Raw genomic sequence first — 67,152 nt, 5'->3', positions numbered from 1 at the left:
ACCTGTCATTGGCTTCCCTCTCTGTTGAAACAAATTTAAATACTTCTTGCTTATTTGTCGGTGTAAAGGTAACGCATAACCTGTTCGTCTAAAAACAAAGCTCCAAGAGACGAAACAAAAAATATTGGGAAGACTGAGCATAAAAAAATGTTATTACTTTTAAAGATAACTAGTAAATCGCCATTTGCATTAGAATATTGCATCAACTCAACGCTGCCTACAGACTAAAGACATCGCTTTTAAAATAAAATACAGCAACTGTTTCAACATTAATAAGATGTTTTTTTTAAATTCATTAAGAAAATCGCTTAAAACTAATTTATGTACGCAACGTTCATTGGATATTTGCATAGTAATTATTCAAATTCAATATTTTCTTGCACAAATATAATAAACACCGTTAACATTCAAATGTTAATACTATGTTAATACTCCAAAGTGTGTAAAATCTGTAAAACAATAAATTTAAGTATATTTATTGTTTTATTTCGTTAAAGAAATGTATAATATGTATATTGGAAATATATGCAATAAATTCATGTGTTTTGCAGCTGCAAAATGATTGTTAATCTAGCTTCAATATGTTCATTTTATCAACTATCAAATATCTAAATTCTGTAAATGGGATCTAGAATTTCAAACGTCCATGCGCTCAGTAGCTGCAAGTCTTGTTATAATCTAACCCCAATTTTTATTATTAATTAAAAAACACTAAACTTCATTGTAAAATTAAAACATAATGTTAGTTTAAATTGCTTATTATTTTTAAGATGATAATTAGGTTAATTGGATTAATTACGTTTTTATTTTTGTTTTTATTTGAACTAGTTATGTTGTTATATAACTATGTTAAATAAATAATTTAAACGGGTTGTGGTCCGGTGGCTAGTGTCTCGGACTCACGGACCAAAGGTCTGTGGTTCGAATCCCAATCTACCCTAACTTGATTCAATTTTCTAATAGTGAGTTATTTATAACTCATTGAAAATGGCCCTCAAAATTAAATATTTGGGTAAATCATAAGAACGCAAATATTTCATTAAAAAAAAGGCATGTTTCAGTTATTGTAAAATGTATCCCTCGGCACGGGACACCCCAGTGAGGGGACATTATTCTGTATAAAAAAAATAGAAACATTGTAAGAGTATAAATAAATAAATGGGGGCTAGAATTCTTATCGTCCATGCGCCCTGTAGCTGCAAGACGTGCTGTAATCTAGCTCCTATCTATTACGATTTAAACAGATCATCAACATTTTTTTGAAAATGTCAAATTGTTTGTAGACAGGCTGAATGTCCTCCTTATATATAGTTGGATAATTTATGTAGCGCCATTTTTGTGAAAATCATCTAAAGGGCGCTATACAATCAATATAAATGTTCAAACGTTGTTTTCCTGTCACTTTCTCCCAAATGTTTCCCTGATACTGCGCAAAAAAGATAACTGCAAGTCGGACTGATTATGCCTAACTAAAATAGACAAAATCGAGGTCTCGTATTTCCGATTTTCGCACCTCAAAACTGACCAGATTTTGTATTTTCTTTAAGAAAAAGTATCGAAATGAAATTTTCTGTGTCAGTGCTTTCTGCATTTTTAAAAAATATGTATCATATTTGTACAGCGTACGTCCGAAGACGGCGGATAAAACTGAGCGCCCTTTTAAAAGTTTTTTTAATTAAGAGCAAAACAAAAGAGACACGCCAGTGAAAGATATTTATAGCACCTAAAAAAAAATTGTGCTTAAGTCCAGTGAGAAAATGCGTAATACGTTTGTATGGAGAAAACCCGGACCGTGTGTCCTCTTAAGGTAGTCAAAGTTTGTAGCTTAACAAATTACAACAGGGATGGAGAATACCTTAAATAAGGGAATATAGAAGTCTAGGCATTTACAGGGCTTATGACCTGTCATTGGCTGGTTTAAGTGGCCACCTTACACACTGTGTAAAATTCACCATTTTGCCTATATTTGAACATCCATATTTTTTCAATTCTTCCATTTGTTGATTTTAGTGAAGTTAAATAGCTGAAACCTTTATTGTTGTGAAGAGATTTATCTGACTGAATTATTTCACACACTAGGCAACGCCTGAAAACAATTTTTCAATTATTAAACTTCTTCTTGGACCAGTTGGTTTCATGACAATATTTAAGTTTGTCCAAATGTTCGTAGACAAAAGACTGGATTTCACCCCCTCTGGAGTCATTAAGATTAACAAATTACCACAGGGATGGAGAATACCTTAAATAAGGGGATAAGGAAGTCTAGGCATTTACAGGGCTTATGACCTGTCATTAGCTGGTTTAAGTGGCCACTTTACACACTGTGTAACATTCACCATTTTGCCTATGTTTGAACATCCATATTTCTTAAATTCTTCCATTTGTTGATTTTAGTGAAGTAGAATCTTAATTACTCACGGGGGGGTGAAATCCAGTCTTTTGTCTACGAACATTTGGACAAACTCAAATATTGTAAAGTTTGTAGCTATCAACTTTTTTATCAGTGAGTAGATAGTGCTCGTAGAGGTGTTTTTTTAAGCGTTTGTTTTACTTGTTTTCGGAAATAATTAAAATACACATTTATTTTTTGAAAATGGTATCTGACCAAAAAAACTCGCCGTAGAGAACTTATGACGTCAAAGGTAGAGTTATTTAAAAATGACAAAACTTTAAAAAAAAAACATGTTTCTGATAATACGATATGCAAAAATATATATTTTATAAATTGGCTTTGTTTGATGGTTTATTAAAAAATGTTTTTTTTTTAATCATTGAATTTCCTCATTTGAATCAAGTAGTGACAGAACGGGATTCGAGATTCGAGATTTGGACGTCGGATTTTTGGATCTGCAAAACTACCCAATACTGTTCGCTTCCATTTTGTTTTTCATTCATTCTTTAGATCAGAGGTTTTATAACTAAACGGTTTTCAACCAAGCCTCCGTTAATTTTATCTCCATTCTGAGAGATTGTAATAACGTCAGGCATCCTTCAAAATTACTTACCTACGAACACATCGCAATCATAAATCATTCTTCTGATAAAATTTTGAGGCCACAGCTGTCAGATATTGGTTCTCATACATTTTAATTAATTTGCGAATAATGTGAAGATGATTTCATTTGATTGACAGATTGTGAAAGATCATCATCATCGTCAACATCATCATCATCATCGCTGTTTCCTCACCCAACAACTTTAGATTAAATTTTAACAGTTTCCATTGAGTTTGCCAACGTCTGGTAGCCTAATAATGCTAGGGCCCCGATTACAATAGGAGTATCTTCGACTGTCTGTAAAGAAAAATCGATATTTGTGTACGGAAATGAGTATATTTGCATGAACATTTAAAGTATCTTCATCGGTAACCTATAATTAAACATTTTTAAAAGAAAAAAATTGATTCATATTCTGACGTTAAAAGGTACATATGTCCGCTCCCTAATTGGAGCATATGGTGTCCGCAAAGATCCTCTAAGCATCTCTGTCGGCTGCCAGCTCCTGTGCATTCTCCTAAGTTAGGTTCGCGTCCCGTAGTTCTGACACGAACTGCCGACAAATAGTCAGCACCTATATAATCATCATCATACCCCTTCCCGCACCCGACGGTAATTAGGGCACTGCTTTGGTAAATTAAGTGCAGCGTATTTCGATCACCTGAGACATGAAAGTAAGGTGATCCGTTCTACGCTTCAAATGCCAGGCCAGGAATAATATACAATCCAAGTTTAACCAATCACACCTTTAAAGACTATGCAAAAAAGTGGGTCATGGAAAGAGATATACTTCGGCTAAATTGCTAGAAAAATAATTGTTTTTTTTGTTTTTTGTATGTGTGTGTATGAATTTATACATATATGAGTGCATGTATGTTACGTATCCCTATGTATGTGTAATTTTGTTCATAAAATCGTGCTGTCACGTATAACTAATTAAATCAGTAAATCCACGCAGCATGTACATGTGGAATTTTTTTCTTATCATTTTGTTCAACTTTTATACGCATTTACTGTAAACCCATTTGATTATGGGAAGAAAAAAATCTACAGGTATTTTAAAAAAACAAAACTTCGCTCCAGTTTGATATATTTATGACACGGCATCATATTTTATAAGAAGCTTTGAACCAAATAATGATAAGCTTGCTGAAAATATGCAATGCCATGATTCCAGCGGGCCGCCTTATCTTTGTATATATAATTCCTCTGTACATGTGATGTCACCGTACTCCTCCTAAAAGGCTTAACCGATTTACGTGCGGTTTTCAGAGAAATAGAGATCTTTGCACTGTGCGTGTTCGCAGATATTAAAATCTTCAATCAAATATGTAAAACAGAAGTTATGAGCATAAATGTTTTATTCATCGATCTACCAGGGTTGCATTCAAGGAGAATGCATTTGCAAAAAAATTGAAAGATGTTGTTTTTTCGCGTATGAAAAAAGTTTGTTTTTGAATGTTTACAAACAACATTTGTGTTTTGTGAATCTCAATCAGATTATTTCCTTAAATTCCTTATAATTTCTACCCATTTAATTCTTTTTATTGGATTTTTGGTAATACTAAAATAATATTATTTAATACATTTTTGTAATATTATTTAATAAAATTCATAATATTATTTAATAAAATCGTATTCCTGCATAAGTACACCCCTTTGTTGGTGAGACGGTGAGACGACCTGAGTTTGACGTTTGCAAAAAGAATGCCATATTTGAAAAAATATTTATTTTATGTTTTGGAATTCAAACATAAACAAGTATCTACTTAAATTTAATATTTGAATATTGTCAATTTTTAGTTTTGGAATTTCGAGACGACGGTCTTGCAGGACAACGTCTGTCGGGTCAGCAGATGTATATACTCTAAGGGTCAGCTAGAACTAAATAAATAGTAAATAATTACGAATTGTAAAGCTATCGGAGGAAAAACAAATTTAGCCTTTCACATATCTCCTCAAGCAGAATTCAATATTAATTTTTGTTTTATTTAAATAAGTACTGTTTTTATGTTTTTGTGAAGTCATCATTAATTGCTGTAATTAAAATAACTTGATATTGAATTGCTATTGGTATTATGTAAGTTTGTTTTTACATAAAAATATTTTTTGGCTTTTAATTACTACTTTCAGTAGGGATTAGCAGACTGTCAAAAAATTCCAAACCAGAAGCTCAATCACAAATAACTATCGACGTGCCAATAAGCGACTAGATAGCAATTTCTCACCATGGTTGTTTATCGCATTCGCGATCAGAATGCAACATCAGGATACACCTAATATTTAATGTCAACATATTTACGTTTCGCGTCGCATAATTCTGCTGTGCTATAACATATTTAAATTTTACCGGCGTAAATATGAAAAATATTCCAAAACGGAAATTTTTATTTATCATGCGATTTATTGCATTTAGCCGGCGGTTGGAAAATCAAATGTCAAGAAAAGCAGTCGCCATAGTAATTGTAACTTAATTTTGCTTTTTTGTATTAGATACTCCTTACTATTTTGTAAATGCAATATATCGTATTATTTTTTATAGTAAACGTCGATTTTTCGCCATTGAACTGTATTTATTTACAAGAAAAACAAAAAACAAACCGACACGAGCGTTAACTTAGAGATTTCACACGCGTTGACTTATGACTGCGATAACTTAAGCATGTTCATTATTTTTTATTGTGATCGCTCAAATGCTTAGCATATTTTTAAGCACCTCGATGGTTATTTGTGATTGAGCTACAGGTCGCCCGTAGTTGTTAAAACATTGGCCACCCATGATATATATGATATACTCGTAGATTAGGGCTATTATATTAAGGAAGTATGGTTGTTTTATATATATATTTTGTTTTGTTAATAGACTATCAAACTAAGCCAATTTAAAAAAAATATATATTCGAGTACCAATTATAATTGATAATTATCAGCGCTATGATTTTTGAAGTTTTGTGATTTTGAAATTACTATGCCTGGGCTGGTATTCCGAACGCGTTTACAGCGCGCTATAATCCGTATATAGTACGTAAAAACGCGCTATACCGCGCTATAATTTCGTTTGGAATACCAGCCCAGGGCTAGTATTCCAAACGAAAGTGCGTCTAGGTAAGATAAACTAAGAATAAAAACAAATAAAAAGTCTCTATGTTCCACGGTAAAATTACCGTCATTTATAAAACTTACCGTAAAATTACGAGTATTTACAGCGACTTTTGATAACATTACGTAACTTTACATCCATACTTTTGATAAAGTATTCTTATAGAAGAAATAAATATATCTTATATTTAAATTGAAACAATACATTTTCATCTTTTGATCATTGATTTGTCATTAACAAAAAACAAAACAAAACGATAGATGCTTTTGAATCGTGTTTTTGGTTACGTTGGCTCATTTTGCTGCCTGTTTTTCATTATATTTAGAGTAAAACTGCTTTTTATACCATCATGTTATTTGCATTTTATTGAAATCAAAGATACTTTGCTTTATTTAATCTTAAACTTACTACACATAACTTTATAAATGTAATATTAACTTAAATCTAGTTATCAGTAAACTGTATATTAATTATCAATAACAATACGCTTTTGAAGAACTTATTTGTTTTAAATTTCTCACACAAATATATTCACGTGTATCGTGATTTGCTGTTTCTTAATTTCGAATTGTTGAGAGAAAAGCACTATTTGTTAAATATGAAATGTGATTCATAAGGTGTCTATTTGTCATACATCAATGCTTCTTAAACATATGATTTATTGGACACATCGTTTTATTTAATGTCGATAAATTTATTGTTAGTGCAGACATGTTAATTGTTTTGGAATGCATTCGTCTTGCATCCAATAAATTCATCTGAGGTCAATATACCTAAATTGATTTAACTCCCGAAAGCTAACCTTAAGATCAGTTCGATGTCAGAATTGAAAAAAATAAATTGTAAAATCGGAAGGCTTAAGTTATCTTCGTCAAAAATAGCATAATCATATTATTTATATACGGCGTTTCAGAGCCGGACCGCGAAACTCCAGAGGAATATTCCTCAAAATCCTAATATATAAATCAAAAACTTCTTTTAAAAAATTCAAAACGGAGTAAATCCTCAGAGTAATAAATAACCTAAAAGTAACTTCTTAATTTCTCGGACAAGCACACCTTCCACACACCCCTACCCAACCGCTTTCCTTGTCCGCGTCCGATGCGTATCGAAGGGATGGGACTTCTTAGAAAAATAATCCAATAGTCACCCATACGGAGTAAAACCATTGTATGATTATTGACCACAAAGTTAGCAATAAACTACAGCAATACAACGGGGAGATTTAATACTCTACCTATATTTTCAAATTATGAAAAATAAAATAAAAATATTTAAAAAATCAAGTTTTTTAAAAAACGTTTACCATGAAGAATGTTCCTCTGGAAGTTTCACGGTCTGGCCTCGAAACGCCGTGTATGGGCGAAGAATCGATATATGTAAAATCCTTGACTAGCAGGTTGGGGCTATCAGAAATTGACACAGATGTAATCTGCCTATTATAGCCAATAAAAAAAGAAAATAATAGTTTGTTTTGCAATTTTATGTAACTACTTTGAATTTCTGACTCATGACTATTTTGACAAATGACCCACGTTGTCTAGGAAAATAAACTGGTCCATTTATTCCGTTCAATCTATAAAACAAGAAAACCTTCAAAAACCCGAGACGGAATCGGGTTTTCCACACGAAAACCATAGAACTAATTATAATTTTTACTCTTCTTTCCCAGCATCCTCAGGTTAGCTATGAATTACCCTATTGACAATTTGATAATACGAGATATGAAATTATTAGAAGCAAATTTAGAAATCTCCACCAAAAACAGAAAATTAGTTATTGATGCCAAAATAAACTATACATAAAAACCTACCTACCCAAATAATGGCGTAATTCAAAACCGTCTCTAAATCTTGCAAAAACAGATTTCAATTATACTTCTTGACACCGCAAACTTAGCATTCTCCATTGAGTTACAATTACAAATCTCACAATTCTTTTTTCATAGTTTTTCGCAAATACCTCAGTAACTCCTTCAATGGAGATTTTGAGAAATTTGCTTCTATTACCCTCACATGAGGAATATATTAAAAAAAAAATCTTGCATTGCCGCGGTAAAAATAAGAACATTTAATTGTACGGCAAAATTTCGCGAAAATATATAAAAAATTGAATAGAAGTGATTTTAATAAATTAAACAACTTTGAACTACGTCACAAGTTCTTCCAAATCAACCAACGACAGAGCGTTGGATTAGCTGCTTTCTGCATAACTACGTTCAGTTAAGTGTCATAATTTTAGAGGGTTCCAGGTGCGTCTTTGTGTATAAACTCTCCCTTTCCGGTGATGTGTATCTAGTAGCTAGTACACATTGCATTTAATAACTTTAATATCTGTATAAATATAACAAATGATGGGTTGAGATTTGCGGTATTCCTTCGTTATACATTTACGTATCGGAAAAATGTTTTTTTATTAAATAATCAATGATTATTGAAAACATAAAAACCGTTTTATCAAAAATCGGAGATATCACCGATACAATAGAAAGTTTACCAATGTGTTGCATGTTGCGTTCGTAGCAAAATAGTAATCCTAACATATAATTGTCTCACCCTCGATAATACGGGTATATTTGGGAAGCGAGAGAGACAATTTTTACGCGTCACACGCGCGAAAATCAAAGTTTATTGTACTTCTCCCAGACGCCCGTTAGCTGCGTAAGTAGCTCCCGGCTTTCGTTGGGGGCGGTTCTTTTGCGCGCAGTGAGAGCATGAATTAATATTTTTTTTCATGTTTTTAGCAATTAGATTAAAAATATCATCACTTTTGACTTCAACTATAAATAATTGAAGCAATTGCCGATGAATGTTACACTTTTACGATTTAAAATCTCTCATTTTTTGCGTGTGTAGTGACTACACAGCACCGTAACGCGCGGATGTTTTTAGTTAATAGGTAGATGGTTTTAATTAAGAACACAGAAACCAGTTCATTGGTTACATAAAAGGATTATAAAGTAAAGTTTTGTGAGTATACTTAATAATGTTTAATCGTAGATTAATCTTAATAAGAGGAAACGCGGTCCAACTTTTCTTTAGACAAACGTATTCCCGTATTTTCTCTCTGGATTATGAAACTAGAGCAGAATTATTTTTACACACTGTAGATATTTACCATTGGCGTGTCCCTATTGTTTCATTTTAACAAAAATTGTTTATTATGGGAACTAGACACAGTTTTATCTGCTGTCTTCGGGCGCACGGCATATATACTATTTTTGGAAAATGCAAAACTTACCGATACAGAAAATTTTATTCTGATACCCTGTCTAAAAAAAATAACAAAATTGATTGACTTTTGAGGTGCGGAAAACGGAACAACAAAACGTCGATTTTGTCTATTCTAACAAAAGGTCTGACAGGCTATTGTCTTTTTCGGACAGTATCGGGGAAGCATCTGCAAGACAGTGACAGGAAAACTATGTTCGAATACCTATTTATCAAAATTCTCTGTCCTTACAATTTATGTCAACCGGAACATAAAAATAATAATGTTCTCGTGCATATGTTATTTAATTTATACTAAATACAATAATTGATATTAAGTGATCATTAAATATATATACAGGGTGTTCTTTAAACCCTATCACATCCGAAACCACGATAATCAGTATGGGCAAGAAGACATATAAGCATATTAAAAAAATATTTAGGATGAAGAAATTTTTTTTAAATAAAATATTTAATAAACAAATGGTTGCTGACTTCTGCAGGGGAGAAGCGAGGGGGGAGTGGCCGCGCGGTTGACAGTGTATCAGACTTCCTCCTCCTCCCTCCTCGTTTCTCCACTAGAGAAGTAAGCAACCAGTTGTTTTATTTGATATTTTTTTTTGTAAATTTTATTCGTTTTAAAAAATTATTTTAATGTGCCAATATGTCTTCTTGCTCATACTGATCATCGTGGTTTCGGATGTGACAGGGTTTAAAGAACACTCTGTATGAGTATGTACTCAAATTTAGCAATAACAAAGCATTGCCGGGTTCAGCTCGTAGTATATAAGTCTATGTAATATCTCGCAGTAGTCTCCCGCAATGGTCTCTTCCCTTCGACAAAATCCAAACTTGTACACTGCTCCCGAAAACGGCTTTCGTTTTGGAGAACTTAATAAGTTCATCCGGTAAATTAATCACTCTTTTTGGGGCCATAATAGAGAAATTTCTCTGAAAAAAAGTCGTCCTTATTTTTGGTATTAAATAATAGCAGAATACTGAATTCCGTTAGATAAACCTCTTATCTGATAAATAGTTTTTATTATTTGAAACAGGTGTGTAGAAAACGTAATATAAATATATGTCTTCAGGTCTTAGATAACGTCAAGCGCCATGAGGCACGTGCCACACAATATAATATATTATAATATAAGAACATGGATAATTTTTGATGTCCCAAATTATGATATAAAAGCGAGATTTCATGAACTCTACCTACTACGCGTCCAGAAACCGCACAAATGAACTTTTCGAGCCTGAGGGTGAAAAAAACCGCGAGTTCCAGGGCCGCGATTATGATGAGAAGCTAAGGACGCCAAACATTCACCGTGCCGGTATAGTTGAAGATAAATTCTCCCGAGTGATTACGAATATACAATACCGACTTTATATGTAACAAGAGAAGCGTACGCCACGGCACACATATCTACGCACTAAACTGACATAGCTTCATTAAGACGTCAGAGTTGAAGACAAACTCTCTCAATTACGAAGATACACTATCGATCTTCCCACCTTCAAGTTTTGATATAAGTACATCGATTTGTACCGACGGGTCTAGTACCCCTCGATACGCGTGCCTATCCAAAAAAAATATTCCACCGAGCAATTTTTCCTTTAATTACGATTTATTTAATTTTTTAATCGTTCTGAGGCTGGCACTTTTTTCTTAAAAGCCTATTAAAAATATGAGAGAGAAATAAGTAAATTTTGAAGTCGAATTGAAATCTGACATAACTGTCAGTTTTGAAAACAAACGCCTAGATGCACAGATAATGTGGCTAGATTCTGCCCTATTAACATATAAGAGCATCTACGTGTAAAATGTTGCCACTATAAAAAAAATATTTAGTTATTATATTTTTTCCGTCTGTGTTACTATCTTCCTGGGCGTACGTATCGAGGCGTTAAAGGAGCCGGCTTTGTAATCGTTTGGTAGATAAATACAGACGATCGTTAAGTATGTTGGGCCACCGGGAGCTGACAGTAGCTTGTTACTTGACCTAATGTCTGCACAGTAATTTAATGTGTGAGCTAAACTTATACTATAATGTTGTTTTCTTTTTTAAATTTTTTTTTTTTTTCTCTCTTACTATTATATATGTATATATCTGTGTGGATTTAAATGTGAATATGTAATATTTTATATGTATTTTATATACATTTTTTAGACATTATAAGTATAATATATTAAATCATGTAAATGAATGCCTCGACACGGGTTGTGCCCAGTGAGGTATTCATATTAAAAATATAGTTTTATGTAAAACGTGAAATAAAAAATTAATAAATAAATACCGTCTTCTCAAAAGTTTTATAAAAATCATGTTCAAGCGAGCATTTTCTACTTGAATTGAGATTTATTGGTGTTTATAAACGCTTTGAAGTAGGTACTTTTTATCACAAAGGCCTATTTAAAATATAAATGAGAAATAGGTATACCTATATAAAATTTGAATGAAGTAAGGGACGCGGACTAAATTTTCGGGGTCATTCATTGGTTGGATTCGATATATATATTTATATATATATATACTCACTTACCGACTTAAACACTAAACTGAATTTGTCCGCACCGAGATGTCCCGTGTCGAGGACACTTTCCAATATTTTTCTTAAATCCTGGCTTGTGAGCCAAAACGTCGCATAAAAAACCTCCATCCTCAAATAAGGAACAGGTTAGATTATTTAAAACTAATTTCAAATTAAAGATCAATAAAACAAAACATAACGAATATATGATTTAGAATCAGAAGCTTAAATGCCAAATGCAACACAACTACCTTTGAACATATTTAATTTAAATATTTAAAGTTTACAATGTATGTATGTTTGAAAAACTCCTACTAGATACCTAAAATCCCACGCTTGTTATGATTTATATATGACAACGTGTAATAACAATAATTGACGATACTTATAGTATAATACTATTATCACAGATTGGCATTGTTAGATCTATGTAGATGCCATGTGAGGGTTACATCAACTGTGCGCTGATAACCTCGTAACCTTCAGGGTTTTAGAGGTGAGAGGTGAAACCCAGATCGACTTCGATTAAAGCAGAGATTGATAAATTAATCAATCATAAAATGTATGTAGATAATATTTACATAATGCATTTTCTTTCGCGTTGTGGTGTAGTGGTGACGCGTTTCCTTGAGGTTCCGTGTGCAATTCCCGGGAATGAAGACGCCTTATATTTTTACTTAAAAGTAAAATTTTCACTTCAATTTCAATGTTTAAAATATTTATTATTTATTTATTTATTTTATTTAAATTTTTATTCCAGTAAAATGGCTATAAAGTGCAGAGCCAATTCTACCATATGAACATATAAACATGAACATAAATATAAATATAAACAAAAATATAACAATAAACATAAATATGACAATAAACATAAATATAACAATAAACATAAATATAAACATAAAATAAAATTTTATATACATTTATGAATCAAAATTTATTTACTAGTAATTTAAATAGATCAAGTCTAAGCAGGAATCGTGTGCTAGAAATATCACATTGTAAAACGAAGCTAGCACAGAGAAATGCATATTTTATAGGTTAATTTTTTTTTATATTCTTACTTTACTGATAATATTTTGTTAATCACAAACATTAAAAATTTTCCCTCTTTTAGAAAACTAGCACTATCCTAGATTCAAACTTAAGATATTAACTCTTTTTTTCCTATGATATATTTTGTTGTCCCTTACCCTTACGCTGCTACGCAGTTTTTCAAGAATCTAATCAGAAATCTTATTATTAATACATTTTTAAAATATTTTATCGAATACGTTGTTTTCCAAACACACTACTGTTTTAAAAATTAATAGCAATTCCAAGAAAAATCTTCCATTTCATAAATATCTAATTCAAGCCCAATGGAGTGAGCAAGATAGACAATTCGTGCCGAAAATATAAAATTTTCGTACAGCGGTTGTAAACCCTTTCATAATTGAAAATAAAAACAAACAAAACTGATCTCGTACTGCAATCTCAAGGCGCATTGTTATTATTGAAACGAAATAATTATGATAGTTTTTTTGTTGATTGCGGGGCAAAGTGCTCTGTTATATATTATCAAACCTACCACTTCCATCAATGCATCTAAACAAAAATTGAGTGAAATATATCTTGGAATTTGTTGCAACAGAGAGGGAAAACATTTTTCCCAAGGGAATATAGAAGTCTAGGCATTTACAGGACTTATGATCTGTCATTGGCTGGTTTAAATCACCACTTTACACACTGCGAAATATTCACTATTCTGGGTATGTTTACACATCCACATTCATGATTATTTTTACATTACCTCAACTCTTCCATCTGTTGACTTTTGCAAACTAAAAGAGCTGAAACCTTTATTGATGTCGGTGAGTTTCATCTGGATAAACTATTTCACCTCTTAGGTAATGCCTACAAATACTTTAAATTTTTTATGCAAGTTATTTTAATCAACAATATTTTGAGTATGTCCAAATGTTTGTAGGGAGTTATTTAGATTGAAACTTAAAGGTAACCAGTAAATTTACTAAGAAGTGATATTATTTCTTGGTAGTTGTTATAATATAATTTTAATTTGAAAAAAATAATGTTTTTGTACAACTGTATCTGAAAAATATTCCGTTACACTAATAGCTAGTTCACGCATAATGGATTGAGCGAGATAGACAACAGTTGCCGAAATTACAAACAGCTGAGGTAAATTACATATTTTTTACATTTATATATATTTTTAATCTTACTTTGTGTTACTCTAACTAACAATTTAACTCTGCAAAGCGTCCTTTTTATTATGAATAAATTTACAAAATATATCATTCGAAATGATAACAGATAGTGAAAGTGATAAAGAAGTTCAGTCATATCACTCCACTACTTCGGGAACTACACTGGCTACGTTTTCCAGAGGGTCGAATACAAACTCTGTTGGCTTATGTATAAGTCACTGCACAACTCTGCTCCGGAATATCTAAGGGAACTATGCATTCCAGATGAACTAGCTGACAGGCGTCTCACGCTTAGATCAGCTACGTCTACGGCGAGAGGAAAAGTTATTATACCTCTACGCAAACAGCGCACTAAATTTAGTGAACGTGCATTTGCGGTTGCAGGCCCTATGGCATGGAATGCTCTCCCAGCAGAGGTGCGAGGCTGTGAAAGTGAAGTGATGTTTCGGAAAAAACTAAAAACCCACTTGTTCTCTAAATCATTTGAATAAATCCGTAGTATGTGACAACAAAATAAATTATTTTAATTAAATCACAAATTTAAAAGCTTCAATTAAATTGAATTAACAATAAAATCACTATGTAAAGCACCCTTGAGGTATTTTATTACAAAAATGGCGCTATATAAGTTATCCATAATAATAATAATAAAAAAGAAATAATAGTACCTCGCCGAGAAACTCAGAGGCTTAGCAGCTCAACCTATTCCGAAAGTGAATTAGACAATAACGATATTTTTTTAAGTGATAGTGATAATAATTTATAATATGACTCTTACGAAGAGCACGAAATCGAAGAAGCTTTTTCTGAAGTATTTTTGGATCAATATCGAGCTGATATACCTCATTTACGTTTTGTTTGTAGAATAGAGTTTGTATAGTAATAATTACGTTTTGTTAGTAGAGTAATAATTACTACCTAATGAACAGCTAAAACATTTTGATTTACTATTACTGTGGGTACCCATTATAATAAATTAACAAATGATTTTTTTAATATTCAAACGTCCTAATTGACAATCATTAGGTTCCATGGTGAATTATTTTTATGTTTTATGGCTTACTTATCTGTTTATATTCTTAATTATGGGGTTTTCCGGTGATATAGGGACCTCACTAGATAAGAGTTATTATTTTAAAGGTAAAGTATTTAATTAGTTATTCATTACGGAAGTACATCAATATTTTCGTAATCACTGAATCGGGTTTAATAGCGGGGAAAACACCAAATATAATTATTTTCCTCAAATATCATATAAGTGATTCAAAGTCTAACTATTAACATAGATTTATTTTTTCACTGTTTTTGGAATGTAAAAAAGTTCACTGTTTCAGGTCCCGACTAGCTAGAAGTTTCCTGTGTTTAGTCGTTTCTCTTTTCTTAAAAGCACTGCAAATTTAAACATCATAAGTAAATTTATAATGAGGATGTTTAGTGGTTTAAAAAAAAAAAAAATTGTTTTTAGACAAAGATTTTTTTTTCAATTTTTTTGTATCGTATTATCAGCGCTACGGTCTTTTAAAGTTTTGTATTTCTGACATTAATCCGCGTGTGACGTCGCAAGTTCTCTTCCGCTTCTTCTCGGTTAGTTCTGTTGATTGGTCCATTGACGATTAGCAAACCGGAAATCTTACACAACCCTCTTATCATTGGTTGATTCATATGAACAAGTGACGTCGTTCAAAGTTGTTCGTTTTCATTAAAATATTTTAAATGATTTTTCATTCATTTTCAAGAAACTTTGCTGTACAATTTAATGCTTAAATTTTTACTGCGCGTAAGAAAACATTTTTTGTATTAAATTTTTCGTAGGGCTGAAATAGGTACGAAACTAAATAATAACCCGTCGAATAAGTAATTTTTATGTTTTGAAAATGTTTTATACCACTGACGGTTAAGTGCAACAAGCAGTTCCCGAATTCATTTACCCTTTTGGGGATTATGACGTCAGCATCAGTCTAGTTAGAACTTTATGATAGGGATTAGCAACAACGATATATCGTTGTTTAGCAGTATAAGGGTTAATAATAAGGAAAATTTTAATGTTTTTTTCTTCTTTTTTAATTATTTAAAAATAAAAAAGTACCGTCCAATTTTTTACAGAATACATGTTCATTTTTCTTTCTTATATTATATAAACATATTATACCTGTCTATTTATTATAGGAGAAAACAATTCATAAACATTTTTTGTATACCCACGAACAGGCCATGCCTTTGTGGGATTTTTCTTTTATTATTCTTATTATTAATATGTATTTTATTGCTATGTAATTTTTTTTTTTTGAATACTCTGTTTTATCTCTTATTTATTCTGTAAACAAACAAAAACATGTAGTCAAAAAAAAAAAATTTTTTAAATCTGGGTATACTTTATATTATGTATTCATGTATAATACTATAGGTTACTAAAAAAAAAATATGTCAAATACGCCGCCAAAATCTCCACAAACATGGATATTTTTCTTCACCAAGTAAATTCCGGGTGACTAAAAATGGATACGCGGTCGGCGCTTTGGCCACCCATGATCTAAATGTAATTATATGATATTTTTTTTATAAATGCTTACAAAAAGGCACATTAAAATTATTAGCTACTTTACACTCGTTTTTGAAATGGAAAAGCATAAATCAGATGTTTCAGTTTATCGCTGAGAAATATTTATTCATCTGGAGTAGTCAGTACAAAAGTCACAGAATTTTCACACATAAACGAGAGTGAAATATGATATTGGTGTGAATATTACAACTAGAATTATCGTGTTAAAAAAATACAGTTCTACAATTAAAAAAATGTTTTATCTAAAATATTTCAATTACATTTTTTTTGGCATTACCGAAGGCATCATTTTACGTAGAAAAATGTTACAAAAATTGATGTGATTTAAAATCCTTATATTTCTTTTCGAAAACAAAAAATTAAGATTTTGCTGCGGCCACTTTCATGTTCAATTTATTATTTTCAAATCATTTATACAAATTTTGTTTCAATACTCAGTCTTTATATGAGTCCAGATACCTAAGTTTAGTCTAAATTTGAAATGGCGTAATCTACCGGTCTAAAAGTAATTATATTTTAGTTATATAAAACTTCAAAGTATATTTTTTAATGGAAATACGTTTAAAGTTAATGTTTTTATCTAATTTATGATTTTTTATTATTACGCGATTTAAAAAAAAACATTCGTTTTAAAATGGCAAAATCGTATGATTTCCTCATTTTGCGTGCGTTTTACCAGACTACAACCTTAAAGTGAAATAGCTAAATCGAATTGAACGAACTTACGAAACGCAGGCATGACATGCTAAGGTATCAAATGAATATGTGGTTAAGTTTTTTTAAAAATATGTATTAACATAAACCAATTTCAATTAATCAAAAGTACGCTTGAATAAAAATACAACTAATAAAGTTTCGACTGGCCGACTGTATAATGTGAAGTAAATACTCACTATTGTTTTCTTATGTTTTACAGACTTTCGAAGATGGGTTATGCCAAAAAAGATACGAAATGCAAAGCAAACGGCGATGATATACCTTTGAAAGATGGCTTAAAGATCGGGTCATTATCCAGTATTCGTCTGAAAAGGGAGCTGGGGCTCTTTTCTGCAGTAAACATGATTGTGGGAGTCATGATTGGGTCGGGTATATTCATTTCTCCAACATCAGCTCTAAGACACACTGGTTCTGTGGCATTTTGTATTATTATTTGGATCGTATGCGGATTGATTTCATTATTGGGTAAGTTTTGTTTTTTGTACCAAAATATTACTTAATCACCCTATATATATATATACATACACATATATACATGTAATCGTACTTACATATACTTATCCAATCTTTTGGTTTTTACTATTTCTTAAATATTTTTAAATTTTGGTTTTAGGCCGGAGCGTTCTTAACAATTTTACATCGATCGATAAGGCGGTTGATAGGTTTTCTCATTAAGGTTTAAAAAAACAGATATATTTTTACAATAATTGTTCAAAAAGTCCACTTATATTCACTGCACATTCTCCCTCACACACCCATACACTCGAGTATATACACACACCCTCACACAATATATATATTTACTCACCCTCACTGACACGTACAATAATAACACTGATACACTAAAACAAGTACTTAGCGTAAATATTGTTCTGTTATAAAAAGAGTTACCCTCAGATTGTAATTGAGATACATTTTGAATATATATTTCTACCGACATATTGAAGCCATTGTATAAACTTTCCTAGGACAGCGGTGCCCGTATCTTAACGGCCGTAGTGAACGGTGATGCAGTGGACAGCCGTCGTAGTGGTGACTAGAGAGTGGTTTTATTTTTAACGGTGTTATCAACATCGTTTTCCTAGGAAACCACTCTCTAGTCACCGTTACGACGGCTGTCCATCGCATCACCGTTCACTACGGCCGTTAAAATACGGGCGCCGCTGTCCTAGGAAACCCTAGCTTTAAATGTGTTTTGTTTTTATGAGAAAAATAAAATAATATAATATAATTTAGCATATATTATGATGTTAGAAAACTGATTAAAAATAACTGTTTGTTACAATTTCGTATAGTAATATTTTACCCTTGATTTAAAAAGCGTTCAAAAGATTTGATGTAGTAAACGGAGTAAAAATATATTGTTATACTGCCTAATATTAGCATAAAAAAATGTATTATTAATGACCTTAAAACGTTGAATTGGTTTTATGATTTATCAAATATTTCAATTTTCGGGGCATTTTAACTAGCAAATATGAATTACTCATAAAAAATGGGCAACAAATTGTGGTAGAACGGGGTTCAAACTTTAAAAATCTGATCCGTGATTCCGCGACACTACTAGGGGATTAACTTCAACTTTATTCGTACAAAAAAATAAATTGTTGGTTTTTTTAGTTAACTTTCATAATATTTTAATTTTTAGGAGCTCTTGCATTTGCTGAATTGGGGACGGTGGTTCCAAAATCAGGAGCAGAATATGCGTATTTTCAAGAGGCGTTTAGTCCCCTCCATCCATATTGGGGGCCTTTGCCCTCATTTGTATGCTCTTGGATTTATATCATGGTCCTCAAACCCGCTGAAGTGGCCGTTTTAGTTTTGACTTTTGCAGAATATACCGTCGTGCCTCTTGGAGTTCTATTTAATTACAATCAAATGGATCTATATCATCAAGATTTACTAAAAAAACTTGTCGGACTTCTCACACTTGGTAAATAACTTTCAATTGATTTTTATTATTTTTTATTTACCTCATACTTCAAAATGAATTTTTTAGACACTTTTTATTGTTCGATTAACAGATAATCGCAAATCGCAATAAGTACCTACTAACTGGTCTTGTCCATCACTATTTGCAGCTACCGGATCATAAAATAAATTTGTCTATGGTTGTTCTTTTTAGAACACTTACATTGGCTAAACTGCGTGTCAAACATTTAAAATTTGTGACGTTTCTAGATAACGCTAACGGTCGCGTTTGTTTGTGTTGTCATTTCTTTAAACATTGTTTTTTTACAAGTTTAAATAAGTAATCGAAAAGTTTTTTTTATTTATTCAAATAAGGTAAGTTATGAAAAATATTTTGTATCTTGTGTACTATGCTATGCATCTTACCCATTTAATCGTCGTAACAATAAACAAACTTGTATAATGATTTCAAAATAAATACCTATTTGTATTTTGACAGATTAAAATGTCTGATGACCACGAACAGTATTCGGATTTGCTGAATCGCCTAGAGGAACAGAAATTAGCCATCGTCGAAAACCTACAGGAGGCTTATACTGAATTTTCCAACAATCCCAATGACGGACGGGATAAAAACAACTTCCAAGATGAATACAATACACGAGAAGCGAAATTCGCTCGAGCTATCGAGCACCTAGTGCGGGAGGATTACGACCCGTTGGTATTTGACGAGTCTAAGAACTTCTTGGAGTACATCGGCCTTCTGCGCCAAGAAATCAGTGAGACCAAACAGCTTATTGCATACAAAAATGCTAAAATTGAAAAAACTAAACAAGAAATTGAATTGTAAGTAATATTCACCAACCGCTACGTTTTAATATCTTGATTTTTTTATTACATGAAGGTAAGATCAGCCCCACGCTTCAGGTGCCAGCCCTGAGGCTGTGAAGTATTCTAGTGTAAAAACACCTTTTAAAATAAATATTTCATGTCAACCATGTCGGGATTTGAACCCATGACCTCTTGCATGATAAGCAAAGGCGCTGACCACTTGGCCACGAGGCTGACAATTAATATTTAGTTTTACTTGATTTTTAAGCATTGACAGATGGAATGACTGAGAAAGATATTGAAAGGAGGGTGAGTGCCGGGAACAGAGTGAACGGTGCACTTAAATCGACCTTGGCAAATAAATGGTTGTCACAAGAGGCAAAATTGGCAGTTCACAACGGAGTCCTGGTCCCATCCCTGATGTATGGGAGCGAAGTATGGACTTGGAAAAACAGGGATGAAAGTAAGCTGAATGCTGTCGAAATGCGATCTCTCAGGCGAATGTGTGGTAAAACTATGTACGATAAATGCACAAATGTTGAGATCCGTACATTATGTAAGGCTGAGACAAGCATTATCGACAAAATCAAGAAAGGAGTTCTGCGCTGGTTTGGACATGTAGAACGAATGGACAGCGAGAGAACGGCTAAGAATATTTACAATGCGAATGTTGATGGATGCAGAAATAGAGGAAGACCGAGAAAGACATGGCATGACCAAATCCAACAAATACTTAAAGATGGACATGTCAAAAGTCGGAATAATCGGCGCGCGTGCATGAGAAGATGTATGAATGTAGAGGAAGCGAGATCTGTATGCAAAGATAGAGTGTTGTGGCGTTCTATCCTCTCTGCCTACCCTTACGGGGAAACGGCGTGATGGTTTGTTTGTTTTGTTTGTTTGACAGAGGAACGATCGTGTTCTGAAATAGGTTGGCATAATTGATTTATATACCTATATAGGTAATATTTCTACCACAACTTGATATTCATTTTCTAACAATGAGTTATTTACAACTCATTGAAAATGCCGCCCCCAAAATTTATATATCAGATGATAACTCACTCTTTGATGCGCTTGAACTACCGAGCTCAATAAAATTATATATGCTAACTAGAAACCTCAGACAAAACTTACTCTTTCATACCGATAACCATAGAACTAACTATGGTTTTCATTCCCCTATGCCCAGAATTCTCAGGTCTGCCAACAAATATACCATTCTTTATTTCTTTGATAACAAGTTGTCTTCTTTCAAAGGATCACTGAATCAAATTCAATTATAAACACCTCTCTCCCGCATCCACTCCCACCAAGTCTACAATATACCATTGTGTCTTTATGCTTTCCTTATAACAATTTTCTTTGTATAAATATGTCCTTAAAAATGCCCATTGGGCGTACATATAAATAAATAAAAACGAAATAAAACAAGATTTTTTTTTTCAATGAAAAAAACCTAATGTTTTATTCTCAATGTTATTAATTGTTTCCAGCTTTAGAAACAATTTATCTGCTTTGAAAAAAACCACCGAGGAATATGAAGCTAAAGAGAAAACTCCCAGAAGTGTGTCCAAGGAGAAGCAGTTCACGAGAGCCAAGGCTAAATTCACCGAACTTAAGAAAAACTTAAATCATGTCCTAAAATCCCTCTATCCTAAACACTACCAGGACATCAACAGTCTAATGGCAGTAAGTTACTGCATCTGTTTATTTAAACGGTGCTCTAATTTATTATTTCTGTTTATACCGTTTTTTTGTAAGTTAATAAAATGTATCTGTTATCAACAAAAGAGAAAACCAACAGTATTTTGAATTTGTCCAATAGTTTTATTATACATGTTGTTACTTATTAAAAAAAAAAGTATTTTAGTAATATTTTTTGCCTATTGAAATATGCGTTTTTTCTTTCTTCCAGGACATTACTAAGAGTCACCTCGCAGACGATGGATCAGAGTATGCTGATGTGGGAAATAATGTTAATATTGGAGCCCTGGAAATACTCACCACAGCCAAAATAATAAGCCAACATCCGCACCAACCCACTATGTTTAAACTTACATTATAACCGTACACTGATAAAAAAATATTCTCAAAGTAGTATATTAAACAGATTGTAACTTTCTTAAAATATTGCTCTACTCTTGTAACTAATAAAAGTATCTATAAGCTATTGTGTAGTTTTCATTAAATTATATTGTAATGTTCATATAGACCAAAAAAATTTTTTTTAACACCTCAAACAAGATGGCTGTAGACTGGAATGTAAATATGTATCGTTGCATACCGTTGTTTGCAGAATTAGTAGTCTTATAGCTCTGTTCAAAGAATTTGGTAAAACGAATTATCCCGCCCCATTTATAGTTCATTTTAAAGAATATATATATATATATCTTTCATTGTTAAAAAAAATATGAAAGAACATTTTTATATGGAAACCTGTTATTGGTTCTGAGTTTATACAATATATGCAGCAATACAGAAAGAAATTAAATATATCCACAGAGCGTTCAACGCCTATGTTCATGTGTTAGTGCCTGTCGGTGAACCAAGTCAACATGCAATTTTTACATGTGTAATGCACATTTCAATGATCAATATGTTTTCTATTATGCACACATAAGTAAAGTTTATCAAAAAATTTAATGGGCTGTATAGTGTTTTAAATTGTGGGTAATACTGTTTTATATTTTTTTCTCTCTATATTATGTTTTCTATGTGCATTTTTATATGTAAAAAAAAGTATATTGTTAAGTGTCTTTGGCACGAGTTGCTCCAATAAGGTCACATTTAATGTTTAATAATGAAAAAAAGAAAATAAACAAACATACACATTTCTTTTCAATTCCAGGTATAATTACAATCATTAATATCAGTAGTGTGAAGTTGTATGTTAAACTTCAGAACATTTTCGCTGCCTGCAAAGTATTAGCCTGCATTGTAGTCATCTGTGGAGGAATTTATGAACTCTCAATTGGTGAGTATAAACTTCAGCCAGCATTTATATATAACAAAACTTTGATAGTCCGGCTTTTCTTGAATGAGTTGCGCTATGGTTTTCTCTTCATTGACACATTCGGATTATGCCGGCTATAGCCAGAAAAAAAATGTGTCTCATTTAGAAAATTACACTTATAGGTGTCAGTCAAAAAGACATTGGTAGTGAGAAAACAGATATAGCCTAAGTGAAACTGAAGTAATTAAATGGTAGGAAGAGATATCGTGAATATGTACTACAACTAAATAGGTAACTTTGATATAAAGTTTATATTTGAAGCACTAACTTTGTGGTTATTCATTATAATAAAATAAATAAAACAAATTTGTTTTTAACCACTAATTTTTATTTTTCACTGACCGGTTTCAAAGCAAACAAGCTTCTTTGTCAAGGTTTACGTAACTAATGAATTGATTCCTTTTTATTTTATTTCTATCATGTTCACTAAATACTACACGTGGACCCAATACATCAAGTGTTTTTCTTTATTATAGGTAAATTGAAATCAGCATTTTTGAGTTACCCATCACACGTTACACACATTTCTCTATTAATGCTAAAAATAAGTTGTGATTCATTCGATTCATGTTATGATGATTTGAATGCATGACTTGTTTATTTGTATCATTCACGGAAGAGGATTAAAAAATGTGTTTTTAGTGGGTAACTCACAAATGCTGATTTTGAAGTTACCTAGTAGTAGTAATTACCTTGCGATATTGAGTCCCTATAAAAAAAAACAGTCAGAAACATAAGATTCTCAGTATGTTAGTCAAATGAGATTTACTTCAAACCATCCCCTACGTTCCAATCGAAGGTGAAATATTAAAAAAATGAGAAAGTTATGTGTCTGTTTGAGTGAAAAAAAATGTCCGCGAATGTGTAAAGCAAATGGGGAGATGTCCTAACAATGGTCTACAGCTGTAATTCCTTATCTCCCCCAAAACTTCTCAGATATTGATAACCAGGAAACAAAATTGACTTCTGAAATATAAAATATGTTCATTATATTGTGGGGTTTGAACTAGGTAACTTCAAAATCAGGATTTTGGTGGTAAATCTGATTAAATAAATCGGATTTGAATGCATCATAACTTGTCTATTTGTAGCATTGATGTAAGAAGATGCAGTGATGTGTTTAACTCAAAAATAGCAATTTTATAATTACCTAGTTATAATACTGTAAAAATAAATTAAAAATCTTTGGGATATATGTAAAGACCATAAAATGTTTTTTTTAACATTATTTTGGTAGTAAATATCCAGCATTGCCAACATAGAAACAAATATAATTAATATTTTTAACATACCAAGAATTTCAAATTCATTTCAATTTACAGGGAATTTTACGAATCTAGAAAAGGGCTTTGAAGGTACCAAAACTAATCCAGGAAGTATGGCATTAGCTCTTTATAGTGGACTTTGGGCTTACGATGGGTGGACAGCAGTGACAGTGGTAACAGAAGAAATACAAAACCCGGCTGTGTAAGTCTTTCATTCAAATTTAAAAATATTTTTTTCAAAATACAGGACGCCAGACTCTTTTGATACAGTTTCCAAATAACCCCTTGTGCTGTACTAATTATGCATGAATAGGTACATCTATTGCCTGATAGTAAATAACTTTTGTTAACTTCTATTAAAAAATCAATTAAGAAAACAATAGTGGAACGAATCCACTGTGTAAAACAGGAGTTCAGTGTATTAATTGTAAACAAAAACAATGTAGAGATTATCTGGAATAAATTTTGTATTACACATCATGTTTTCTGGAAATTTCGAATAAATCACTTTTAATCCAGAATCACATCAATCTCACCAGGTAAATAGTAACCTCAGTGATAATAATGGCACATGTCCAAAATTATAGTTCCTTAATTAAGTATGCAGAAATGTACATATTTTCTACTCGCACAATGAGGAATTTCAATTCTACAAAAAATTAGAGCATTTAATTGTAACAGAAAGTATCTCAAAAATGTATGAAAAAATTAATAAAAATGAACTACATCACAAGTTCTTCCGAATCGACCAATTATAAAGTATTGTGATAAATTTCCCGTTTACGGAAAGAACAGAACAGTCTAGAACTTGTGGTGTCACTGGCGGGGTAATGAAACTTTAATAAATCGTAGTTCTGATAATACGTCAAAAAAAAAAAAAAAAAATATCCACTGAACTTCTGAAATAGTAGTGACACAATTATTATTGTGCCATTGTTATTTCTGAAAATATTTCAAACTAGATAACAGAAGTGAGTGAATTTTAAGTTGTGCCTTTGTTTTTGCAAATGAAAATGATTTAGTTTATTAAATATAGGCCGTTAATAAATGAAGAAATAATAATATTAGTGATAACAGTGCTATTTCCGGGGTGAGAATGTAAACATAATTTATTTTCCATTTTCAGTAACATTCCAAGGAGCATAATGATAGCTGTTCCAACAATTACGGGACTGTACGTCTTCATGAATATTGCGTACATGACTGCACTGAGTGTTCCCGAAATGATGGCTTCTTCTGCCGTGGCAATATCGTTTGGTGCCAAGTCCCTGGGAATGTTCACTCATGTGATTCCTGTTGGTGTTGCCATTGCGACCTTTGGTTGCGCTCTCAGTCTTCAGTTTGGAATTACCCGGTAAAATATGTTTGAAAAGTGACCATGTATTGTATGCTGAAATTTAGTTTTCTATGTTTCAAAGTCACATTACGAGTTTTAAGTATGGCTGAACATAATTAAATTAAGTCAAGTTGTGATCCTGCTGCTATTGTCGCTGACTCGCGGATCAGAAGCCCGAGGTTCGAACCCCACTCTACCACAACTTGATTTCCATTTTCTAATAGTGAGTTATTTACAACTCACTGAAAATGGCCCCCAAATTTAAATCTTTGGGCAAATTATAAGAACGCTAATATTTATTTTCATTCAAAAAAATATAATAATAAAAAAAAAATTAAGGAATTTATATAAATTTATATAATAAACCAATAAACTGACACAGTTATAAAATGCAAAAATATATTTGATAATGTGTATCCATTGTGTATCTATGGGACCAACATTGGTGATCTGTATTCAAGTATACATTTATTTTAATATTTATAATAATATACTTAAGTTATATTTACATAAAATAATAAAAATATTCATTATACTTATACGACAATTTATGTAAAATTACAACGAGGCATCTAATTGGATTTTTCAATAATATATATCTTAAGATTTATTAATTACTGTATGTTGGTTTTCTAATAAAATAAAATGGGTATACATAGAAGAAAGTAATGTCATGTTGTCGCCATTCAGGCAAAAGTCATTAACCCTAAAAAAGTCAATTTTGGGTATTGATATGTTTTGAGTTGAAAGCGAAAAAGAGTAAAACTATGTTCTTTAAGAAACAAAAGTCACCAAGGTTAATTTAGAAAAAAATAGCATAAATTGAAATTATTTGTTGGTAGTGAGAAACAGTGGCGTGACTTTCAATAAAATCTCAACAAGCATATATCACTAAAGGCAGATATAATTTATTGTCAGTTAAGGGCAGATTTTTATAATTTTTTTAGTTTGACAGTTTTTTTCCTAAAAACATTTTGCTTGTGTTTAGATATTTATATATATATATATATATATATATATATATATATATATATTATATAAACGGCATAAATTGCCTTTAACATAATATATATTGAACATAAATATGAAGAAAAAAATACATAAGTACATATGAGGGTACTACTTGTTTGTAAACCCAGCAAAATCCGAAATCTAAAATAAATGAGATATTAATTGAAACTTATTCAGAATACAATTTTTTACAATAATTTTAAAATTTTCAGTTAAAAATACGGCTTTATTTGTAAGAAATTGATTTTTAAATTATTGGGTTTGTTGCAAACATGGCAACCTCTACTTGAGTATTGTATAGTTGGAATGTATACAATTAAATTTATTATTTCCCTACTGTTTTTTGACATAATCATGCTTATGTCATCACTGCTTACGTATAAAATATTTACTGATTATAATAAAAAGTTGAAATTAAGTATTGTATCAGTTTTTTGTGATTTGCTCAAAATAAAGAAAGATGGATTTTGCCAGGTTTGCAAATGGTACCCTCATATATAAGCAGAAATAAATATAAAGCAAAAAATGATAAGATTGCATAACTTTACCAAAAAATATAGTAACAAGTAGGTAAATACACATAAGTAACTAAAAATACTACTGAAATATATACATAAATATGAGAAAGCAAAAAAGAAAAACATTATAAACAAGAAAAAGTCATTAAACCAAATTTTACCCATTTCGCCACATTAAAATCCTTCCAGATTCATGAAAATGTATCTAAAAGAAAAAATTACCAATGGATTTTATAAAAATGGCATGAAGAAATTGTGTTGTATCCATAAAACTTCTAAAACACAAAAATCGGATTTTTCCTATTTCTCCAAAGTTTCAAATGGTGATTTCTTAAAATTATGTTGTTAGGTTTGTGACTTCTGCCTAAACGGCGACAATATGTGAAACAAAAGTATTAGATAAAATTAGTGTTCATTTTAGAATGCATTTTAAAAGCCTTATACTGTATAAGCAGTCATACTCAGCATCTCAAGTTGTATGTATACAATCTATTATAAATCTTTGTAAGAACACTCGTTGATTACTTTACATAGATAATTTAATATGCTCGTTGATATTTTCAGATTGTGTTATGTTGCGGGAAAAGAAGGGCACACTATTGAAGTATTTTCCTTTGTTCATATCAGAAGATTCACACCAGCAGCTGCAGTTGCATTCCAGGTACAAACTCACTTTTTAAATTAATAAAAATAAATTATCGAGAATCATTAGACATCCTTAATAAAATATATGAAATCTCAAAAAATGAAGCATGCTAATTTTATTTATTTATTTTATTTCATACATTAAATGCCCAGTAGTCTTTCACAATACAGACTTGCATATTAAACACAAAATAAAGTTTAAAAACAATAAGTTGCAGTTATGTCTCCTACACAGTACAGGTTATAAAGTTAATAGTTCATCAAAAAGATAATGAAGATATGTTCAAAAATATTACAGAGGTTATTCAAGTGTGTAATTCAATTTTTAGATAGTGGGGTGGTGATTTATAATTTAGTGGGATTAATTGATAGAAATGTTGATCTGTGTTAATTTTGCGGGAAAGAAAGATGCGGTGCGCGGAGATGGTAGATGCAGATTAAAACAGTCTGCAGCCAAATGAGCCACAGCAAACATAAATTTTACCTTAAGCAAATTAGGAAAGGGGATCAGGGACAGGAGTCCGGATGCAAAAATCTCCAAGTCCTTTCCTCCGGGTAGAGCTTCGGATTATCGGCGAACAGAGAACACAGCACTTTTACTAAATTAATGTGGGGATGAATAGACCTCGATGAATGGGGGCAGAAGATGGTAATTTTATTTAAATTGCTTTATTTAATGCATGCGGATGTGGGCAGACGATTAAAAAGGCATGCCGATGCGGGTAGACGAATTACGAAGAGAAAAAACACGAGATTCGTGTTTTTGGATATGAATATTGGTTCCCATAGCAACCATAGCTACCCATGACGAGGAGAATGAATAAATATTTGAGGAAAAGTTGGGAAATCACTAGAGGGGGTGTAGGATAGGTGGACCTTTATCAACTGACGGTCTTTCCAGCCACAAACCACTCTATCCTGATTAAACACTTGCGCAGCCAGATAGTGTAAATAAATAATTTAATAGTTAAGTACAGAAATACGAGTTCAAGTCCATGTAATTGTCCTATTACAGATATAAATCTGTTGAAAGATGACTATACCTCGCTCATTGAATCGATTATATCTTATGGAGTGCATGTTTGGGGTTTCACCTTCCAGTCACTATGATATTCAGGTGAGACTATAAAGGAGAATCATACCGAATTGCAAAATCCGTAAGATGAATCCGAGGGAAACATTTTATTTAATTTTGAAACATACCTTATTAAAAATAATAAGATCATAATCTCAAATACACATTAAATATATTAAAATCAAATTAAACTTACAAACACTTCACAAAGAAGATTTTCAAATGAACCATAAATGACCTTAGTACCTTACAGTAAATTATGTCTTAAGTAACAACACCGCATAAGTCACTTATGTTTTTTTTTATTAGACGGTGATAAAAATTGCCTATTTTTTTTCATTGAAGAGGAATTAGACTTTTTAGGACTTAATAGGAGTTTTTAATAGGTGATAGTTTATGGAAAAACATTTATTTGTAATTCATTTTAAGACATAATTTAGTTGAGCTTTTTAATAAAATAAGCTGTTTTTCTATTGTCCTGTTAAAATAACAAAAATGACCTACGCAGTGTCATTATATAAGGGACTAATGAATTTTATGTGTGTAAAACAAACCCGTTAAAAAAAATACGCCCACCATATTTTCTGACACTCATCCACATACAATGATGTACAAGACACTGATGCTGGATTGTTGCATCTATTAAACACAAACCTTTTCAACGAAGTTCAAAGTTATATGACACTAAACTTCAATTAAGCTTTAGAATAAATAAGGTACATAACATAATCGAATATGAAAAATTTTAATCATATACAGCCTTCTCATAATTATGGTTATGATATATTGTGTTTGTCAAATTTCAGGGCCTGATTGCATTCGGTTTCATACTGGTTGGAAACATTTCGGAGCTTATTGATTTTGCTTCATTCCTGATCTGGATATTCTATGGAGGAGCAATGGTGGCGTTAATCTTCATGAGGAAGTCTCACGCTAATGTTCCAAGACCATACAAAGTGCCATTATTTGTGCCATTCTTCGTGTTGGTTGTGGCGTGTTTTTTGGCCATCGTTCCTATCATCGCTGATCCTTCGGTGAAATATCTGTTCGCTATTGGATTCATTCTGATCGGAGTAGCTGTGTACACCATCTTTATTTACTATAGAAAGAGACCAAAACTAATGGGTGAGTTTTTTTTAGTAGGTACTTTAATATTAATACCGCACAAATATTACTTTTAATGGAGTTCATTTTAAAAATGCTAAATGATGGCTTAATTTAGAGTAAACTTTTGTGTTTTTTTCTTTCTCTTAAGAAAATACATTGATAATTAATATTTTTTCTTTACAGATAAAATTACAATCACTACGCAAGCATTATTTGAAGTTGTGCCTCCATCGTCGAAGTCTGAATAAATCCCTAGCATTATGTGTTCTGTATTCTTTCTGTCATATCAATAATTTTTGATAATCAAATTTACGTATTGTTAATAATATATCCATTACCAATTGTAAGTATTTATCAAGACAAAAAGTGTCTATTCGAGAATTCAACACACTTATAAAAAAGGTGCCACTGTCAATTTAGTGATTTGATATGTAAATAATGATTTGTCTGTATAAATTTCATAATATTTTTTTTTATTGGTCATAATGATTAAGATCTATTGACTCTAAATGTTTCCATTTTAAAAGCTGATACTAAGAAGTGACTTTTGGATGCAGTATACTGAAATGGACCTGAATTAGATACATCCTTGATATTCCTTAAGATGGTTTTGACAATAGCCGATTTTCGTTCTTACCTTTTATCTCTAGCTTAAACTGTTAAAGATTACAGCAGAGTTTAACAAAACGAGAAACATGAAATATTTCCTGCGTCAAAGTCTTCTGTAAGTCATGTCAACATTCTCTATTTAGAAGGGTTGTTATCGTTTGTAATCTAACATAACAAAATTATGCATAAGACAATAAAATCATTGCCTTAACTTGGAGACCCAAAATCAGATTGTGGCTAGTGTTGCGGATCAGAGGTCCGAGGTTTAATCCCCACTCTACCCCAACTCAATTCCCATTTTCTAATAGTGAGCTATTTACACCTCGTTGAAAATTGCCCCAAAATTAAAGTATTTGAATCAATCATAAGAATGGTAATATTTATTTTTATTTAAAAAAAAAGTTATACACCTAGCATATATTTGTATTCCTATCTTTAGTAAACTAAATTTAATTTGTTATGCGTTCTCAAAATGATTTAGGAGTTTATTGGTATTAAATGGTGTTTGAATACATGTATATATAAAAAATTTTAATATTATTTTTGCCGATGTTTTTAGGTACTATTTTTTTTACAGCACCTAACATTAATTTGTATCTCAACCGCATATCTTTTTTCATAGGTTTGTTCTCAAACTATTTATTCCCAGGTGATACCAACTCTCAAAATGTTTAATGATGTATTTTAATAAATTAGTTTTTGGACTTTTTAATAAGTAAACTTCTCTTTTTTACATTTTCATGTTTAATTAAAAATTTCCTATTATATTGGCTCCCAAAGATAACTCAATAAAAAAGTATTGCGTTTACTAGGTACCTACACCATGCAGTTGTATTTCTAACTAATTAATGTGAAATTTTGTAATTATACAAGACTGCTTTTATGGAACCGCTAAACCTGAAAAAAGAGCATTAGTCTGTCCTTAAGTAAGTAGTATAAAATTATTGTTTTTCCTCTTTAAATACTTTATTTTTACGAATATTAGGTTAAAAAGTAACTGGGTTTATGTCAGAATTTCCGCAAAACATAAATTTGGTTCTCGAAATAAATAGTTAGTTTTTAAATAAATTATATTGGTGCCTCCTTTTTAATGGCGTTATTTTCAAAGTATCTTAAACTATATACTAGATAATCTAGTTACAAACTTATTAGAATAGTTGTTTTGTATTTGGTTACATAAATTCTTAGAGATAAGTGAGTTTTTCAAAGATCGCTTATTCCACATAACTAAAGAGGTGTATTTCATGTTCTTATTTTAAATACAAAGTTTGAGCCACTTGAAATAAGCCATCTTTAAAAACACATTTGAAAATATACCCTTCGTTTTATTATGTTTAATATTTCAGTTTATATTTGGAATATTTGTTTTATTTTAAATTATAAATTTGTTTTTTCTTTGTTTAAAGACCGATTCATGGTAATATATACATTATTTATTTTTGTTATATTTTTATTAGTATTAATTCATAAAAAGACAACACTTACTCAACTTAGGTGTGAGTCTAGGAGGTGTTTTAAATAATGTAATATTATAATACTCATAAATGTAATATGACGATTAAGGAAAGTTTTATATGCATAAAAGTATAAAGCTTTGTGGTCATAATAAAACAACTATATATGTGCAATATCTCGCAACTAGTAAAATTGAGTTACCAATTTGTGCCATAAACCTGAGGAATTATAACACTTAATTTTTTTATTTATATAATTCTTGAAAAAAAGCAACCCCATAATGATGCAAAATACATTTTCATGAATATGAGATTAGGTGGGTATAATATATATCCAGCCCCTTTGTCATTTTGAATTCCATATTATTTTATGCTGTTGGTTGATTAGGCTCAATCCTACATATTGTACCTTTAAATATTAATCTGCTGGGAATAAGTAATTATCTAACTACAAATTGCATCTCCAAGTAATAATATTCCAATACATATCTAGAAGTGTCATTTTGCTTTATTATTTTTTTAAAATAGTAAATATAAATAAAAATATATAAATTTTTGTGGCCATAATATTTTTGATGCATATTTATTTTGTAAATAGTATTCATTTTTATTTATAAGAACGCCAAAGTTGCATAGAGTTAGTTTTGAAACAGGGTGATACAGTATAAAATTCCATAGATTTAAGTGCTGTTGGAAAACATTTATTTTTAAAATTGATTGTTCATTTTTTCCAAAGATTCCTTCGTTTCATTCCTAAATTATTTTAATAATTAAAAAAAAAATCTTTCAAGCGAAATAATTATGTACATGGAACTAATGTAATGTGTGTGGTGTATAGTATTGTTGGAAAACTCAAGATTTAAATGTTCACATTCCAAACTAATTATACTCTTCTACATAATCTATACAAACCAACGTGTATAATGTAATATTTTACATGTTCAGTTTATATAATAAACTTGTATGAAACCTAAAGCTTTCAGTTATTCACTTTTTTAAATTTATTGTATGAGGTATGAATGAATGTCAAATTTATCCACTTTGAATCTTGCTCGAAACTTTTTAAAACTGTTATAAAAAGTATCCTATAGATGGCAGTAAAGAGGCTGTCGCCATTGGCTCAGAATATTACGTCATTCGAATTCTTGTTATCCATTGGCTGGAAATGGAGTCATGCAACTAAAAATAGAAGGTGAGATCACCCTTCATTTTATCGTGAAAGTTCAGTACCAAAACGTCAAATACCTACTTCGTTGTTAGGTAAACCGGGCTCCGACTGGAAGCAGATACGTCATTCTGTACTTCAAACCGAGTATATTTTTCCCAGAAGGGCATCCCCAATACTTGTTTTCGTCATAAGGCGATGAGTCATCGCCATAAACCAATACTCGAATACTGTCATAGGCTAATTCTCGTACGAAAGACGGAAAATATAGTAAAGCAACTTGATATTAATTGATTTCATAGTGTGTTTCTCTTTTGCACAGTTATAAGTTATCTGTTACTAGTTTTAGTGCTTTTGTTATATTGTGTCAAAGATATCCGGGAAAATGAGGTACGACGCTAATGATAGTCAATCAAATGACTCTGATGTGTCCAGTGATAGCCAATCGTCTCAAATATCATCAGGAACGGACTTTGTAGGTCCTACTTCCAACCTCAGGATGTCAACATCAACGGTAAGCATTTCTGGCGTAACTTTTCTGCTACTTCATAACCTATGTTTCTGATTATTTCAGTTTTGTTTATAACACAAACTTATTTACTTCTCATATCGGTCATTGAATACAAGAAAATGAAATAAAACGTTACGCCAGTTTGACAGAAACAATAAATTTAAATAAAGAATATTTGTTGTGAAAAAACTTAGTGACATTTCTTATGACGTTTGAAATGTCAAAATGGTGTTTAATTGTGTTCAGAAAACTTTGATTTAACGTTTTATGGTATGAACTCAGCGTTTAAAATAATGCTATTTCCTGTATTTATATTTTCTCGCGCTTTAATACTTTTAGCTAGGAATTGGCTACGATATATTATTTTCAGTCATGTAATTGTAGGTTAGGTCCGACAGCCATAGTATTGCTAATGCGTATTATAGTTATTATAGTTGAATAATTTATATAGCGCCATTTTTGTGAAAATCACCTCAATGGCGCTATCTCATTTGCACAACAAAATATTATATCAACATACATTGTTTAATACACTTAAAATTCATAAGCCAGTGAATTTATTTTAATACAATTTTAATCGGTATTTTTTTGTCTAATTTTACAATAACTTTGTTTGAACATACTTCGACATTTGTGTATTTTTTTATTTAATTTTAAATTAAGAATTGATGGAAACTATATATTTTTAATCAAGTTATTAATAAGGAACGAATGAAAACAATACTTTGAACCGATTTGTGGTCCCGTGACTAGTGTCGTGGACTCAGGTCAGAGGTCCGAGGTTCGCACCCGCTCTACTATAACTTGGTTCTCATTTTCTAATAGGGGGTTATACACAATTCGTTGAAAATTTTCCCCAAAATTTAAATATTTGTGTAAATCATAAACGCAATTTTTTCTTTAAAAATATAAACAATTGAATTCAACCCACCAAATGTTAGCAGCAATCGATGACGTATTTTTCTTTTTCTTACCAATATACGCGCCAAATGGTGCATAGGGCAGGGCATGCATTGGTATCCCGTATACGAATTAAAACGTGTCTAATTTTTTAGACAAATCATCATCCTCTCATACTCATTCAGCTTGTATTATTACATTCATGTAATTTTTAAACTTTTAATTTTTTTCTTTTACAGACACATTGTATTATGTATACAGGGTGTTCTTTAAACCCTGTCACATCCGAAACCGCTATGATCAGTATGGGCATGAAGACATATTAGCATATTAAAAAAAATATTTAGAACGAAGATTTAAAAAAAAAAAAAAAAAAACAAATCGTTGCTTACTTCTGCAGGGGAGAAGCGAGGGGGGCGCAGTTGCGCTGTTGACGGTGTATCAGACTACCCCTCCCCCCTCGTTTCTCCCCTGCAGAAGTAAGCAATCATTTTTTTTTCAATATTTTATTTTTGACAATTTTATTCTTTCTGAAAAATTATTTTATTGTGCCAATATGTCTTCTTGCTAATACTAATCATCGTGGTTTTGGATGTGACAGGGTTTAAAGAACACCTGTACATATATAATTTTGAATTCATTTCCATACCTTGTATTATGTATATTTTGTAATTTTTAAAATTTTTTTTTCTTACTCTTTTAATTTGTAGTGTATCATAATTTCTATTCTGCTTTTTTAAATAATGCGAATACGTCTGTAAATAAATATTGTTATCTGCATGTCATAAATGAGTTTTTTACAAAAACTCCTTGGGAATATTATATGAAATTATGTATAATATGTTTTCAATTTTAATAAATATAAAAAAAATCATTCCCCTCAGCATCCACTGGTGCATAGGACACTACATTAATAATTTTATGTATTAAGGTATGATGATCAGTCTTACGCTTCAGGTGCCAGTCCAAGGACAGTCAAATATTACACTGTAAGCTTCTTAAATTTTAAGTCCCCCTTGCCAGGAACGAACCCGGGACCTTAACTGAGGTAGACTAATGCGCCAACCACTGCACTACGAGGTGGACAAATATCTTCATCTAAATTTCTTACCATTTGCTGATTAGCATGTTTTTAGCAAAAGTTTAATGGCATCGATATGAACAAAGTCGTTAAAACTACTCCCTGTTTTTTTTTGTAATGCAGGTTGAAAGGTTTTACATTCCTTATTCTATGGGTTTACATATTTAAATTACATAAATTATTATGGATGCGCGTATCCATTTTCCAACTTTCGTTTGTCACATTTTGTAGGCAGTCATAAAACAGCTCTGAGTAATTATCTCAGAGTAATAATGCGCCAAGCTATAGAGGAGCCCAAACGTAGGAAAACCATTCTATGATTATTGGGTATTAAGTTAGCTACAGTTCGTAGCAAAACAATTGGCCGTACTCAGGTCGAGAATTGCCAAATGGATATTAATTTGCATTGTAAATACTTTTAAATATGTACCTGTGTATTTATTAATGCAGGGTTATTCCAATTTATTTTTCTATAATTCGCCTATATTTATTTTATAAAACTGAAAATACACGTGTGTGTTTATTTTTTTTATTTATTTATTCATTTTATTCACAATATACGTATGTTACATTTATTGAGACAAATCCCAACTCCATGGAACCAAAGTCCTGTGTTGAGTTTTTTGTTTGTCCGTCACATCTCCGAAACGGCGTGTCGTAGCGGCCTGAAATTTGGACACGTCATTTTAGATGCCATTTCAAGGTTAACGTTGTTTTTTTCGAGTAAAATTTTAATCGACCTCTACTCGATAAAAACTCAAACTTTACATGGATGCCTAGTGCGGCCCCGAGATATTGCCCGTAATCAACTGTCATTATATAGTAAACACACTTAATTCACAAATTTATCCCCTAAATTGAGAAAAAATAGTATCTGAAGTAAATATGTTCATATATGGAAAGTTTTGAAGCAACATAATGCACGTGTCGGGACAATAAATGCCAAAAATCAATGTAAATCATGGAAAAATATTCGAAATCAATTACCTGTGAAAACTGAGTCCTTTAACAACTTTGATGCTCCTACTGCTGCAACCAAACATACTGCAATTCACCATAGTCGGTTTTTATTTATTATAACGTAAATATCCAAGTTATTTACAAACAAAGCCAAGCATCCGATAAAACCGTTATGCGTATGTTATCAAACAAAACAAAATGGCCGCCAATTTGTTGCTAACCAACGTCGCTTGCGTTCTATGAAACATAGTGATAGGGCTCCTCTATAGGTTGACGCATTATTACTCTGAGGTAATAATGCGCTACAACTGTAGAGACGCTCTTTTGCTCTATTGCATAGCATCACTGTTAACTTACCCTACCTGTAGTTCAATCACAAATAACTAGCGACGTGCTAATAAGCGACGTGATAACAAGTTCTCACCATGGTTGTTTATCGTATTTGCGATCACATTCCGTAAACACGTAATATTAAATGTCGAAATATTTACGTTCCGCGACGTATAATCCTGCGGCGCAGTCACATATTTGAATTTAACCGTTATAAACATGGAAAATATTCCAAAACTGCTATTTTCGTTTATTTATTTATTATTTATCATGCTATTTATTGCATTTAGCCAGCGGTTGGCAAGCCAAATGTCAAGAAAAGCACTCGCCATAGTAATTGTATTTTAATTTTCACTTTTTTGTATTAGATACTCCGTACTTTTTGCAAATACAAAAAAAATGAGGTGATTTTCACAAAAATGGCGCTTTATAAATTATCCAACTATATATATTGTACTATTTTTTATAGTAAACGCCGATTTTTCGCCAATGAACTGTATTTATTTGCGAGGAAAACAAAAAAAACTACTTGACTTAGAGATTACAAACGCGTTGACTTATGACTGCGATAACTTAAGCATGTTCATTATTGTTTGTTGTGATTGCTCAAATGCTAGCATGTTTATAAGCACGTCGATAGTTATTTGTGATTAAGCTACTGGAGTGATATTCGATTGATGATATGGAACGCTCTCGCGGCCGTAGAAAAAGCTTTTATCTCAAAATAAAAAGTATTTTCTACGGCGCGAGAGCGGTTCAGAATAGCACCGCTGAGTGCCTACGGCCCGTTGTTTTGCTGTAAACTATAGATAACTTCGTGATTGATAACCCTGGAATGATTTTTGTTGGCATGGGCGGCTCTATAGCGTTATTACTCAGAGTAAAACAATATATTTTTTATACACCCTTGACTCATACAATTTCCCACTTGTGAGCCCATTTTAATCTAAATGTTTTTAGGCTTGATAAGTACCATAATAAAATGCTGGCACATTTCCCACGTGAAATCCTCGTGAAAACCCACTGACTATTCGTAGTAAAAATAAAAAGCGGAATACGCATATATTTTTAAAGCATGATGACAAGTTTGTAACACACGAGAATACAGTGTACATAATTAATTATGTACAATGTGTTAGCGAAAAATCTAAAACAAATAACAATCATAAAAACTACAAATAATATTGGTGTTTTTTTCTTATATAACTTATTTACATCTTAATACAACCGCGCCAAAATAATTAAATTATTTTTTAAAGTAGTGACGCGAAAACAGCGCTGCATTCAACGAGCATGCATACGCTACCAAAAATTGGAGGATACTCATTTTTGGTATGTAAAAAAGATTGTATTTTAATTTTATCAATCAGTTTTTGGTTGATCCCAATCAGATAATTTCCCTTAATTCCCTGTAATTTCGTCCCATTTATTTCTTTTCACTGGATTTTTGGAAATGCAAAAATGAATGGACGACGAGAGAATGGTAAAACAAGTATATATGGCAAAAATGAACGGCAACGTTAGACGAGGACGGCCAAGGAAGACGTGGCATGATCAGATAAACCAAAATCTTAAGTCTGGTCATGTCAAAAGCAGATAGAACCGAAGGGCATGTATGACAAGATGTATGAATGTGGAAGAGGCTAGGATTGTATGCCAGGATAGACGTGTGTGGCGGTTCATTCTCTCTGCCTACCCCTACGGGGAAATGGCGTGATGGTAGTAGTTTATTATATTTTAAAATCCTATTCCTATCTGTGCAGCGCCGTAAGTAAGAAGAGCTTCGCAAAAACGCCGTTATACAGGTGTAATTTAGCGTTTACAAAAAACAATATTATTTTTTTTAAGCTTTCTTAATCATTCGTGAACAAATATTTACCAATGAAAAGTTTGACAATCCTTTTACGATGTTTATGCGAAAGGTTTTTACACGCTTTCATGACACAAGCAGTCATTTTGGATTTGATTTCAAACGTCACACCTGGCTGGCAGTCGAAAAACGACTAAATAGTAAATAGGCGTTGGGCATGACAGCGTTTGGGCACGAGTGTCATCATTTTTGAGGGCTCAGGGCATGTCTATGTGTATTAATATGCCAATGATAAAACATCATAGTTATTTATTTTGATAAAAATATCAATGAAATTACCTGGTTAAGTTTTGTAATAAATTGTACAATGGGCTTAAACATTGCAACGTCTTTTTTTATTGATATCTTTTTAATTTAGTTAATTTTTTGTATATTTTGTATGATTTATATTTTAATATTTGTATCTGATTATTTTTTTACTTTATCTTATTTGGAATTTTATTATTTATGCAATGTTTTCTAGATTGTTATTCTATTGCATCACATGTTATTATAATATAATATTTTTTCCATGTATTTTTTATTGTTAATTTTTATGGTTTAACATAGGCACAGCCTAAAAAGCCTTCATAAGTTTATGAATATGTAAACGAATGTAATTTTGAATGAATAAATAAACAAAAATATGAATATTGGATATAAATAAAAAGTAACATTAAAAAGCAAATGATGACTACATAAACCAGGGGTTATTCTGTTCTGAATCTTCTCTACCCCCTATAGAATAGTTAATCCCCCCAAAAAATATGTTTCTATAAACCGAAAGTTTTAAAAAATGAACAACAACAACAACAACAAACCATCACGCCGTTTCCCCGTAGGGGTAGGCAGAGAGGATAGAACGTCATAACACTCTATCTTGGCATACAGACCTCGCTTCCTCTACATTCATACATCTTCTTATGCACGCACGCCGATTATTCCTACTTTTGACATGTCCATCTTCAAGTATTTGATGGACTCGATCGTGCCATGTCTTTCTCGGTCTTCCTCGTTTTCTGCATCCATCAACATTTGCATCGTAGATCCTTTTAGTCGTTCTTTCGCTGTCCATTCGCTCTACATGTCCAAACCAACGCAGCACCCCTTGCTTAATTCTGTCAATAATGCATGTCTCAGCCTTACACACTTCACGGATATCGACATTTGTGCACCTATCATACATCGTTTTACCACACATTCGCCTGAGGGATCGCATTTCGACAGCAAAAAAAATAATTTAATAAATATAAAATAAAAGAAATAATTGTAAAGCTAAAATGCTTTTATTTCTTATCAAATATTGAGTGCTGTATGGTATGGTAGTTTAAAAAGTGTTACACCACATCCTCTGTGATAAGAATAATATTTTATAATAGAAATCGCAGAGAAAATAATATTGAAATAATAAATGTTATGTTAATATGTATAATGATAGTAAATATATTATTTTTTATAATGCGCATTCGAATTTGTGATAGCAAAACATAATTGAAAGGTATACTCGTACATTAGGCGTATTTTTTTATATTTTAATTTCATTGATAAACCCTTACGGGTTACATACATTTAACAAAATATTTTCACTTTTAAAATTCACATTCTACTGTTAATAATAATATTTTTAACATCTTTTGTAAAGGTTTTCTGAGTCTTTTGTTTAGGTTTGTCTGGTAGTTTATTGTATAATTTCAGTCCATGGTTTATTAGTCTCGATTGTCCTTTTCTCGTTTTGAAAGATTGTACGAGTATATTATATTTTTCTGATATTCTCATATTGTGTTCATGTTTACTACAGTTTTTTTTAAGTTTTAAATCTTCGTCTACAATTACATCAGTGGCTAATTTATGAATAAATTTTAAGGATTCTAGTTTAAAGAGTTCAGTTACATTTAATTGTTAAGTTTGTTCAAAAAGTTTTTTAGTTGCTGTTAGATAGGGAAGGTTAAAAACATCTCCCTTTTTTTCCTTCTCTAAAATGTCCTCCATTTCTGTAGTAATTTGTTTATCTCAATAACTTCTAGGGGGTAACATCTAGTATTTTGTCTACAAACATTTGGACAAACTCAAAATATTGAATTCATAGCAACCGGTCCAAGAAGAAAGTTTTTTGGTTGGCTGGAAGATAATGCTTTTAGCAATAAGTCCTCCAATGTACTTATTCTTTGGACTTGAAGTTTTAAATAAATAAATAATTAGAAAAATTTGAAAATTGTCAGGCGTTGCCTAGTATGTGAAATAATTCAATCAAAATAATGAAGGTTCCTGCCATAGAATTATGAATATTCCAGAAACCGCATACGCACATCAAATAGAAGGCGACTCAACTACTCATAAATGAGTAGGTTTACGTTTTGACCAATTAGTTTCATTGTTGACGTCGCTCAGTACGCAACTCCTGATTTAAATTCAACTATGCCGTGTTGTGTCCTTTTAAAGTGTAGAAATACTGCTAGGATCTTAAGGAACAGGATGCAATCACATTTCATCTGTAATTTGCAAATAAATGTGTATATAACAAATGCATAACTTAAAAATAGTTTTTTTTAAGTTATGCATTTGTTTTTTTTCGAAGAAACAAAATGGAAATTTCGTTAGTGTTGCCAGGGTAGAATTTTTTTTTACCCTACTCTCATTTACGCTCATTTAATAAAAGAACTAATGAAAATTAGACCTCGGATAAAACAACGCCGTGGGGGACATTTGAACGACATTATCTTTAAAACATCAAATATTATTTCACATGACATAAAAATATCCGTTTTATGTCAAATAAAATTTGTTTTATATTTTAAGTTCAAAGTTAATTGATTTAATTACTATTATTAAATGACCCTTTACTTATCTACTCTGTTGTGTCAATCAATGTTTCCGCGTGCACAATAAAATTTTAAAGAAATTAACAGATTACTTTTTTTTTACCTTACATTTGTGATTTTTTTTCCTCATCAAGCAACACTACCCGGCGACTTCACGAATACGCGCGGCGAAAGTAAGGCGGAGTGGGGGAATTATTGAACACAGTTCGATATATTCAAATATGATTCTACGCTCCTTCTGGACTATTCCTTATGCTATGGTTCCTGCTTTTTTTTCACTAAAATCAACAGATGGAAGAATTTATTAGAAGAGATATGAATTGAAGAATAATGTTACATAGTGTATAAAGTGGCCACTTAAACAAGCCAATGGCAGCAGGTCTTAATTATTATTATTATTATTGTGGATAATTTATAAAGCTCCATTTTTGTTAAAAATCACCTCAAGGGCGCTGTACAATAAATGTTGATGTTTTTTGTTGATATTTCTTGATTTATCTGTTAAAATGTGTATTTCCCATTCTGTTGTATTTCCCCATGTGTTCTTTTCTGTTCTTTTCCCACCTTTTAAATAATAAAAGCTTAATCCCAATTTCGGTCCAAAAACTCCACAAAAAAATACTGTTTAGCAAATTATTTGTAAATATTTATGTTTTCTGTCCCCTGTTAAAATAATTATTTGATCTTATCTCCAAAATATGTTTTGAATAGTATAAAAAACTGTAAACGTTGTAAACAATTCACCAGTCTTGAAGATGCCTACTTAGGCGAAAGCGCTCGTCGGTCAAAATAATAAAAAGTAAAACTAAACCAAGAAGTTTATTTATAATTTTATTTATAATTTTATCGTACAATAAATGTCCCAACACGTCTACCGCACGGAAAGTTGGGATTTTAGTTCCTTGTTTCCAATTATAACATACCTAATTCAACAACAGATAACATATAAGAGTTAGATTGCAGCACGTCTTGCAGCTACAGGGCGCATTGACAAATGACATTCTAAAAACCTAAAAATTATTGAAAAATATTTTCATTGAGCAGAGTAGTCGGTTAGTCAAGTGTTCACGATAAAAGGTAATCAATTAACAACTAAATAAATTTTTAAAAGCACTGTTTTTTGCATATTAAGGCCTTAAACTTCCATATTTCCCTCTCTAAAATGTTCTAAATCTCTGTTTCAATTTATTGTAGCATGTTTTTTTTTCATCGATTTGAATTTTTGTCCGTAGGTAAATAATTTGTGTCGGGTGGGTACCTTAATTATAATTTTCAGTATTGATTTTGCTATCAATTCCACGTAAAGCTATTGAACCGCACCGCGCAAATAATATTTCAATATTATTAAGGCTTACATAATATTTGTATTTTTCTTTATGAATGAAATTGTTGGGAAAATCCCAGTGTAAGTGATACGCCATTCTAAATGCATTAGTATGCTTATACAGATGTATCAAAGTACCGCAATTACACTCTTATAAATACAAACATAAGTTACCCAACCCTCGCGCGCATCTTTGTATTTACACGTGGCTTGATATAAAAAAAATATGTAATAAAATCGTAAATAACTATGCGAGAAAATGGGAATAGTTCGGGGCTCGAATCATTGACTCTCAAATCTTTGATCTCGCGACCATAATCTGGTTCATCATGTATAATATTTCTTAGAATTGAATTCGTGCACTTATCACCACCCGAATTCCTGGACAACAACAGTTTAACGGTAACTTCAAGAGTCAAGTATCTAGGCCACGTACTGACTGATGATTGTAAAGATGATCAGGACATAGAGAGACAGAGAAGAGCCATTGATGTCAGGGCCTCAATGCTACCAAGACGCTTCTTTCAACGCAGCGACGAAATTAAGAAAATCATCTTTACATCGTATTTGACGTCCATGTATACAGCGGAACTACGGAAAAATTATTCGCAAGCAGCGTGGAATATATTAAGGGTCACTAATAATAATTCATACAGGCAATTATTTGGACTGCCTGGGTACTGCAGTGCCTCCGAAATGTTTACAGCTGGAAGGGTAAACATCTTATTTATTACTCTTTGTACATAATGTTATTCTTACATTGGCGGGCTTATTAGCAATTTCTTCCAACCAACCAATAAAATAAAAGTTTTATTTTTATAATTCAAGTTACAGAACATATTCAATAGAAAAAAAAAGATTAAAAAGTTTAAAATATATAAAAATAGAAATAAACGAATTTGTTTGTAAATTACCTTAAATCAAAACTATTACTCAATGGAAAAAAGGAAAAAGAGGAAAAAGGAAAGGAGAAGAGATTAAGGAAGAGAAAGGAGATGTTTCTTCAGACGTGATTTAAACAGAGATAATGTTGTAACATATTTGATGGTGGATGGGAGATGATTCCACAGACGAGCCGCATGGACACTTTGTGAGTTAGAGAAGAAAGAGGAATTATGGATGGGTATTAAGAGAGTGCCTTGAGTATTAGAACGAAGAGGCAAACCATGAACTGTTAAGCGTTGAAATTTTTTACGCAGGTATATAGGAGTGTTAGGACTATGAAGTACATCTTCGCTGCCCTACTTCGCTAAAGAGCCTGGAGCTTATGGGGACGCCTGAAAAGGTCCAATAACGCGCCTCTACAAGTCCCGTTAATACGTAAACCTTGACGAAGAAGCTTCTTTGCTTTGAAACCGGTCGGTGAAAAAAAAAATTAGTGGTTAAAAACAAAGTTGTTTTATTTATTTTATTATAGTGAATAACCACAAAGTTAGTGCTTCAAATATAAAATTTATCGAACATATTTTTCTTTGGCGCTGTACTTTCTGCCCGGCTCTAGAGCCTCAGCACTCAGCACCTGTCCCCGTAGTCCGCTAGCATGTAGTTCTACTTTCTCGTGGGCAAATCTAGTTCCGCGAAGCTCCGACCTCCCGCTCCGCAAGCCGTGGCCGGTGCCTTGCGTTCGGAGTTCGGAAAACCCAGAATGGCGCAACTCTGACCGAAACCATAACGAGCGTCTCCGCTACAAGTTGATCAAAAAATCGTATCACGTGCGTTCGTCGAAACGTTTTGAAACTAGCCTTCAAAATTTCCGTACAAGAAAACAAGATTGAAAACAATATATCCTCTATCATCATTATTTAAAACCTCACCGCACGCCCCTGATAGGAACTCAAAACACCGTTGAGGGAAAGAAGAAAATAAACACTTTAATTGAACGTAGTTATGCAGAAAGCAGACAGTCCACAATTAAAAAAAAAAAAATAGATATTGGTGTTATCGGGTGCAGTAAAGTCAATTCTATGTTCTGCTAAAAACAGCCAGGCCGCTTTCATACAAAAACTGTAATAATCACCTTTTGAAAATAGTATCGATCACAAAAATGGCATTTCTCAATTTGCACAAATCACCCACGATACGTTAAAAAATTTACGGTACTTTAAAAATCATTAAAACTGGTTAAATTCATAATTCGATTCTTAATTCTTATTTATGAAAAACTTATATATTCATTGTTTTTCATTTGTCAAAGTCAAAAACATTCCATCTGTTGTGTAGATTTGATTATTCTCTCTTTTCATAAAAGTGCTATTATCTCGGTTTCAATTTTCTATGGCTGGCTGCTTTCTGCATAACTACGTTCAATTATAGGTCCCTACCTGTACTCGTAATAATGTAATTTTAGTTTTAATAAAAAAAAAATACATATTTTATGGTGTTCCTATACCAATTGGAAAAGAAAAATGTGCCACACGGATCTATAACTAAGACATCTTGCTTCGGAAATTACCTGTGTTATGCAACTGGCTTTATTAATTAAGAAATAATTTCTGACGAAATGCATAAAAAAGTTATGAATATTCCATTATTATGATTGTTTTATTGCTTTTAATATTAAACGGGCTATTTCGTGACATATTTTACCGTAAATTATTATATTAGGTTATTGATCCTAAACCGGTAGGCATATTATGCAACACCATTAATGTATATTTTTAATAAAAAAAAACAAAAACAAAACTGAAACTGTAACCAATATACACAATTACAAAATACAAAATTGTAACATGTTTAAAAAACACAAGGCGGAAACCACCTAAAAAAGAAACTCAAAAACATGATTTGTTCCCAAATATTATGAAGCGAAAAATCTATGGAGGTGTGGATATAACATGTTATTACTTGTAGATTTTTAATTTTGCTTTATTTATAATGGTTTACGAACAATTAACAATACATACGAGATTGGTATAATAATCGCAATTTGTTATGTTTAGATATTGTTCACCATCAAAGCAATGAACTCTGATACCAACATAATATTAAAATTCCTAAATTCCATACAAGTCATGGTCAAAATAGCTTTGTCTTCAAAGGTGTAAAAAATTATAATAATCTTCCCAATGAACTAAAAACTATTAAAAATAATACATCAATAAATAAATTTTTAGTTACAGTGATAACATTAGTAGATGTGTAAAAGAAGATATGTATGTTTAGAATTTTACAAAAACATGTACTTTTTATAAAATTTATTAATAAAAAAAAATAAAAAAAATTATATGTGAACACGACATGCACAAGTGAGTTTTAAAAAAACGTTGATATTTTAAAAAAAATAATGTTTAAGCTTAATTAAATTCTTTTAATATTTTAAAAGTTTTTTAGATATTTTATTTTATTAATCAATATATATTTCATAAATAGCACATGTTTTTTTTATTCTTTACAAATCTACTTTTATACGAACATATTACAACAGAGATGAAGAACATTTAAGAAAAGGTAATATAGAAGTCTAGGCATCTACAGGGCTTATGACCTGCCAATGGCTGGTTTAAGTGGCCACTTTACACACTGTGTAACATTAACCATTCTGCCTATATTCCTTCAATTCTTTCATCTGTTGATGTTTGTGAAGTAAAAGAGCTGAAACCTTTATTAATGCATGCTTTTATACATCTAGTAAATGTTATGACTGTAACTTTTCCAAAAAAAGAGAATAACTCTTGTGCTTGGAGAGTGACTTACACTGTTATAGTTATTTATTTTATAAATTTAATTTATTTTGAATATGCGAGTACATGAGAAAAAAGTAAATACTTATATGATTTAAAAATAAAATAAGAATAAACTTATACCAATTAAAATAAATGCAGTTTTTACACTTATTAAAAGAAAAAACTTTAAATTTATTTTCAATTTATTTATTGACAAATTTGTTTTAATAGTTTTAAGTTCATTGGGGAGATCATTGTAATTTTTGACACCTTTGAAGACAAAGCTATTTTGACCATGAGTTGTGTGGAATTTAGAGATTGTAATATTATTTTGAAATCTGAGTGACTTATTCATCTCAAATTATTTTATTTTTTCCTCTTTATAAATTTGTATAGGATAATTTATTTTTTTAATAGTGTCTATTGTATAAACTTTAAATAATTTATATAGAATTTCCGTATTGAATGTTAAGGGTTTCTTTAAAATTACTTTAATAATTAATCTTTGTACTAATTCAAGAGGGTTTAATATTTTGGCATATGCACCACAATACCATATTTTAACAAATATTGTACAATTGAGTAATAAGCTATTTTTAAATTATTGATTTTAAAATATTCCTTAACCTAACCTAACCTAATAAATATGTATATACATTTTCTATTACGTTTAGCTAGTTCACTAATATGGTCATTCCATTTTAAGGTTTGGTCCTATGTATACACCAAGATATTTAGTTTTATCTGTTGTATCAAGTACTGAATATGTTAGATCGCAGTTAGTTTTGTTGCAATCGCTTTTGTGAATAATTATTTTTATTACTGAATCTAAATTTGCTTTGTTAATAAAAGATGGGATAATTTTTGTCTTTTCCGTATTTTAAAAGAATATAATTTTGTCAAACCATAATTTCAATTTATTCATAACGTCATTAGCTACTAAATTTACTGAGTTCTAGTTAACTCCCTCAATAACAGTTCGGTAGTCAGATGGCAGAAGCGACCATCTGTATTTTTGTCTATGTTTAAGTTTTCAAAAGTTTTAATTAATATTTCAGTAAATACACGCATAAATTTTTTTTTTAAATCAGCGTCATTTAGAATGGAAATTTATTATTGAAAAGCAACACTAAAATATTTTAGTTTGTGGATTAAAGTCTTGAAATTGAGACGTATTTTAGCTCTCCTGAACATTTTTGAAAATTACAGATCGTCCCTTCTGCCATCTGACTACCGAGTTATTATTATAAATTAAACTAACAGGTTATTACAAATTATTTTGCTTAACTGACATAAGGGACTATTTGATTTTATAAATTGCGTTGCAGTTCTCCTATAATTATTGAACTTAACATGCGTGATAGTGCATTAAAGTGCGCCATATTATTATTGAAGGTTGGAAGATAAAATGTACTGTATGATCTCAATCGCCGACTGGGGACATTCAGAGGTACATTCTCTTAACAAAATGTAGTCTATTATTATTCATTATTTATCATGTACTAATTCAATTTATTATAATATCATATCTGTATTATAATGAGGAACTTCAGCCTTACGAAAAATTGGATACAAAAAATGCATTAAATTGTACAGCAAAGTTTCTTGAAAATGTACAGAAAAAATAATAAAAAAATATTTTAATAAAAACGCACTACTTCGAATGACGTCACTGGTTCATATGAATCAACCTATGATCTGAGAGCTATGGAAGATTTCCGGTCTGCTTGTCGTTTCTGGACCAATGGGAAGAACCGAATGAGAATAAGCGGAAATGAACCTCTGACGTCACACGCGGAGTTATTTCAGAAATACAAAATTTTCAAAAATCGTAGCGCCGATAATACGATATACAAAAATTGAAAAAAAAAAATTTGGCTGAGTTTAATAGTTTATTAACAAATATTAATAAAAAATAAAAAACCCGCTGAACTTCATTTGAAGTGTGATGTGAGTTATTACTTATTACAATGGAATTCCACCAATAATTGACAGTAAATAACATACGTAAATCATATTTTATAAATTGCTCCAGTAATGAATGCTTCACTTAATTGGGAATAACAGTTATATAAAATTTAGTTTGGCGCCATAACTTCCGAGAATCTGTGGTTTATTCTATTCCCACTGTTCTTATTAAATCTTCATTCCCACGCCAAAAGTCTTGTCACCTATTCGAGGAAAACTTCAAATTCGACATACATATATTCAAATTTCGGGGACGTTATTTTTTGTTGTTGTTTTCAAAATGAACCTCTCTTAACAATACTGGGACTAGTTGGAACTGGACCAAAAGCAAAGTGTTATGTGTTATGCAAACGGCAGTCAACCATTTATAGGACACATATTATTAATATTAAATACAGTAGAACTCAATTTATCCGAACTCCAGTATTACCAAATATCCAAGTCGTTATCAGGAAAAAAAAAATAAATGAGGTGTTTTTAAAAAAAATTTAACTGTGCAGTTAACTTTGCTGGACATGTTTAAAGTATGATTTGGATGTGATTCCAATTCGCTGAATTATTTAAAAAGCAATAAAATCTGGCGCTCATCAATCCATATAATTTGAGTTTTACTGTATTAGAAAATAAATACCTTGATAGAGAAATATCAAGTACTACGAATACCGATAAAAATATATAAATTGTATTTCATCATCATCATCGTCCCCTTTCCGCACCTAATGGTGCACAGGGCACTGCATTGGTACACCAATCACCGCGTATCTTGATCATTTTTGTTACATAAAGGTGAGATGATCAGTCTTACGCTTCAGGTACCAGTCCAGGGACTATGAAATATTCTAGTGTGAAAACACCCTTTTAAATAAATATTTCATGTCAACCATGTCGGGAATCGAACCCGAGACCGAGATAATAATAAATTTCATTTTCAAAATCAATATGGATATTGTAGAGAGATGTTTTCATGTTTCGGTCAACTATATTATTAAAATCCCCCTCCTCCTCTCTTCTACTCTATTTCTTCATCCCTTCTTGCTCTTTTTCCTCTTGCCTTAAATAATAAATTATTATTTTCTTTTTACTCTGTAACATGTTTTCTCATAATATTTGTGAAAAAATTTAACTGGATGTATATACTATTATTTATATTTTGTATTCTTATATAACAACTGTTGTTTTTCCTAAATAAATAAAATAATTAAATATATAACCTATGTTATACTTTAAAAAATAAATTACAAATACATAATAAACGCTTCGAATGGCATATTTAACTCAAAACTGTCATTTTTAGGGGTAGTGACTTTTGGCAGAACGGTGACGATATGTAATAAACCCATTTTATATTTAAAACCAGTGGTCGCGTTTGCCTACCGTACAAGGTCTCGGGTTCGATTCCCAACAGGGCTGACATGAAATATTTCATAGTCCCTGGACTGACTTGTGGCATAATACTAATCATCTTACCTTAAAGATTTTTTAAATCAAAATACCCTGCGATTGGTGTAACAATGCAGCGCCCTATGCACCATTAGGTGCGAATAGGTAATGTTGTTGTCTTTGATCTTAGAAAACTCATCCCGATTCTCATCGATTCCCGATATGAAATATTATTTAAAAGGGTGTTTTTACACTAGAATATTTCATAGTCCCTAGACTGGTATCTAAAGAGCTAGACTGATCACTTTACCTTTTTGTAACAAAAAAATATCATGATACGCTGCGATTAGTGTACCGATGCAGTGCCTTGTGCACCATTAGATGCGCAAAGTGAATAATGAATAAACGATATTTTGAGTATGTCCCTAAATTTGTGGACGAGGATTGGATAAAATACTTCACAAAAGTCGTCAAAACATAGGCAGACATATTTATGCTTCACAGTCTATAAAGTTTGTAAATTTAAAACAAAGTAATTACTTAAATCAGCCAATGACAGGTCACAAGCCTTATAAATGCCTAGACTTTCATATTATCTTCTCCGTCTGTGCCAGTTGAATAATTTAATGTTTTATTTTATTTCACCCTTTTTTTATCTTAATTCACTTGTCTCGTGGATCGGCCAACTTTTGCACAACTCTGTTCGCATTTCGCCAAGAAGCTTTAATAGTTTTTTCTCGTATACGCAAAGCTCAAGTATTGATCTCCGAGGAATATTTCTCAGAAATCCGGATGAGAGAATATTTGGGATGAGATCACGTCCTATCCGGCATTCGGGGCACCGACTATACCGACTTCTGAGAACCACTGCCTACTAAATTCCTACTTCCGATAATGTTGTTCTCTATCGATCTAAGATTTCCATTTATGGTTAGCCATAGAAACAAAATAAACGACCTTTTTATGGGGTTCGGAATACGATACACGACGCCTTGTTTAAGTTTTCTCTTACAATATATTTTTTTATTTTTATAATATACATAAGAGGTAAACAGAGTATTAAAAAATAAAGGATAATTACCCAGCAATGAAATACATACTAACAGTAAAAATAGTAAACAAAAAAACCCACAAAGGCATGGCCTGTTCGTGGGTATACAATAAATGTTTATGAACTTTTGCTCCTATAATAAATAGACAGTTATAATATTCAAAATTTAAAAATGTTTGCAGTCAAAAGACTGGATTTCTCCCCCCTGGAGAGTCATTAAGATTAACAAGTTACAACATGGATTGAGGACATTTTAGAGAAGGGAATATGGAAGTCTAGGCATTTACAAGGCTTATGACCTGTTATTGGCTAGTTTTAGTGGCCATTTTACATTTTATTTTGCCAATGTTTGAATATCCATATTTCTTCAATTCCTCCATCTGTTGATTTTAGTGAAGTAAAAGAGCTGAAACCTTTATTGCTGTGAAGAGATTACTCTGATAGAATTATTTCATATACTAGGCAACGCTTGAAATTTAAAAAAAAATTTTAACTTCTTGGCTCAGTTGGTTTTATTACAAGATTTTGAGTTTGTCCATTTGGACATTTGTTTGTAGACAAAAGACTGGATTTAACTCCTAGGGTGTCATTAACTGGCGGCCTCCGTGGTGTAGTGGTCAAGACGCTTGACTCACGCACGGAAGGTTCCGGGTTCGATACCCGGTGAGAACACAAAAATTAAAATGTGATTTTTCTCAAGCCTGGGCTCTGTGATGTAATTCACCACTGTAATAAGGCCTCCTGGCCTGTTGTGGTGCAAAAAAAATGTAAATGTAAAATGTAAAATTAATATTAACAAATCACGACAAAGATAGAGGACATTTTAGAGAAGGGAATGTGGAAGTCTAGGCATTTACAGCGCTTATGATCTGTCATTGTCTGGTTTAAATGGCCACTTTACACACTGTGTATTCACCATTTCGCCCATGTTTTAATATGTAAAACCTGTAAATGTCTAGACTTCCATATTCCCTTCTCTAAAGTGTTCTCCATCTCTGTTGCAATATGTTTAATTTTCTCTTTTTAACTAAACCAATTTCAATGTTATTGTTGCCCTAGATATTTTTTTTGCATACACACTGAAAATTCTTTATACACGGGGGGGATACTGAACTGAACTGGCATCTGAAGCGTAAGACTGATCATTCTATCTTGATGTAACAAAAAAAACATGATACGCTGCGATCGGTGTACCAAGGCAGTGCCCTATGCACCATCAGGTGCGGAAAGAGATGACGATGATAAAATAATTAATATTCTATACATCGTTCCAATAGTGACAGTATATTTTGCACCTGAGCTAATACTGGCACAAGTCCAAGATTGTCGTTTTTGAGTTAAGCAAGTTTGCAGAAATGTTCCCGAATAATTTCATATGCGCGTAATTAACGGGGCGCAATTCTTCAAAATATTTATGTGGCCTTTAGACCAAAATTTTTTTTTTTTTTCAAATTTAAGAAATAATAATAGCACAATGATCACATTTTAAAATATGGCATAAAGTCGTCACGCCGTCAATATCTGTCGAGTGATATTTTGATTATTTTAAAACAGATAATTTAAACAATGTATCTTTTAATGATGGATGCATAGAATTAAGAATAGTCCAGAAGGAGCGTAGAATCATATTTGAATGCATCGGACTGTGTCCAATAATTCCCCCACTCCGCCTTATTTTCGCCGCTCGCATTCGTGAAGTCGCCGGGTAATGTTGCTTGATGGGGAAAAAAAATCATAACACAAATGTAAGGTAAAAAAAAAGTAATCTGTTAATTTCTCTAAAATTTTATTGTGCACGCAGAAACATTGATTGACACAACAGAGTAGATAAGCAAAGGGTTATTTAATAAGAGTAATTGAATTAATGAACTTTGAACTTAAAATATAAAACAAATTTTATTTGACACAAAACGGATATTTTTATACCATGCCAAATAATATTTAATGTTTTAAAGATAATGTAGTTCAAATTTCCCCCACGGAGTTGTTTAATCCGAGGTCTAATTTTCATTAGTTATTTTATTAAATGAGCAAAGTAGGGTGAAAAAAATTCTACCCTGGCAACACTAACGAAGTTCATAAATTCAATTACTCTTATTAAATGACCCTTTATTTATCTAATCTCTTGTGTCAATCAATGTTTCCGCGTGCACAATACAATTGTAGAGAAATCAACAGATTGCTTTTTTTTAACCTTACATTTGTGTTATGATTTTTTTTTCCCATCAAGCAACAGTACCCGGCGACTTAACGTATGCGCGCGGCGAAAGTGTGTCTGTGGGGGAATTATTGAACACAGTCCGATGTATTCAAATATGATTCTACGCTCCTTCTGGATTATTCTTAATTCTATGGGTATGATATTAGGAGCATAAGTTTTGCGTAACACAAAAATCTATACATTTCTTGGAAAAAACTTTACTTAAACAAAACACTAGCGTTAAAATTACAAAAACATTCTTCCAAACAAAGTGTGTATTAAGTAATTTGTTCTCGGAACTCAGAACGGAGCCTACGTAGGTATAAAGTTAGTACTCACATTATGTATATATAACGTGCTAACAGTAGAGGTACGTTCTGCGTGAGTCATACCTCATACTACATCCGGTTTTCTTCCGCTTCGTTCGGCAATCTTCGTAAAACTTCGCAACTCCGATAGTTCTAGGAAAAATCTCACTCATACTTGGAACGAATAACAAAATACCGGGAAAATATATCTCCTCGTGGCGTGGCTTTCTACAGGGCACTCTATTTTTTTTGTTTATCGACAAAGATTACAAATGCTTGTAAATTGTGTCATTAGTCGGAATAAATCGTAAATGTTTGTCAGTATTACGTTTCTATGTAATAAATATCATGAATTGGTGTGTTTAAATGTATTATTTTAATAAAAAATGTTTACCAACTAGAAAACAAGTTTTTTTATTATTTATTTGAAGTTAGATTTATTTACAAATTCATGAACTTATGGCTTTTTAGGTTTTGCCCGTGTTTACCCATAATAATTAACAAGAAGAAAACGTACATAGTGAAATAAATTACATTATAATAACACGTGGATAGTATAATGACAATCAGAAAATAAAATATAAATAATAAAGGATACGAATAAAACAAAAAAGAATAACAAGTCAAAAAACAAAAGTCTTAGTCAAAAAATGAAATACAAAAAAATGAAATAATAAAATACAAACTATACAAATTTAGTTACAGACATAATCAAATATACCCACAAAATAATATAATTATTGAAATTATTTGAAAATAATACAAAAAACGTTATTGGGATATGGTTTATAAAGTAGAACAATTAGAGTTATTAAAGTAATAAATAATACAGTCAAATATCAGTAAGTACTTAATTAAATAATATTAAAAAAACACAAAAATATTCAAAGATATAAAAGCAAATGAAAGTATGGGAGGATAGCAAACTAGTAAATTTATATACGGCGAATTAGTATATATGGTTAAATGGTGGACATATTACCAATAAAATGTTTACATTCTACATCTTCACAATATTTTAAATAATCCAACTTCGCCTGTTTATCTGAAAGAGCTCTTCCCACCTCTAATCACTGCATGGGCTAACTCTTCGTTCTAGTAACGAGAGAACCCTTTCAATACCCATTCACCGCTCTTTTTTTTGCTTTATCTTTCACAGTAGTAGCTACTTGATTATGGAATAATCTACCCACTAACGTCAGAGACGCCCTCTTTATTTACATTCAAATCACATACGAAATGTCACTTCCTGAATATTTAATTTGTTCCTTTTTTCTCCCTCTTTCCTTCCCTCTTTTACCCTTTCCTCTCTTCATAGTATAGTGTAGATATTTAGTCAATTTAACTTCTTATAAAATATACATGTTTATCAATATTTTGTTCTATAGTGAAATTATGAATAAACCAACAATATGTTCATATACCACTGATTCCCCCAAATTGAACGGTTTGGGTAGGTAGAAAAAAATTGCCTTTAGGCAATATTCCCGCCTTTATGCATATGCATGTAATCTGTATAATGTATATAAAGTGTTTAAATAAAGAAATAAAACACTTTCAGTCAAACCAAACATCAAAATATTATATTAATATTAATTATGATAATGATAACAGACGCGGTGCTTACAACATTCACTTTTAATTTTAAATACATATACATTTACTCAATTACGTCTTCCAAATATTTATAATAACATTTTTAAAAATAAAAACACTTTTAATCTCTTGTTAACACTTCGATACAATTTACTTTTAGTACATTCTTCATTGTTTTTGTAGCTTATCAAATATTTTTACGGTCATGGATATGGTCCCCTCTTTAAAATAATGATTTTCTGCCAATGGAATTTTAAATTTACCTTCATTTCTGGTGATGTGAAAGTGACTTTATTCCAGTTTTCAAAAATATTTCGGTCGTCATAAATAAATACCAGTAAAGTTAATCCATTTAATCTAATAAATATTGGCCTACATGTTGTCAGGCAACCAGTCACATCTTTATTGAGTTATGTAAAGCATCCAGGATATTTGAAGAGTTGCCGCAAAAAAATATAACACATTTAAAAATTGACACGAATTGGAAGTGGACGTAACGCATTCATTGTTTGCTATTTTATTCAGTTTATTTCAAATAAATACTTGACTTCTGATTTTAGCGATAAATAGTTGAATTTAAAAAAAATCAGACGATGATTTTGATCCTATTATACTCATATTACAACATAGATGAAGAACATTATAGAGAAGGTAGTATAGAAGTCTAGGCATCTACAGGGCTTATGACCTGTCATTGGCTGGTTTAAGTGGCCACTTTACACACTGTGTAACATTCACCATTCTGCCCATATTCGAACATCTATATTCCTTCAATTCTTTCATCTGTTGATGTTTGTGAAGTTAAAGAGCTGAAACCTTTATTTATGCGGGTGAGATTCGTGTAATTGAATTATATCACCTACATACTAGCCAATGCCTGAAAATTTATTTTTTTCAACTTCTATTACTTCTTCATGGATCAGGTAGATTTATCAACAATATTTTGAATTTGTCCAAATTTTTGTAGACAAGGACCGGATTCAACTCCTCGGGGAGCTATTAAAACAGAGATTAAGATTTTTTGAGAAGGTAATATATAAGTCTAGGCATCTACATTAGCTGGTTTAAGTGCTTATTATACTCGTATAAGTAATCGAATTCGAACCTGATAAATAACGGCCCTTTCTATTAACCACTACACCACAGATAATATCAATAATTGAATAATGTTCGAGTCTTAAAAACTAATAATTTTAAACAAAAAATAAATAAATATGCTTTTTAATTATTTTTTATTTGACAAGTGTTATTTTTTTGTAAAATTAACTATGTTAATTGAACCCAATTTTAGGAAAATATGTGCGCATAATCTGACTTTGATTAAACATTTTTCTATGCAACCGGCCTTCCAAATGTATTAATTTCGTCTTATCGAGTACGTACGTGATAATAACTCAATTGTTTTTTAAGTAACATTTTATTAAACCAGTACCAAAAACTTTGAATAGTTAAAGCAGATATGGATATGATATGACGCAAATGTGATCAAAGTATGATAAAAAACTTTTTCAGATATCGTATTTGAACGTAAAATGTGGTTAGCGGTTTAGTAAGATAACTGGATAGAACGCGGACGCCTCCATTTTCCGTCCTTCGCCTTCCACAAATCCTTCCTCAGATACCGCATTACGCTCCATTACAGGAAATGAAAAACTAAATTCCATTTCCTGCCGAATTCGACGACAGAACGAATTAGTTTTTTTTGAAAAAGTTCGCGGTTTCCACCCACAAAAACCCACAAAAGGTCTTTGTAGAAGGTTCATCTTTCGTGTATATTGATCAAAGATTTTGCTCCAAATGCATTATTGAAATCGATCAAAAGTTTATATATGAATAGTAGCTTATGTGTAGTTATTTAAATTTTTCATATATTTTCTTGTATTTAAAAAAAAAAAGAATATTTGTTTATACATGTACAGGTATATCACTGATCTTTCCGGCTGTTAATTATATCTTTTTCTCAATTGGTCTGGGTGTTGTGGTGTATTTTTCATTACCTCCTTCCATATCCCCTCTATCCCACCTGCTGACAAGCCTCAAAATAGAGGCTTAGTGGGTTATTCCTTCAAAAAAATAATTGATAATATTATATAAGTTAGTATTAATATAAATCTCCACCAACAAGCTACAGAAAGTGGCTTGGTGGGATTTTAGTTTTAGTAAAAAAAAACAATTACAATGTTAAAAGAGTAAAAAAAGATGTAAAAACGTAGTACCTATACAGATTGCAGAGATACAGCCAAACTTACATACATTTTTTTTTACATCGAGAGTAATGAGTAATTTAGCTCTATGGGAAATTGGATATCAAAAATATTTTCTTACGTGCGGTAAAAATCAGTGCATTAAATTATTCGGCGGTTTCTTAAAAATGTATGATTAAAAAAAAATAAAAAATCGAACTACTTTTAACGAAGTCACTAGTTATTCAGAATAAACCAATGATAGAGTGTTGCTATAGATTTCCGGGTTACGAGAAGCAAACTCACCAATCGGTAAAACAGACCGAAGAGAACTTATGACGTTACACGCGGAGTCATTTCAAAATTAAAAAAACTTGAAAAAATCGTAGCTCTGATAATACGATACATATTTTTTTTTTAAATTTTGGCTTAGTTTGATAGTCTATTAACAAATGATAAAAAAACCACCGAACTTACTCATTACTTCAAATATTTATAATTGAAGTCAAAAGTGATAGTGTTTTAAATCTAAATGCTAAAAAACATGAAATAACCATTGGCTGATGTTTGCAGTGCGAGCAAAAGGACCAACCTTTAAGCTCGTAAAGCTACTGGCATGTACTGGCGCCTGGCAGTAATACGCTATTGGCCCGCGCGACGCGTTAAATTGTATCTCTCGCTGGCGAATACGTCACACGCGGAGTAATTTCAAAATGTAGGAAAAAAAAAACCCGTAACTCGATAATACGATACATATTTTTTTTTAATTTTGGCTTAGTTTGATAGTCTATTAACAAACAAAAAAGACCACTGAACTTACTCATTCGAGTTTACACAAAATAAATACCTACGGTATCTAAATGAATTATCCAACGAATACACCTAATATTTTGTCGGTGGGTAACCGAGTTGGACGATAATACGCCTGTAAACAGTTGGTAGGTATGTATTTCGATTATTTACTCACCGTACAGACAATTTATTATTTTACTTTACGTAGAATCGACTTAATAGAAAAATTCAATTGGATTAATGCGAATTCTGAACCGACCGTGGAATGTTCCGGTCTCTCGGCTTTCTTGGTATCCATCCGAACTGGATTCAAGCGGCAGCAGCAGGAGCAGCAGCGACAGCGGCATGGCAAGTTGAGACAGTGGAAGTTGAAAGTTGGCAAGCAATATTCGCCTCGCCTACCTTACCTACGCCGGTTTACATTCATGACGGGCGCCCCCCCACCGCCTGCCTTCCCGCGCCCGACCATGCGCCTAGTAAAAACTTGTGCGATTCGCGACTCTCGGCCAGTTGATAAAAATATTTCGCCCGAGCGATACGCGGACAGTCCACGAGCGCGAGCCAGAGTGAAGAGTGACTCACTGATAACGCGTGTGATTCCGATCGTTTTTATCAAAGTTGAATTGTCTTTCTACCTTTCTAGTATCCAGTTTTTCTTCGGTAACGCCGTTTTCTCCCGCCCTTCGGATCGAACTTTGTTATTTTCGCTAGTGTCAGCCGGTCAGACTATCGTTTCGATTCGGTTCTGACTTTGTTTTGGTCGGTTTTGTGGTTTGGTCGTGTGACTGCGGTCGCGCGATAAAGGAAATATCCCGAAGAACATTGATGTCGCAATTAGTTCCCTACACCCAGTTCTCGGTTGATCTGGATGACAACCTGATGTTCGCCACCATGTTTGACTGGAAGGCCGAGGACAAGAAGCTGGTGAGTTCAGTTTTATCATAAACGCGCTTTGCTCAAAAAGTCAGGACCGCACAGCCTAAAATTTATTATAAATGCAATAAACAGGATCATTATTCGTCCCACGAATTTGAACTTTACCCATTCAATTGAATAATATCGTGTTCTTACGCTAAACCATAAAAATAATGTGCAGTTTTAAATGTGATTTGTAACTAAAACTAACTGATAAAAATACGATTGTAACATGTATCCACGGCCTATTTGGTGTTAGTAGTTAAGATTCCCAGGATGAACCCAAAATTTAAATGTGATTTCTCAAGCCTGGGTATTCTGTGCTCTAATTTAATTGGGCCTCCTGGTCTGTTGTGATGCAAACATAAATAATTTACCTAGTAATTAGTAAATTTAAAAAAAAATCCTGAATTTAAATATGTACTGCTTTAAGTTTAAAAAGTTTATATAGCTTTATTTTATCGACCACATCCCAAAAATATGATTTTATTATTCCAAGTCAGTTAAAATTATGCTTTTAGTAAAATTACTCCAATTTAATCGCCAATATAACAGTTTTTTTTAACTGTGTAAAAAAACTACGATTGTTCGATGACTAATAAATATGACTACTTGCTAACGCAATATAACCTATTATGACGTCCATAAAAATTATTTTACGGCTAGATATGCAAAAAATGTAATTTCTTAAGTATTTGCTCGGTATTTGTTTTTTTTATTTGCTTAAATTTCGTAATTTAATCAAGCTAGGAAAATGTTTAGTAACAGTACTATTTCCTTTTTTTTTAATGATTTTACGCCACACTAATTCGTTATAGATTTGAGCAATTTAACTTGAAAAAAACACCTTGTAAATAAATAGTTAAATGCAGAAGATCATGTTGAAATGCCGAGATTTTTTAAAAGGAATAACCTGCTAAGTTTCTATTTAAAAGGCTTATCAGCAGATGGGAAAGAGAGGACATGGAAGGAAGTAATGAAAAATACACTTCAACACCTAGGCCAACGAGGAAGTTCAGCGTTACGGAAAACTGACTTGGACTTGAAAAATGTAAAAATAAAAATGTACACGCGGTAAAAATCGGAGCACTCAATTGTGAAAATTTATGAAAAAAATAATGAAAATGATTTCGATAAAAATGAACTACGTCACAATTTCTAACGAATCAGCAGAACTAAACGAAAAACACTTGTGACGTCACAGGCGGAGTAATTTCAAAATTACGAAACTTTAAAAAATCATTGCGCTGATGATACCGATATAAGAGGGGGTTAAATGCAAAACCGCCACTGTGCATGATCACTGTTTTTGGGATGGCCAACTAAACCAGCAGCAAAAATACTATTTCTTTTGAGTTCAATGTGCAACTTGTGCGTGGTATAACAGGCAGCGAAAAGACATTGAACTTAATAGAAACAGTCATTTGGCTACTGGTTTTGTTGATCTTCCCAATGCACAGTGACGGTTTTGCATTCAACCCCCCCTTATATAAAAAAATAGTTTGATTTTATTGATATTTTAACAAATAAAAAATAAATAAAAAAACACCGAACTCCCTCATTAAGAAAAAATATTTCTTGGTTTATGATGAAAATTGAGTTTGTGTTACCAAAAAATCATTCCCTATTTTTTTTCGAAAATAGAATCAGCAAGCTTAACAAACTTTTTTGTATATATTTTTATTTTGTTCGTCGGTACCTACAATTATTTTTTACTTAGCGACCTATTTTCTTTCAATGGTATCCACACACACGCACAGTTCAAACTGCGTGGGTAGATAGTCAATAGGTACCCCACTTGCATCATTGTTAGTGTATGGGCAACTTTATACTCAAATTTATTGAATTCCGGTTCTGTGGCCTGCGAGTACCGAGCGGGTTAGCGAACGTTCCATTCTGGATTCGAAATTACAAATTTGAAAAGCGAAAACCGAACTTGGCGGCGCTAAAAATAAATATTTTTTTTAGTTATTTGGCACCCGACCCGAAGCTTATTAAGTAATAACTTATTATCTACTATCGATGTGAAGATTATTTTTTCTCAATTTTAAACTTGGCCTTTTGAATACGCACATACTGTTCAAATACGCACAAAACTATACAGAATTCTTATTGATTTAAATTAAATTTGCAGCATCTGATCAAATGGAGATCTAATGAACCAAGTAATATGTTTGTAAAAAAATATTCATAAATAGGTACTAATTTTTTGTTACAAACTAATCACTAACAGTATGTTTTTTTTTCAATATAATCGTTCTTCTCTATCTTCATTCCCTTTCAGCATCTAAGGGTGCATAGGGCACTGCTTTAGTACATCAATCGCGGTGTATTTTAATCGTTTTTGTTACATAAAAATAAGATGATCAGTCTTTTGCTTCGGTTGCCAGTCCAGGGACTATGAAATAGTCTAGTGTAAAAACGCATTTTTAAATAAATATTTCATGTTGACCATGTCGGGAATCGATTCCATAACCTCTTGCATGGCAGGCAAACCCGCTGACCATTAAACTTCGAAGCGACTATAAAGAATTTAAAGATTAATCTCTAATAATTAAATATGAAATACTTAAATGTAAAGACAGAGTTTTAAACAACAGTTTTACGTTTTTGGTTCAAATTACTTGTGTTATTTATAGATTATATAACGTCTTTAAAAATTTTAATACATTAATCGCAATTGAAAAACACAAAAATATTTAATCGAAAATTATAATTATCATAAATTAATGTTTTTTGTTTTAATACAAATGAAAAATATTTGTCAAATTCGAAAAAAAAAACAAACTTAAAATATAAACTGTTTTATTAACACTTATTTCTATTTGCTTGGTAGGCTTCTATTGTACTTCCCTAATTAAACACACAATTTTAGATGGTAGCTCAGGGTAGGTATTTTATGTATTTAATATGTAATGTTGTGGTGATAATATAACCCGGGACCCCATGCATGGTAGCCAAAAACGCAAACCACCAAGGCACGAGTTCTAAATGCCTAATAAATTGTACGTAAAAATATTTTTTTTAAATCATTAGCCAATTAAATTACATTAATTAATTGCATGTTTCTACTCTAAAATGTTCTTCATCTCTTTTGTAAAATATGTCAAACGTTTTTTTCGTCTTATTCTCCCAAATGGTGCATCGGGCACTGCATCAGGCTACAAAGTGAAGCGTATATCTGTCATTTACATACAATTGATTTTTTGACAAATATCGCCTTGTTCTTTTTATTCATATATTATTTTTATTTTTTATAATTTTTATTTGTTTTTATTTTGTTATTATGATTAGTATTTACATTTCCGTTAGTTTAAAAAAAAATATAAATGGTATATTATCTAATTTATATTTATGCTTCAATTTTTATTATCTGAATGTTGTCTAAATAACATTCATGTTTCATTTTCTAATTATTAATGGTATATTTTCTAGTTTATATTTATGCTTCAGTTATTCTTTTTTATTTATTTTTATTTCTATTAGTATGTTTTATAATTTATATTCATAAAAAAAAAACAAGAAATATTAGCGTTCTTATAATTTTTCCAAATATTTTCATTTTGGTGGCCATTTTCAACGAGTTGTAAATAACTCACTATTAGAAAATGGAAATCAAGTTGGGATAGAGTGGGGTTCGAACACCGGACCTCTGATTCGTGAGTCCGCAACACTAGCCACGGGATTACAACCCGATTAAGCACCATTCAATGAAAAAAAATAAACATGCAAAAAGAAAGTCTTCCTAAACACAGGAATTCCCCAGCTAGTCGAGACCTGAAACAAAGAACTTCTACATTTGAAAACTGTAAAATAAATAAAATATTTAAAAAATGAAATCCACTCCATTCTAACTTTCACGCCGTATTCATCGATTCCTGTAATAAAATATATATTTTTTAATGTTCTTAAAATTATGAAAATGACAAATTATTGAGATACGACCTCCCTCTAAACACGAGCATCTTGCTTCATTAGAGAGATGAAAATATTAAAAATTAATATATATATTCTTTGAATTTGATAAAATAAAAATAAAAGTTTATTTTTCCCATTGAGGTAAACTAGAGTAAACATGATCGTTCGAAATATGTTCCCCCAACCTGCAGCTAATTGCCATATGTTTGATAGAACGGACTTTTGTCTGTTGCGAGCGTTCTCCGGCTACTTTTCTCCCCGCAATTACTAGAATACCCATAAGATACTGCATACATCGATCTGGAAAAGCGATGGTATAACCTTTCACCGGTAAGCAATGCTTTTATCTTAATCAATACTTGTTAAAAATATCTATATTAATGTTGAAAAAGTTTTATTAATATGTTACCAGTCGTAAGCTATCTCCTGTCTCTATCCTGCTCAGTTAGTCGGGCGTATAGTGAAACTATAAACGAAGGTGACGCGTATGCGGAAGGGTGCGACATACCGAATAAAACTTACAGTAGACCGATGTAAACAGCAGTGGCGGTATTTCCATAGAAGCCCATAAGCCGGGCTTGCCTATTAATTTTATTTCAAAATTACCAAATCTGGACCAAACGCTTAAAAATAATTCATTTCGTTGTTTAAATTTCGCGCCAAATGAGAATTAGAGATCTGTTCGACGTTAGTACTGTCACAGATTATATTGTACGCATCCCGAGATCCGAACCGTATGAAATCCGTGTGCGCGAACGACATTCTTATCTCGCTCTCGCACGTGGGGTTCTTATGGGGCTTATTTCACGGTGCAATTCGCATGTAAACAAACAGTTAACTCATAAAATGTTTGTCTGTATATGTTGAGTTTTATATGGGAATCTGAAGCCAGCTTCTTTAAGGTAAAGTTGGCAGAGAGCGTATCTTGTATTTCGTATCGAACTAACTTTACGATTGTTTATTATGCTCTTTTTTGCAGAATTTGATAATTTTAAACGGTTATTTTTATCTTCATTGATCAAAGACCCGTACTGGTTAAGATTTATGATAATTTATTTCATTTTGTGCAAACGTCATATATAAAAAAAATTCGGAGATGGCCGACGTTTCTTTTTTATTTGCCTATCTACTATCCTTTTCCAATATTCTATATCAATTATAATTTATCTTTATTATATTTATGTATCTATGGGTTCCGATGACTATTATTCTACTCTACGCATGCTATATTTTATTAATGTTACTTATTGGTAATGGTTGATATCTGAGGAATTACTTTATATAAAATAATATTGTGTTTTCTTTATTTCGTTTATTTAAACGAACTCAGAAAGATTATCCTATGCATATTTTCATAAAATATTGTTATTCATCATAATATACCTTTTGGATGCTTTGTAGACTGTAGAACTGTAATAAAGAAAGCATACATCATGTTTTCACAAAAGTGAATCCATCATCATTCCTTTTCTGCACCTAATGGTGCATAGAGCACTGCAATCGCAGTAGGTATATCTTAATATTTTTTGCTACATGAAGGTAAGATGATCAGTCTTACGCTTCAAGTACCAGTCCAGGGACTATGACACATTCTAGTGTAAAAACACCTTTTAAAATAAATATTTCAAATCAACCATGTCGGGAATCGAACCCGAGACCTTTTGCATGGTAGGCAAATGCGCTGACCACTAAACTATGAGGCCGTCAGGGAATTACACCACATGTGGATTTAAAAATATATATATGGGCTTGCCTTACTCGTAAACCCTAGGCACGCTACTGGTAAACAGTTGCTTTTTACTGTACTGCTTGTTTTGCTTGTCAAAGTTGACGTGATATGACGCGCCGATACTTGCTCCCCCCGCTGGTCATTCCTTTCCTTCGGGGACGACTTTTTAGCTCGGATTTGTATGGAGTGTTATTATTTTTTTATTTTTTTTATTGAATATTTTTTTTTTACAAAATACATTTTTGAAATACAAAATAGGTAAAAATACAGAACATCTTATATATAACGTTTCTACCTCTCTAATAAAGTAGATACTTGTGTTTAGAGAGGGAGTTCGTTTCACATTTTTTTTTTATATAAACAAAGTAAATTAAAATTAAAATTAAAAATAAACAAGGTAAATTAAAAATAAAAAATAAACATTCTTTGGTATGGAGTCTAGGAAGGGGTGAGTCTTAAATGTTTTTTAATTTTAGTTTTAAAAGTTTGATAATTTTTTATAGATTTTAAGTTTTCCGGAAGTTTATTAAAGTTTTTTCTACCTATGTACGTATAATGGTTTAACGCTGCTGTTGTTCTACATCTGTGCAAAATTAAATTATTAGAAAATCTAGAGTTACTTGAATTTTGCACTTCAATTCTTTTTTCTTTAAAAGTTTGTAAGATAGAGGCTTTATTAAAAATTTCTTCAATTGTTGGTATATTAAGTTCTTCGAATACTAGTTTTGATGGGTAAGTTCTGGGCTTTTTAAGAATTATTTTTGCAATCTTTTTTTGAATAATAGAGAGTGATTTTAAGTTTGTCCTATAAGCTCCTCCCCAGCCTATAATTCCATACTGCAGAATTGACTGTATTAAAGCATAATAGACTGTTTTTATAAGTTTTAGAGATAAAATATTTCTTAGTCTAATGAATACATAAATAAGTTTCCTAATTCTTTTGACCATAGTGGCTATTTGTACTTTCCACTTCAAATTACTATCAATTATAATGCCTAGGTACTTAACACTATCCGCTATATATTATCTCTATATATTATATCTTAATGGTTTTTCCGGATTAGTGGTTTTCACTAATATTATTCTGAAAACGAATATCAACCGCCGTAATAGTTTCTAATTGCCGGTAGAGTTATAGTAAGTAGATAACACATAATATATTGGTGCATACATTAAAATGGAAAACAATAGCACTTCGGGCCACAGTCATAGTTCAAGGTAAGTAAAAACTAGACATTCGGGAAAGCTTTATTATGCTCTATTGTTCCCGAAATGGATACGGTCCGACTTTCATATTGTGCCATTACAAAATTAACAACAAAAGCAATGTTTATAAACATTTATATCAGAAGCATTACGTGGAAAGAGAATCTGACTTTTCTTCATACAAACGTATTAAATCGTTTTAGAATTATTGCACTAAAGGAGTGATTTTTTACTCACTATAGATATTTACTATGAAGCGTGTCCCTATCGTTTTATTTTTTTGATAAATGTTTCTCATGGGTGGGTGCTATGGCCATACAAAAACCCTTAAAAATGCCACGTTGTATCTGCCGTCTTCGGACGTACGGTTTACAAATATGGTAACTATTTTTTGGAAAATTCGAAAGGTACCGACACAGAAAATTTCATTCATACACCGAACATACATATCCTATGTTTTGAATACACTCTTATTACTAGGTTGTCCAAATTTATCAGTTTTTTCACAGTTTAACAGTAATTATCACATTTCTTTTCAACTAACAGTGTTGAAATGAAGTAAAAAGCATCTTTCTCTCTTTTTCTTTGTTGTAATGGATAGTTTAGTTTTTTTCCAATACCGATTCTTGCAGACATACATAAGGAAGATAAAAATTTAAAAGAACTTTTAAATAGAAACAGCAGATATTTAAAAATAACTTAGTTTACGAAAGTTGGTTTGCGGATAGCTAATTTTTTTGTCATTTTTTAAGACTAATTTCGTAAAAATCGTTTTCGTAAATGCAAAGATTTTTACATTTTAAATTTGTGTGTAAAAACAACGTTTCGTTTAACCTTAACATTGTAATTATTCATGATATAAAAACAAATAAAACACTTTATTTTTTAACTATAAAAAAATATTTCTTACACGCGATAAAAATTGCAGCTTTTAATTGTATGGCAAAGTTTAACGAAAAAGTATGAAAAAAATCATAAAAATGAACTGTTTTGAACTACTTGATCTTGCGGATCAACCAATCACCTGCAGCGTTGTTATGTGTTGTGATAGATTTCCGGTTTCCGGGAAGCCAACTCTCCGGTCAGGAAAACTGACCGACGACAACTAGTGACGTCACGGACGGAGTAATTTCAAAACTTTAAAAAATCATAGCGATGATAATACAATACATAAAAATATTTAATTTTTTTGCTTAGTTT

General features: G+C 31.6%; 2 protein-coding genes across 2 annotated transcripts; both read left to right on the top strand.

Annotated features, from left to right (window-relative positions):
* Positions 1-17,530: 17,530 nt before the first annotated feature.
* LOC148272056 (b(0,+)-type amino acid transporter 1-like) lies at positions 17,531-30,995 on the top strand. Its single transcript, XM_088240589.1, has 8 exons — positions 17,531-17,792; positions 18,976-19,260; positions 22,921-23,046; positions 24,408-24,552; positions 25,477-25,704; positions 27,780-27,876; positions 29,742-30,060; positions 30,226-30,995. The coding sequence occupies exons 1-8, from the start codon at positions 17,537-17,539 to the stop codon at positions 30,288-30,290; spliced, it is 1,521 nt and encodes a 506-aa protein (XP_088096715.1). The 5' UTR covers positions 17,531-17,536; the 3' UTR covers positions 30,291-30,995.
* Positions 19,456-22,242, top strand: LOC148272057 (uncharacterized). The gene is made up of 4 exons (XM_088240590.1): positions 19,456-19,613; positions 19,738-20,084; positions 21,566-21,761; positions 21,988-22,242. Exons 2-4 carry the CDS (start codon positions 19,744-19,746, stop codon positions 22,135-22,137), a joined length of 687 nt encoding a protein of 228 aa, XP_088096716.1. The 5' UTR covers positions 19,456-19,613; positions 19,738-19,743; the 3' UTR covers positions 22,138-22,242.
* Positions 30,996-67,152: the final 36,157 nt, after the last annotated feature.

Source organism: Micrasema longulum, unplaced genomic scaffold (genome assembly GCF_059751315.1).
Source record: "Micrasema longulum isolate JH-2025_06_02 unplaced genomic scaffold, ASM5975131v1 h1tg002512l, whole genome shotgun sequence".
Taxonomy (NCBI): Eukaryota; Metazoa; Arthropoda; class Insecta; order Trichoptera; family Brachycentridae; genus Micrasema; species Micrasema longulum.
The sequence above is the reverse complement of the archived record's forward strand: the minus strand, read 5'-3'. Positions and strand labels throughout refer to the sequence as shown.

Excerpts from the sequence above, each read along its gene's own strand:
- LOC148272056 (XM_088240589.1), top strand. The coding sequence starts at position 17,537 with ATGGGTTATGCCAAAAAAGATACGAAATGCAAAGCAAACGGCGATGAT. Across the intron at positions 19,261-22,920 it reads TGTCGGACTTCTCACACTTG|GTATAATTACAATCATTAAT; the intron begins GTAAATAACTTT and ends TTTCAATTCCAG. Across the intron at positions 25,705-27,779 it reads CTTCAGTTTGGAATTACCCG|ATTGTGTTATGTTGCGGGAA; the intron begins GTAAAATATGTT and ends TGATATTTTCAG.
- LOC148272057 (XM_088240590.1), top strand. The coding sequence starts at position 19,744 with ATGTCTGATGACCACGAACAGTATTCGGATTTGCTGAATCGCCTAGAG. Across the intron at positions 20,085-21,565 it reads ACTAAACAAGAAATTGAATT|CTTTAGAAACAATTTATCTG; the intron begins GTAAGTAATATT and ends AATTGTTTCCAG. Across the intron at positions 21,762-21,987 it reads ACATCAACAGTCTAATGGCA|GACATTACTAAGAGTCACCT; the intron begins GTAAGTTACTGC and ends TCTTTCTTCCAG.